This window comes from Pocillopora damicornis, chromosome 14, assembly GCF_964200805.1.
Source record: "Pocillopora damicornis chromosome 14, jaPocDami1.2, whole genome shotgun sequence".
Taxonomy (NCBI): Eukaryota; Metazoa; Cnidaria; class Anthozoa; order Scleractinia; family Pocilloporidae; genus Pocillopora; species Pocillopora damicornis.
Window position 1 is genome coordinate 3694013 of NC_142683.1, and position 71281 is coordinate 3765293.

The window sequence follows — 71281 nt, forward strand, 5'->3', positions numbered from 1 at the left end:
CCCCCTCTTCTTCTCACATTATAATGCATAAATCATTATTATAAGAAAAACCATGCTTAAAACAAGCACAACACGCATTAACTTAGTGTTTTCTTTAATTCTGTTTACATATAATTTGATGTTTGTATCCTTTTTTCCTGCACTTTTTTGTTTTCTTTTAAACTACCTTCTTTTCTATAAATTGTGAGTAGTGCACTCTGGCTGTAAACGCTTTTTTGTTTTTTTCTTTTCTTTTCTTTTAATATATAGTTATTTGTTTAGTCGCTCTTCAACCAGTATTGTTTTAAATATTGTATTGCACTGTAACGTACGTATTTGTAAAAACCAAAAAACGTAAGCTATAGATGTAACTGTACTGTAAGTTATTTTCTGTAGCCGTGATATAAGTAATATAGCTGTAATTAAAGTAATATAGTTGTTTTTGTATTAAAAAATAAATTAAAAAATTTATGAAAAATAAATAAAAATATTGTGACGGTCAGATTTAAAAAAAAAATATTTACCCCGATTTTCCATTTTTTTCAACAAATTCTAGAAAAACAGGGTAAAATCTAAGAATGCATCATCCAAATTGAATAGATCCCAAGTTGCCATATTCAATCTTCAACCCGATTCTCCATTTTTTTTCAATGAATTCTAGAGAAACGGGATTAATTCTGCGAATTCATCAACAAGTGGCTAACCGATTTACCCCGATTTACCATTTGATCAGTGGATTCGAGAAAAACGGGGTACATTCTGAGCATTCATGTTACAAGTGAATAATACCCGAAGTTCCCATATGCTATCTTTACCCCGAATTTCCATTTTTTTTCAGTGAATTTGGCAAAAAACGGGGTAAAATCTGAGAATTCATCCTCCAAATAAAAAGGATCCCAAGTTACCATATCCAATCTTTAACCCGATTTTCCATTTTTTTTTCAACGAATTCTAGAAAAACGGGATAAATTCTACGAATTCATCCGCAAGTGGCCAACACGCTAAGTTCCCATATGCCATCTTTACTCAGATTTTCCATTTGATCAGCGAATTCTAGAAAAACGGGGTAAATTCTGTGAAATTCATTCTTTAGGTGGAATATATCCTACTGACTTGCCATAGCCAACTTTACCCCGATTTTCGATTGGATCATTTTGTGAATTTGTCATAAACGGGGTAAATTATGACAAATCCACCCAAACGTGCAATAAATCCAACAATGATCTAGAAACAGTACTAAAAAAAGAACAGCTAAAATCAGCGGGACCGCAATAAAATCACATCACAATCTACTACTTCAAATTTTTACGGAGGGCTTAGTGCGATACAGCAAAAACCTACAATATTTAAAATAAACAACCAAAGGCCAAACTTCTGTGATTCAAGGAAGACTTCGTGACGCGACGCAGACAAATTATCACAACTTTGACCTCTCAGTCGATCTCACCTCCAGCAGATCAGCGAAGCGTCAAAAATATATAATTTCATGCCGACGAACCATAATCTATGATCTTCAGCTATTAAACAAAATAAAACAATTGTGATATGACGCCACATTGTGCTTTTGTCTTAGCTTGTGTGTAAAATGTTGTCAATGGGGTCGCAAGTCGAACAATGAGGACAGTAAATAAAGCAAGACTGCAAATAAAGTGTGAACAATAACGCATCTTTTGGTCGAAAGTCGCTTTGTTATTTACGTAGCGAGTTATTCTTCCACGTTTAGGCTATAACAACGATGCGATCACACGGCGCCAACGAAGGAACGATAGAACTTCAAAGAAAATAATGTGAGAGGCCAATGATCCGGTTCGCAGTGATCATGCGAACAGCATGTTTTCCTGAGATCAGTTACCGGAAAATACTGGTCAAATTTTCCACTTATCCCGACCCCCTCGAATAAGTACTTTTGCTTGAAGACATAACTACAACGGAGTCTCTTAACCAGTCCCAAGCCGCGTGTCGCTCGATAGATCACAGGATATGATTGGCCACTCTATCACATTACGTCAGAGGACATATCTGCAATGAGAGGACATAAGTGCAACGGTACAGGTTATCTGGGGTTGAAAGAAAAACATCAGTGACCACGTGACTTCGTTTCGAAGGCGAGCGACTGGTGACGATCTGCTCTATCTGATTATCCGGCTAAAATGGACCTGAAGGATGAAGTTAGAAGTTTGGATCCTTACATGCGACGGAGAGTCCGATTTGTGACGATATTTTGCGGAGTCTGGTAAGTCCGTTTTATGACGTATATATGGAAGAAACTTCCCCATTAATAAGTGGAAGCAAACGCTTTTCTTATTGCCGTCCTTACAGACTATGACTGTTTACAGTTTGGCAAATTCATCCAAATTCTAAAATTCCTATAGTTTTAATCTTAATATCAAGAGTTGAATCCTATTTTCGTTAACTTTTGGCGTATGAGTTTTCATCTGGTGTAAGTAATTTGCGATTTTTCAGTCGAATGCTACTGTAATTTTAAAAGTAAATCATCTGTTTAGAAATTAATGTACGTAATTGTTTTCTATGGTGTCGCCACAAAGCGAATAGACGAAAACACTCAGCATTGATTGCTTTTTTGTTGGCTTGAATTGATATGGGAATGACTTCAGTTGACCCTGGAGTTCTCAGCATCTGGCCACCCCCTCTAGCTAAATCATGCACGTGGGTATCACTCAAGCATATACACAGGCTTAGAGCTCTCAAGTTGTTTTGCTGCCAAAGAGTGAGATTTTTGCCCGTGAAGCTGTCAGTTGTGATGCCGCGGGTTTCATCCCTCTGGGGGTGAGGACAGGGATAGGAAGTCTAGCTAAGAGGTGTTTTCCTCTATTCTGAGCAATAGTGGAGAGAGTACATCTTACTGGTCTGCTGTCACATACTAGTGTAACAGTGGCTCAGCAGAAGAATTTCCACTCTTAGAAAGAATTCAGAGCAATTTCAAAGAGAACAAGGAGTATATTGTATCAAGAAAGATAATTGATTTTTATAAGTATTTACTAAAGCAACAGTTTGTTATCTCAAAATCAACAGTTTAAGTCATAAACCTGAGATATGTGTGAAATAACTGTTTCAGCATAAGAGCATTACATTGAAAATTGTTTGCATGAGTCTCCTGCTCAATACATGAGGCTTGAGATCTCTGCAGTCTGACAGGTTTGTTGACTTACATTAACCCTTTAACTCCTAAGAGTGATTAACATGTAACTTCTCCCAATAATATCTATATGTTATTCAACAAACAGGTAATGGGAATACTCAAACTTATCAGTTTAAAGATATTATCTTGGTCTAACAATAAATTATTGTAACTAATTTAGAAAGAAATGTGTAGGAGCAAGAGGGGAGAATTAACAATTTGATCTTGCAAGCTAAAGGGTTAATTTTACGGTGGATAAGGAGAGATTGCAAGTGGATCCCTTCCAGGAGTGAAATATTTGATTTAATACAAATCTGAGCAGCCAGTGTGAAACTTACCATGTATCAGTCCTGAATTTATTAGCAAGAACATAAATCTTGTCTTAGCAGCACTGACTGAATCCTCTTTGTCCCTTGAGGGACACCTGGGTATGGTGTTCACCCAATGAAGCTGCAATGAAAAATTCAAATCTGGCCATACCATCTTCCTACTAAAATCTCCTTTGGTGGCTTGATAAAGATTTTATCACTCAAAAAATGATTTTAATTGTTCTCTTGGGAAAAAAAGGTTATTTATAGCAAGTGCAGTAGATATATGATGTGAACCAAGTAGACAGATAAATTGAATTATGCTTGCATAGCAAGCAGGGTATGTTGCAAAGCAATGCACCCTTCTAGAGGGGTCAGGGGTCATGCTTACCCAGAAAAATATGAAATTTGAAACCCTCAGTGGCATCATTTCCAGCATTTTGGGGCATATTTAAGTAATTTTTTTTTAGCCAGATATTAATGTCAGAATCAGTTCAAAAATACTTATTTTCTATCTGTCATAACAATTCAGAGAGTAGCCTGTGCAAAATGGTCTGATAACCGGCAGAAAATATACTGCTGACCAGCTTCTAATGACAAACCTGATAATCTATAGCTGCATTAACCCCTTAACCCCCTAAGAGTGACTAGCATCTAATTTCTCCTTACAATATCACCTCTGAATCACACACTAAGGTCATGAGAATTTCAAGGAAATGATACCCAACAAAATATGCTTTTGATCAGTACACAAATTCTCATTGTCAGCACCTTAGGATATGTATAAAGTATGGAGTAACAGTATGGAGAATATGCATACTGATGTTAGGGTGTTAAGAGTTAACTGATCCTTAATAGGCTTAATTTTATTACTAAAGTATCATTTACATGCTTTACCAGGGGTGGTGTTCTGGTGTTAACTGCTGCAGGCTTTCAAATCTGTAAACCATGGATGGACAAAGTTAGATTGCAGAAGGAAGCATTACTTACAACAACAAACCTTGAAGATACAAAAGATGGTGACTTATTGACAACATAACAGAGTTTTATGCAATTTGGGATTTTCTGGAAGCTTGTGTCTTAACCAACTGTGGGTACACTTTTTCTGTTTGCTAAATAAGACTTTTTTAAACAACCATAAGAAACTGGAATAGCATGGTAATTGTTTATGAAATGCAGCAGAACACATTCAGTTTATGTGTTAAAAGCAATTCAATGATGTGAATTGGAATTGGGAGAACAAGGAAGTACGAGATCATTTCAAGGCGTTGGAATTTTGGGTGTGGAGAGCGCAATATTCTTATGGACTTACCTATGGTAACAGTAACTGTGAAAATGGTTTTTTCTGACACTTTGTATTTTTACATGGAGGTGTGATTTTTAAGTCTGCAAGGCAGCACATGTTCAGGAATTTTCAGTGGAGATGGAAAACTACAGATGTATATTTAAGAATGAGGCATTTAGATGTAAGTTTGCAGAAATTCTTCATTTGCAAAAGTTGTTAATGAATGTGGATTGGATTACAATCACATTGGATTACATTCTCCCATGTTGATGGAATCACCTTTCTCATGGCTTATTCAGTGCTCCAAGCTGCAATTGTTTTGGTTGCTATTGAACAGACTAAGAGACATTAAACCAAAGAATTGAGGTATCAGTTGAAATTAAGTCACTGTAGAAAAAAAAAACACCCAATAAATATCATTTATGTGAGTTGAATCTAAGTTCTTTTGATAGCTGCAATATCGTAGGATTAAATGGACTATATGAGACTCTACAGCAGTGGCCAACTCATCAAAAAAAACAACAGCATGCTGTTTTCACCAGTTTTTCTATTCCTAGTGCACTTGCTGGAGTCATGAACTAGTTCCTTCAGGCCTTGAGATGTTGCATAAATCTCTGAAGGAAAGTGTCTTACAATTTCTTCTGGCACCCAAAATTTATTTCTAGCAACCTTTTTTAAGTTTGTAGGTGACCACTTTCACTGTAACTGAAATGATTTGTAGAATTTTTTTTTTTTAATAAACCTTTTTCCATAAACAACTGATGATGCTGTAATGGGCAGCTGTGCCTTAGCTGTGCCTTAGCTGTGCCTCAGCTGTGCCTCAGCTGTGCCTCAGCTGTGCCTCAGCTGTGCCTCAGCTGTGCCTAAAAATCAGGAGAGTCTAAATGCAGGCTCAACAGATGGGGAAGGGATTGTACAGGTAGTTGTAATTGGCTGATAACTGGATTTTATCAAAACCCTTATAATTTGAGCATTAAAAGCACAAGGGTCTGGTGCATTGTCACCCAGAACAGATTTGGAAATTTATGGGCTTTTGAAAATTGCATGAATTGTGGTTGTCTTTAAAATAATTGATAGAAAATTCCTTGATAAACTTTTTAAAATCTTTCAGCCCAATCTTAAATGAGAGTTTAGACCATAAAAGGTATAAAGTTGGCATGCTGTGTAACCTCCCGTTACATCCCTCAATTAAGAAAAAGATGACTGAAGAAATCAAACAGGGACAAAGCTTGTTTGTAACCCTTTGACCTCTAAGTGATTAACACCCAATTTCTCCTTACATCATCACCCCTGAATCACACATTTAGGTCATGAGATTGAAAGAAATGATCACCAACTTAAGAAGCTCTTGATTTTTAAACAAATTCTCCTTGTCAGCATGTTAAGAAATGTAGGAAGAACAGTATGGAGAATATGCATACTGATGTTAGGGTGCAAAGGGTTAAGTATGTCACCTAAGGAGTCTTGTAACTCGTTTGGTGTCATCATTAAAGATAAACAAAAAGAGGTCAAGTCTGCACCTTATCCACTTCTTGAAACATGAAGAGAGTAAAAGTATCACTACTTTCCCTGTACCCCCCTTCCCTTTAACTCTTTAAGTCCCATAAGTGATCTAGGCAGAATTTCTCCTTATACTATCAGTATGATATCAAGCAGACAAGTAATGAGAATAAAGAAAAACATCAATTAAGGGATTATTGGTTGATCCAATTCCAAATTCTCCAAACTAGCATCACAAGAATTGTAAGGCAGACAGTAAAGAGAATTACTAAATGAAATCTTGGGAGTTAAATGGTTAACCCTTTACACCCCAACATCTGTATGCATAATATTATTCTCCACACTGTTCAAGGAGTGCTGACTAGTCACTAGTACGGGTTTAAGGATTAAAGCTTCCTTGAGAGTTCTCAACTACACTTATATACTCCTGAGTGGAGAGGAGGCCTGGTGAGAGTAAAGTGTTGCGCAAGAGCACAACAAAATGACCAAGCCAGGTCTTAGAATTAGACCTCTCGGTGAACAGTCTAGCAAAATAATCCTCAGACCATGGCATTTCCCACCCTTGAGAGAGGTGGCCACCCATTTACTGTTGTCAGCTGCCCTCCCAGACAGAAGGCGTAAGTCCACTTGTCTCTCAGTCCTAGAAGACTTTTTTAAAAAAAGTCATGATATCTGTATATGACTCCAGGTTTAGGTGCCTGGCGTTAACCCTTTAACCACCAAGATCTCATTAGTAATTCACCTTACTGTCTGCTGTACAGTTCTTGTGATGTTAGTTTAAAGAATTTGGTATTTGATCAACTTGTAATTCCCTAATTGATATTTTTCTTTATTCTCATTACTTGTCTGTTTTCTACTGTACTGATATTGTAAGGAGAAGTTCTATCTTGGTCACTCATGGAAGTTAAAGGGATAAGAACAGGTTTTGATGACAAGTTTGATCAGGAACCCTGAGAGGGGGTCCAAGGTGCTGATGAGAGGAGATTACTTGTGAGGATATCTCACTGAAGCCTGAAAAGATAAAATGCTACATAAAAGTTACATAGGAAATCAAAATTAAGCTAGAGAATTCTGCACAGTAGCCAGAGAATTTTCTTAAAAAAACAAAAAAAAAAGGGAAAACTGACCAACCAGTTTTCACAAACAAGACAAACATGCACAACACCTGAGTTACAACAGCTCTTTCGGTTGTCAAGCTTAGCTCAAAGGTTGTCAAAACATCAGTCACTCATACTTGTACCAAGGGGGTTTGTCTTCAGCAAGACTACTCTTGCATGGACAATCAGACTACTTTTATGGATTACATGTTGCCATCAATAATTGTTGTTATATTTCTGCATAGAAATGAAAAAAAAATTTTTTGCTTCTCTAAGTAATACTTGCTCATCGCTTTCAAACTGGCCAATCAGCATGCACAAAAAGTACTATTTTCATGTGCATTATATACTAATATAAATTAATGAGGAGGATAATCTTCATGTCTGAATTTAAAAATAACACAGGTCATTTACATTAAGTTCAAGAAAGCTACTTAATAGCTGGAGAAATCTCCAGAGTCTGCTTCCTAATGAACTTCTAAGTGTGGAAGTTAATAGAGAGACTTGATAATCTTACATATGTTTTGTTCATTTGAAGTGGGTTCTATTTAAATTTAAATGATCAAAGTTATTATTGAAATGCATTTTGGTTGTAATCTGTCACTGTTTCTTCCAGCATAGATAAAGTATGCAATTTCCTTCACCACTGTCTGAAAGAAAATGAATTATTTAGTGTAATCCTAAGTAGCACTCAGCACTCTTCACTGCAACTGTTTTAATCACCCATCTAGACAAAAAAATTTGAGGAACTAGACTATCAGCCTAAGTTGCCTATTTGGCAAATTGCAATTGAGGTGTTGTAGCAAGCCTTAATGTTTTTATCAGTTGGATTTGATGGTCTAATGTAAAACTGAGATCAACATTTTCATAAAATCTGGGGAACTAGACTATCAGCCTAAAATGCCTATTCGGCAAATTGCAATTGAGGTGTTGTAGCAAGCCTTAATGTTTTATCAGTTGGATTTGATGGTCTAATGTAAAACTGAGGTCAACATTTTCATAAAATTTTTTTGGTGTATTATTGTTTTCCTTTACAAAGATTTTCCTATTTTCCCTGGTTTCCATTATCAAAGAAGGGAGTGTCACATTTTTTCTTTTTTACTCCTGGTGACCTTTTAATGATTTTTGGTCTTGCAGCTCAGTGAAAGGAGAAAAGATACACTTTAAATTGTCAGGGGGGAATGGAAATTTTATTTTTTGTCTTATTCATTTTAAAACTAAGTACATTGAAAACTAAGTTATCAGTTATTGTTAGAATATATTTCTTGCTTTAAAGAAAAATGAATTGTTTTTCCTATGTCCACATGTGAATGAAATTAAATAATTCAATATAGCTTCCACCCATGTCTTGCATTTAAATATGAACATTATATAGTCTTTTATTTTGACAAGTAAAATGTATTGTGCTTGAGGGATAATCTTTTGTACTGTATATTACAGTCATAAAAGATGTCTGAGTGCATGATTTTGTTTTGAAAAATTTCAGAATAAAAAATTAATTGAACATTGCCGAGTAATGCAGTAGCTGTTTCTCTTTGCTTACAGTCAAAAGTTGAGTTTAAGTATAGCCTGAAGAAAGATGAAAAAGAAGAAGAAAATAAATAAAGATTATTCAAATAACATTTTAAGAGATATTTTTGGGATGAGTTTTTGTGATTAAATTAAAAATATGATTATTGAAGAATATTTGGATTGGTAGTTCAAGAAGTAAGCCATAACAGGTGTAAATAGTTAGCTGAAAAAATCATTTTTGACATTCTGTTATTCCTTGAATAAGTAATAAGAAAAAGATCACTTATTACAAGACACTTTTTTGACAATTTTTGTAGTTTTTTGTCCAAATAAGTGGTTTGGTGATATTTCTCAGAGATGTTATTGATAACTTTTGTTTGTGGCCTGTTTGATATACAGATTTTAATAGTTTGGGGATAATAAGCCGTTTCCAATCTTTTTCTTCTTCTTTTTTTTTTCCAGCAGGTGTTTTTCTCAGGAGCCGCCATGATTCAAGTTTCTTTCTTCTTTATATTCTTTTGAATTATGTAGTGGCTGGGTATTCTTCATAATTAGCATTTATGTGTCCCACGATCTTTCCTGCTTATGAATATACTAATAGATGTAGTTTTTAAAACCATTTTACTCCAATTAACGATCTTTCTTATTCCTTCTCGATATTTCCAGTGACTGAGGGGCGAATCACTTTACCAGAAAATATGACTTAAATGTATTTAAGTTCCGATAAAAGAAAATCAATTTTAACCTCGTGCGAGTAGAACGCTTTATCACAAAAGCTGTTATTTTTCATTAGGGAACAAACGGCTCAGAGTGTGATTAATCTATGAGCTACTTGAAACTGGAGGAAGTACATCCGTTCTATTTTGTTCCTCATATCAGCAAGAGAACTTATTTCCCAACGTTTTAACTTATTGCGCGTTCTTATGACAGTTAAAATACAGCAACATTCTGACTTGAATTGTTAATCAAATTTCTAATGAAATTTAACGAAAGTATAAACTTAAGTCATTTTAAAAGCTCTTGGCCGGATCAGCGAAACTCGAACAATTTCCTCTGCTCGCTAACCTTTAAATAGGGTGCTATATTTGTATGCCACTATCCGCTCTTTTGTGTTCTCCGCGACACATTTTAAAATTAGACTTTCCCTAGAAGAAACGGCGATAGGGAAACTTTGAGCCGTACATTTTCGTGGTTAAATGAGACTGACGTCGAATGTTTTAGTGCCACCTTTTATATTGATGATAATAATCATCTTTCTCAAATGTAAACAAACTCTTGGTGATATTTTATAGCATGTATGTTTTTGGTTCATTGCCAGCGCTGCCAAGAGTCGATCGCATATAAATGTTTTCTCATCAACAACGTGCTGTTTTTTTTGTTTGTAAATAACAATCGCCCGGAGAATGGCACGATTGCCAAGAAAAGAAGCGACATGAAGAAATCCTAAGCAATTTTGTCGCTTTTACCCCTGTCTGTGTGCTGAGTTTAGAAGTTCTGCAAACTGCATTGTTGGCGTTTGACGGCTTGACCAATCAGAGGGCACTATTGGCCTTGCAGTAATTCGGCTAAAGCCGTCAGTGTTTTGAATTGAGCTAAAAACATGGCGGGCGGTGAAGCCGTTCTGGAGAGGCTCACACATCCCGAGGTCGCAGATTTTTTAATTCGAGGAGCAAGATTCATAAAATGGGACGAGGTGCGCTGAAAGGTTTTGATGTCTACTTTGTTCAAGAGATTGTGTTTTATTAGTCACGCTATAGTTTATTTTGGAATGTTGTTCCTTCGATCTCCAATTTCAATGGGAAATATTAAAAAGGACTATAAGTAATCTAACATTAAGCCGATACCTTTCCAGCTGCCTCGGCATATGAGGGACTTGCCTGGTTTCGTGTTTTATGGTCGGAAAATCACCATTCTATTCCACAGGAAGTTAGGCTTCTCGAATTGTGTTGCGAAGCCGACGCTGTCGAAAGAATTGTCTCGGGGCTTCACTTCCTCCGACGGATGCCGTTTTAAAAAATATTTTTGGAACTTTTTTCTTTCCACACAGGACTCTACGGTAGGACTGCAATGTACGGTGAAGGTAGACCCGGCGGCCCATTTAATCTATTGGAGAGCCGAAGATAAGGTGAGCGGTCTAAATAAACCATGTGCAATGGTATCCCGAGTACAAGCTTAGTAAAGGAAAATTTCTAGTCTGCACATGCTGGTTGCAATCAGCTTTTTCGTCTGGTTATTCAGATTTTTTTTTCGGAAATCGAGCAGGGTCGCCCGAATGGCGGTTCTCGAAGTGATATTTTTATGACAAGTACTGAATTTATTGCCATGATGATATCTTTATAGCTATGCACAGTTTACTTTGCTCTTAGTTCACTTGAGTCTTTCATTTTTTACAGGAGACCGATCTGTTGGAGCTGACTTCTATTCGGGATATCAGGACAGGAAAATCGGCGAAAATTCCAAAGGTTTGTTTGTGGGGTTTAGTTAAACTACTCCCTGCTAAATTCAAATACGCAGACAATTTTCGCGTTTACAGCTATTAATAATTTGTATAGTAGTGAATCGATGATATATTTAAATTTTACGCGCCCTACTTCCACAAACTTCTTAATATCGTGTAGAAATGAACCATGAAAGATCTCGACCTGAGTAAATTCTGTTCATGATATCTGCTTCAGAGCACTTTTGTAAATAAACAATAATTCCTCTCTCGTTCGTCTACGTCAATATCTTTCCGCGAGTCCTTGCACTTGTAAAAAAATTCTTTAAATGCTAATTTCAACTTTTTATTCGCCCATTAGAATTTCAAATTTTTAGCCTTTGCAGTTTGCACATATATTTCCCTACCGCAGAAGGGTTTCACTTCAATCTTTGTAGTTTTTGTCGCATATACAAAACCTTAATCCATTGATTAAAATCTTTTTGTTCGCCTAAGTCGAACATAAACGCGGTTTCAAATGGAAACTGTGTTTTCCGATGTGATGTTTTCGTCGTGAGTAATTTTTGTTTTGACTCAAGATAAAGTTTGTTTCTAGAATCCAGGTTTTTGTGTTAAACAAAATACAGACTGGCAGTCTTTTAATTATTTACGGCTGGCCTTTGTTTTTGTCGCCTAGCAATAGATCTTGACGGAACTATCAAAAAATAATTCTTGCAGCCTTTTCAAATGGTGGAAACTGTTAAAATTACAAGTTCAAAGCTGTTACGCCCGAATAGTTTTATTAAATGTAACAACCCGCTCATTATTTTTGGAATATTCCAAAACTCCACATGATTTGCAAGTTTTAGCTTAATTGAAATGTGTTTGAAGACTTGATTTTGGATTAATGAAACGTGTTCCTCAGGTAAGGCAATGAAACGATCGCAGAGCAACTTATACCTAAAAATAGTTTTATTTTTCCGGTTGTTACAGTAAAAATTTTTTATTTTTAAGTGGCCAGCTAGCTTGACCTTACAGATAAGTGCTTTATTATTTGTTGTCTAGCAAAATATTTAAATCTTGTTTGCCCAATATATATGCAAATTGCTAGTTCCATTTTAAGGGATATTAAAGGATGTCAATGCCTTTAATTTGGTTATATTTCAGAAAATATATTTGTATAAATATCTGCACAAGTTCTGCTGTGAAAGGCAAGGAACATTAAATTGAGCTAAACGTGTGTTTCTTTACATTTTTGGAAAACCATGGATAACAAATATTATTATAACACTCACAGCATGAAATGTTTATCTTTTGAACATCAAGAAAGGCTATGCAGTTTAAAAGTTCTGTTCTTAATGAGAAGTTGTAATGAGCCATTTTTACATGACATTAGCCCCAGGGAAGACACCTTTATTTTCAAAGGACGCAACATGCTCTTATTCCTGAAAGGCATCCTATTAACAAAATTCTAGAAAATATCAAACTAGTTCTTGATTGCATGTAGGGGTTGCTACCACTAATGGTTTTAATTACATGTTCTATCTTTTTTCTGATCAATGAAGCATTTTATTTTAAATGAAGACTTAAGGTGTGACTTTTGTGAAATATGAATATTTCATTTTCTTGGTTTCAAGGCTTGCCACAAGAAAGTAAAAATCAAACTGCACTAAGATAAACCTGCTAAAAGTTAAATGCTACACATGAGGTGAATCACACAAGTTCCCCCCAAACTGTCATCCAATTCTTAGTGAAATGTGAATTAATTTTCAAGTATATTTCAAATCATATTTCTGTACTGGTGTTGGCATAGATAGAATATTTAATAAGCAGTGCAATGAATGCTGGCTTATCTTTTAACCCTTTGCAACAAGAAAGTTTACTTCAAAGTGTACTTTATTAGGACCTGTGTAGTCCCAGAGTATTTTCTGACAATGTATTTTCCAATTTACAAATTACTTTTATTCAAAGCACTTTGGCAAGCCTTCTACCATTCCTATTATTTTCTTTTGTACTGTATGCTGTAATACTTAAATTATTCTCAGTGAATTAAAATTATAAAATTTTTTCATGAGAACTTTTACAAGCATGTGTGAGGAGGCAGATCTGTGATGTTAGACTTTCTTTAAGAACATAGCCTGTAACACCAAATATGGCTTTTTGGATTATATGTTTGGCCAATTTCAGGGCAGTTCAATGACATAGGTTTAAGTAGTTTTAAACCTTATACCAAGGAGATGTGGTATTGAATTAGCAATCCAGGATTGCTTTTGGTTTGCATAACCTTGCTTTGTGATATGTACAGAAAACTCTTACTCCACCAATTAGTTTCAAAACTAACACCAATCCTGATGTGGACACCTGCATTTTCCCGTGCTACAAGCAGGTTGCCTGTCTTAACTCTTTCACTCCCAGATCTCACAAGTAATTCTCGTTACTGTCCGCCATACAGTTCTTATGAAGTTAGTCCAGAGAATTTGGTATTGGATCAACTAACAATTGCCCAACTAATATTTCTCTTTATTCTAATCACATCTCTTTTTTACTTCATATTGATTTTGTAAGGAGAAATTCTGTCTTGGTCACTCCTGGGAGTTGAAGGGTTAACTTGGAGTTTTATTGGCTCTTTATGATGTCAATGTTTGCTGTGATTGGCTGTTGTGATTGCTTAAATTCGATTTAGTTTTACAAAACTCTAGCAAAAACTGCTTTAGAAGTAATCAGTGACTATATTGCTTTTGCTCTACTGAACTTAATTTGCTTTATCCTCTAAGTTAATAAGGTAAAAAATTGAAACTAGTGATGATTAACACCACACACCATCCCACCACTTTGGGTGGGGGCTGAAAACCAAGACTTCTGCTGGAGTCTCAGTTCATTTTTCTTTCGGAAGCAGGATGGTATAGTGGCAAGGGTGCTCACCTCCCACCTCCTGGTCCTGCATCATTGCATGAAGTTTGATTTTGTTGTTAGTTCTCAGTCGTCCTTGCTTCAAGGGCTTTTCTCTGGTCCTCCAGTTTTCCTCTCTCTACAAAAGCAACATTCAAAATTCCAATTTGAGACAAGATCAGCCAGCTAGTGGAATGTCCACTGCTAAGTTGTCATTGTTATGTTTATTATTATTATTATTATTATTAATTATTTTGAAATTATTTTGATAATGGCCTGAGTCAGCTGGCAACTCCTGGGGGTTAAAGGTTTAGAATTATTATAGAAAGCTAACGGGTAACTTTTTTTTTCGAATTTTTCAAACAAGTTAAATTTCTGTCCACACTGGTAATATGCAATTAAAAAGATGCAATCTGCATCAGACAAATCATTATACTCCATAACAAGTGCATGTCTAAGCCAAAGCATGGTATCCTAGAAAAGATTACTAGTTTAACTGTTTGTTAATGAAACATTTACCTCCTAGCATGTATAATGAATTAAATTTGAAAGTAAAATATTAATGCTTCTCATTTTTTAGAGATTTGAACTTGTTAGCAATCTCATGCTATATTTTTTTATCTCAAGTGCAACATAGACTTTTTTCCTACCAATTTTTCAAAGGGTGCTGTATGAGATACATCTTTGTTTTTGTAAGTGTTAACTGTGAACCGTGTAAATACAATTGTGGTTTTTGTAGTTGTGGAATGTATAAATTTCTATACACTCCACAACTAAAGTTAAGCAAACCCTGTCAAGAATTCAGTTGCTCTTCTCACAGCATCTTACAAAAACTGATATTTCTTCTAAGTAAGAAACCTGACTGCAGGGCTCTTTCTTTATCACTGCACACAAGCAAAATATTTTGTTTGTCTTAAACATGATCAGTCATCCATAGAAAACATTATCTTCAATGAAACACTGGAATTTATTTCAGAGTAAAACAATTCTTAATCCCAACTAGAGAGTTCTATATACATGTATCAAAAGAACAAAGAAAACAGTCTGGCTGTTACTTATCAATCATAATCCTACAAACATGTTTTTGTCGAAACTGTTTTATAAATTTTGTGCCCCAAGGGACACCTAATTCTGAAATGTTGTTGTTCAGGATTTTGAAGTGTTAATTAACATATAAAAGGAATCTGTCAAAATACCTTTCAGAATAATTTCATGTTTTTCTCAAAAACCTTAATCTTGATGATAGAAGCTAAACCTAATCGGATTATTGACCTTATGGTATTTCTTATGCACATGCAAACGTTATTTCTAAAATTAACTAGTAAGTATCTCCATTAGTTCCCTTATGATTAAAAGATGGCTTTTGCAATTATCAACTTACAATTTTTCCATTTTGAACTGAATGCAAATTAATATTGCTAATATCCATTTTAACTGTTTTAGCCACTAATAGCTGAACTTTGGAGTCAGGTTTTGCAAAACTCTTTTGTCTTTGTTTTCTTAGTTTATCCACAGGACACTGTTCTGTTTTTAGTGTAAGACAATCAGAAGAAAAAAAACAAATTCCGCTATCATCAGTTTATTGTGTCAGTAATTGCCTTAAAGCAAAGAATTTACAAACAGGAAATTTCTTTGTGAGACATAATGGTTTTGACAGAGGTTAAGCCAACCAGAACCACCCACAGTTTGAGAACATTGCGGAACAAGCAAGGTTCTTCTGTCAACTTCAACATTTGGAAACTTAATCCTTGTGAAAGGGTTAAAACTGCTAGAAGTGCTTAACATGTACATTCTCCCTAAAATATATAGACTTATCAGACAGATGTTGATAACTGGATTTAACACAAATTCCCATGAATAATTTACGAGGAAATATGTAGCAGCTAGAGGGGAGAATTGACAATCAGATCTTGGGAGGTTAAGGGTTAACCTTGTCACTCCCAAGATCTCATGATCAATTCTCATCTCTGACATCAATACCCTTCGTATAATTTATTGTAGCTTTGAGAATTTGGTGTTAAGTCTAACAATATCCCCCTGTTGATAATTTACCATCTTCTCATTACCTGTCTGGTTGATAATGGATTAATAATGTATTGAAAAAATGCTCATTCAATTTAGTCACTCTTGGGAGTGGAAGGGTTAAAATCATTTTATCAGCACCGGAAAATAAAATTTTTAGCAGGTGGACTGAAAAATAATATTTTGTGTGGCAAAGTAGATAATTTTCTTTCAAATGTCCATCTTACTTTATGAGAACACCAACATGATCACAGAATGCTGGTTGCCAAGTTTTCTAAGTTTGTAGCAAATTTAGTAGCCAAAATGTTTTTCTGATATTTGCAATGAATGGGGACCAAAACACTTTCAATGTGAAAACACTTTCAACGTGGGAAGCTGTCAGGTCTTACACAGCTGTGCTCTAACAGCATTCAGTAGCCCTTGGCACCTTTCTGTAATTTGCAACTGGGGGATCTTAGTTTTTTCATAAAAGGCATTCACTAGGCATGCACCCTGGATTTCATAATTTCTCTGAGAGCACAGTCTTGTGCTACCTACATTTTTACCTTCAGTTGGTTGTAATTTAAGAAAATAATTAAATACAAACTTACAATTAAAATAATTTTTTTTTCACTTATTTTCTGCAAATGTTAAGTCATGCAGGATTTACCCTATAGGTACAGTACATGTATGTGATAGGCTCAGCAAACCTTTATCAAGAGAGTGTTTAAAGAACTGTGTTTACTTAATATAAACATTCTACTACATAACTAGATCATGAAGTGAAAGCATTTTTGTTTGATAATATTTGAAAATATAAAATTTAGCTAATCACCCCTGAATTTAATACTTAAAGGTTGCAAGAGTAAAGGAAATGATCACCAAATAAAGAACTTCTGCATGACTGCCAAACAAATTCTCCCAGTCATCCCCCTTAAGAAGTGAATAGAAAACAGTATGAAGAAAATGCATATCGATGTTAGGTTAGGTGTAATGCTTAGGGTAAGCATGAAGTTTTTGCTACTTGCCAAGGGTCCCTGGTTTGTTACTCATTGGCTATGAAGTTTTGTTGTTTGATTGATAGTACCATAATTCATGTCTAGATTTGAACATGGAATCCCAGGATCTATGAGTAATCTTTTTTATTTTTTATTTACAGGATAAAAGCTTGCGAGACTCTTTAAAAATTGGTGGATCGGAAGAAGACTCCATACAAGACAAGACTATTACAATTGTGTATGGGTCAACTTTAGTAGATATCTACTATGTGAACTTTGTTGCTCCTGGATCTGTGAACACTGCACGTGAATGGGCAGATGCTTTGTTTTGCTTAACACACAATCTCTTGGCCATAAATGCTTCACCTATCTCCTTCCTTGAAAAACTGTAAGTCCACAAATTGATTCAAGAGTAATTTTGAGTGACGGCTGTCAGTAAATATAATTTGTGGAACACATGGTTTAAACCTTGGCGAGGTTATCGTTTTGTTTTCATGGACAAGGAAATTAAATCTCACAGTTATTCTCTGCACCCACTCCATCCTAAGAGTGCAAGTTGGTACCAGACAATCTTGGCAAAAATTCAATGTTGACATTTAAGGCTCAGCAAAAGCTTTTATTAAAAAGCATTAGATGAAATTCCCTGTAAGATGGCCGAAGGCAATGGCGCAAGTGGGGCCTGAAAAAGCAAAATGGCCCCACCAGATGTGAGCTAAAATGAATAGGAAAAACAAGGGAAGCCCAATGGTCATATAATAAAATGCTTATTGACTGGTTCTTGCCAGGCCTAACAGGAAAATATTTGGCTCTCTGCCATGATCTCAAGCCAAAAATATTTCCACACAGCCCTCCCACTCAGTCGATAAGTACATATTATAGAAATCCTTCATGAAGGAGTAGCAGTGCTCATGGTCTTCTCCTGCGACAGTTTATATCTGAAAGCTATGTTTTACACTATCCTCATTTTACTAATTTGATGGTCACTGTTATAACAACTAGATAAAAATGTTTAGAAATAATTGCATAAAATGTTAAATTTTTTTGGAAAAAAAAAGGGTCTGCCAAGATGATTGTCCACAATTCTGGAATGAAGTTTTTTCCTTAGAAATTTGTGAGAGTCTGAGAGAAGTGTTCTCAGGCTTACAGGTGTTTATGAGTGATGAAAATGTTGGTAATAATAGCATCAATGACCAACAATATGGTATTTGTAATAGTTATTTACTAAATGTTAAGAGTTTTGATTTTTTTCCTATGGGATTTTGATCATTTTTTGTTTTGGTTTTATATTTTGTTTAGGGCAATGCTCATCCAAAACAAATTTCACTTAAAAATTGACACATACTTCTTTTATTTCATTTTGATTTACAGCCACTCTAAAATATGTGTCCAAACAAGTGGAGATGGAAAAATCCCTGTAAAAAAGTAAGTCCCTCTACAGTAGGCAGCATGCTCTAGTGAATACAGGACAGATTTGTACCTTTCCTTTATTCAAGTAAAAATAGTGATCGTGTTCATGAGCATTTTGATCTAGTTGAAGTTATTACGTAAATAAATGTCTACATTCTTGCCATTAGATCTTGTGAAGGTTAAATGTCTTATCAGTATCAATCATTAAAACTTTTATATTGTTGTTTCTCACTTATGATTATTGTGCAAAATGACCACTAAGAATTGTGCGAACGGTCCAAAACTTGTGCTAAAAGACTTATGCGAAAAGTATTTTGTGCAAAATGTCCGGTTACTGTTCTAGTAAGTCAAAGGAAAAGTGATTGCATATTAGGTTTCTTCACTCTTTAACTCCCAGAAGTGATTAACAAGCAACTTCTCCCTAAAATATCCATGCACTATCCTGCAAACAGATAATGAGAATACTCAATTAATGTATCTGGTGGAAATTGTTATCTTGATTTAACAGCAAATTCTCATAACTAATTGACAAGGAAATGTGTAGCAACTAGAGGAGAGAATTAACAATCAGATCTTGGAAGTTAAATGGTTAATATCAATAGGAGACAAAGGGCCAGTTGTCAGAGAAACTTCGTGTGAATACAGTATCTAGTGGACAAGTGAAGAGAATACAGAAACAAATAAATTAGGAATGTTTGAATTGACTGTGTTTCATTTTAAATTGCAGTATTTTAAAATATGTGAGTTCCAGCAAAGAAGATAAAAAAAGAGTGCTGGATACTCTTCAGTCTGTGGGTTTGCCTCATGGAAAAGTGAGTTGTGTCATTGATTTGCAATTTAATGTCTCTTCACATTATTTAGCAGCTGTAAAACTCACTATTAGAGCAATTTTCAGTTTTTCATAGAAAATGGTAGCTGTTTTTTTTTTCAATTTCTATCATAATAAAAATCATACTTCCTAATAAATGATTATACTAAATTTTTGTTTTAATCTAATTTCTTTTGTTCTTTTTTTTCTGCATTGCTTTGCTTCTCTCTCAGAATGATACTATTGCCCCTGATAGATTTAGTTTTGAAGAATTCTGGGCATTCTACAGCAGACTATGTGACAGAAAAGATATTGACAAAATCTTTGCCGAAATGTAAGTCTGAAAACCTTGGTATAATAATTGAATTATTAATAGCATTTACATCTATTCAGCTTTCTTACAACATCTCATTATGTACTATGAGAAGCAAAAGCCTTGGCACAATATATTATAATTACTAATTTTTGTTTTTGCTCTAACTTTCATCAATCTCCTCACATATCCCATTTCAATGTTGCCTCGCAAAAGTTTTTGCAGCATTTTTTAGTGAGAAAAGGGGTAAATTTTAAGTAGCTTATTAGGGATGAATTGCAAGGTTTCTATGTGTTATGTTGAGTAGAGGATTGTTGACCACCCACCAGCTAAGAGAGACATGCCAGCTACTTTTGCCACTCATTGTAGATTATGAGTTTAATAGAGATAAAATAAAATTTATGATAAAAATGAATGTGCATACGTGTAATTTGCTTAGAACCACTCACTAGTTTGGTAGTATTGGCTAATTGGTCAATTTCACAAGGTTGGGCTACCCTTTAGTATCTCAATCACAGTCAGTGTCATTTAGTTTCATATAGTACATTTTAATTGTAGAGGGGAAAAAAAATTGGTTTTCCTGAGCATACATCTCCTTAATCCTTTGACAAGCATCTGAGTTCTTATTACAACATCACCACTGAATCACACATTAGGGTCACGAAATAAAGGAAAGGATCACTAACCAAGAAGCTCTTGATTGTTAAACAAATTCTCCTTGTCAGAACCTTAGAAAATGTGTGAAGAACATTATGGAGAATATGCATACTGATGTTAGGGTGAAAAGAATTAAGGTGTGAGTGAGACTTGTTTCTGTACTTACATGAGTATTTATATTGACTCAGTGGCGCAAAGAAGAAGCCATACCTGACAGTGGACCAACTTGTGGAGTTTCTCAACAATGAACAGAGAGACCCTCGCCTAAATGAAATCCTTTTTCCTTATTGCACAAGTGAAAAAGCTCAAGCTATAATTGACAAATATGAACCAAATAGAGACTTTGCAAAGAAGGGTAAGTTGTTAGAGGAAGTAATCTGACAGTTGCACACTTTATTTTGAAATGATAATTGATGCCTGAGAAAATTGAATTTTACCAATAAAAGTAGTTCAAGCACTTTCCATTTTGTCAAATTCATAGCTGAGAAACCTTCAACTTTGTATTAAGTTTTTGAATCATGAGTACCTAGTAAATGATTTATGCAAATGTTTTCCTCACAGAAACTTTAGAGTCTTGGCACTGTTGAAAAGACTAAGTGTAGTGCCTTAGAAAAACAAACACAATGATTATTAATTGCAAAGAAGTAATTACAGTAGTTAATTGTCTTTGTTCATGGCTTTTTTTTTTGCATAGCTTAGTTTTCACACCCTGGTAGCTTTTAACCTTTGTTAATTAGTCATACATTGTGAGTGAGATTTTTCCCCCATCCAATGAAGTATAGGTGACAGAGTGTCAGAGTGTCTTCCAAAAGATCTCAATAGTAGTTTATTTTTTTTGGTGTTTTTTCTGACCAGCCACCTTGGAATTAAAATGCTACAGCCTTTTACATGACTGCTTAAGACATGGCACTAATTCAAATGACCTCCCAATACTACTCTTTTGCTGCAAAATTATTTTAGTCGTCAAGGGAATGAAAATGGTTGCAGTTTGATGCACTGTGCCTTTATGTTGAAAGCTATGACATTTTCTTGTGCTCATCTATGTTGATTTTCTGTTTTGGCAGGATTTTGTAGTTTAATGGAAGGAATGTTTTTCTCTTTTTAGGCCACTTTTCTGTTCAAGGACTCACAAGATATCTTATGAGCGATGACAATTTCATCATCAACCATGATCGCTTGTCATGTTATCAAGACATGACACAGCCCCTATCACATTATTTCATTAATTCATCACACAACACATATCTAACAGGTGATTAAAAACTGCTCTGAAATATATCCTCACTTGCTAATTAACCTAAGCAACTTATTTGACATTTTACACCTTTTGGATATTACTTTGTTCAATTTGGCAAATGCACCTTTCAATGACAAAGGGAGATGTGCACAGGTGGCCAATGGTTAGTGCGGTGGACTGCAGGAGGAGAGGTCTGGGTTCAAGACCTATGCAGGCTATTGTGTTGTGTTCTTGGGCAAAAACACTTCGCTTTAGACCATAGAGCTTCAGAAAATTGTCAGGGAAGCCTAACGAAATGCTGTGGGGGCAACCTTGTGATGAACTTGCATCCCATCCAGGGAACCTGGGACTAGCTCCGCCTGGTTGGGCCACTAGGCTCAAGTTCAGACTGACCAATACCTAAATTAGTTTGCCTGAATTATTATCACTACCTTGCACAATTAGGACCAGCCTCTAGGTCATAGAAAATTTGAAATTTCTTTCTTAGGTCACCAGTTGACTGGGAAATCATCAGTAGAAATGTACAGACAAGCGCTATTGGCTGGATGCCGCTGTATAGAATTGGACTGTTGGGATGGAAAAGACCAAGATCAAGAACCTGTCATCACCCATGGAATGACAATGTGTACACAGATCTCATTTAAGGTTTGCTAAACAGACTTAAGGACTTTCACTATCAGTATCTCAATTCTCCTCACGCCGTGATGAGTGCTAGCCTTGCACCCCTCTGCCCTGGGTTGAGTTTGTCATCAGTTCTTGCCTGTACTTCAAAGGTTTATCTTTGGGTCTACTGGTTTTCCTTCCACCAGAAAAACTAAAATTCCAGTTTTACTTGGAAACAGTGGACATGGAGAGTTACCTCATGGAAAGTCCAATGTGAAATATTGAACATAATTATTATCACTACTACTATTATAATTATTGTTATTATTTATTGGGCTGTATTGGCATGAATGAAGAGGTCTTTCTTTCAATGTTTTGCTTGCTTGTTTCTGTTGTGTAATTTTGGTTTTATTGCACCTGTATGAGAAATACCTGAAATCATGCTGTTTTTCATCTTTTTTATAACAGGATGTGATAGAAGCAATTGCAGAATGTGCCTTCAAGACATCAGAATACCCTGTTATTCTTTCCTTTGAGAATCATTGCAGGTAAAATGAATGCTAAGCCAGCTTCTTATCTAAATCATTGCTTGTTTTTTAAAGTGATCAAAGCTGATGTTATGAAGAAGAAAATTTTTAACTTGAGCTCAACCACGTATTTCCCTTGAAGTCGACTTGAAAGTCATTTAACACTGCTTATCATCTATATCTGTGCAAGATATGCATACTTTCTTGTTTCTTTCAGTCCTAAGCAGCAAGCTAAGATGGCAGCATACTGTGTCAGCATCTTTGCTGATATGCTTCTCAACAAACCCTTAGATGATTTCCCAGTAAGTGTGTCCTAGTTTATTTTTGGTTTGCAGTATAATTTTCTAGGGACAGTGACTTCCTCTGTAAATTGATAAGAAAGTTTTCAGAGAGAGCCAATTATGAAGTAAGCTACATCCTCAAAACTCAGCAGGAGAATTCTGTACAGCTTCAGAAAAATTCTCCAATATCTGCTCTGTAATGAGCACCCCTTTTGGTTTATGGTAGAATCTTTTCAAATTATCCTTTTCAGATTTGTCTTTTGTATTTCTTGTTGATGATTTCTGTCGGTAACTAAACCACAGTAGTGCTGCATATAGACGGTTTTATCTGGAAACATTACTCATCTCACATCTCTGTTCCTTTTTGTGTGATTCACAGTTAGAAGAAGGAAAAGGCCTTCCACCTCCAAAAGCACTGTTAAGAAAGATTGTGATTAAAAACAAGAAAAGGCCATCAAAACGTGAGGAAGGTAACCTCAGATATTTTGCATTTCTACACTGAAGTGTGCACTTTTGGTTAAATTTGCATCAATTATTTTAAGTAATAAATCTGTGAGGTATTTTATATTCATTCAGTGGAACATCATAAGCAATTTAACTGTTCTGGGATGCTTAAAATTAAAATATTTCTCCAGGGAATGAGAGGTGATATTGGTGTTAACCATAAAAATTACAATTTCCTAGATGGTGATTGGTTTAAAAAAAAAACTCGTATTTTCCACTAATTCACTTGCCGAGTTGTTACCGGACAGTTTGTTATTGGAAAATTCAATAAGCCAATCACATTCAAAGTTGTAGTTTAAGTCAACCAATTACATTCATAGTTGTAGTTTGAGTCAACCAATTACATTCATAGTTGTAGTTTAAGTCAACCAATTACATTCATAGTTGTAGTTTGAGTCAACCAATCGGACTTCGTCAGTCTTTTGGTGCAAATTTTTCCTTTCTTTCATAACTTGGCTATTCTCTTTTTCTCGGAAATGGTAATGATTAAGATTAATTGGTAATAAGACTTTGTATCGTCCAACTCGGTGTGTAATCATACTCATGATAACACAATCGCACGATCAGACAGCGGGAGTCCAATTTGCTTATCACTCGTATTGATTAGAGACCGAATTGGATGCCTTTCAGACCTATTAGCATAGCTTACAAAATGCTTCCTTCAGTTCGTACTGTAACACAGTTTCTGGTATCTTTATTGCAGTAGGTGTGGATGTCGAAAAGACCCCCATAGACACCACTGCAGTGATCAGCAGTGACACAAAGGTGGAAAAAGTTGATGGAGAGATAACTGAGAACGGAGGCAGTGTTATTAACGAGGAGGATGTCAGCAAAGTGAGTAGATCTCCTTAGAGCAAAATTGTGTTCAAAAAGGTACTGATTTAACACCAGACGTAGAATCAAAATGTGTAATTGCACAATAAATACAATCAACAATGAATATTCCTAAGAATGGAAAAAAGCATTCAGAGATGAAAATACAAATTGAGTAAAAAAAACAAACTTGAAAATTATACAAAATACCTTACTCTCACAGTGTTTCTCTCCACCCGAGGGTATAAATGGCGAATTTTCAGAGATGCGTGATTAAATACAGGGGGGGTAACCTTGGGATGGACTGACGTCTCATCCAGGGGAAGGGGGGACAGTAACGCTCCAAGTCGTTTCATGCTAAAAGGAAACCAGAATAAGCTGTGGCTGGATGGGTCACTTGGCTTAACCCTTTACACCCCAACATCAGTATGCATATTCTCCACGCTGTTTTTATACATTCCTAAGGTGCTGACAAGGAGAATTTGTTTGCCAATCGAAAGGTTTCTTCCCTGGTGACCATTTTCTCAATTCTCATGACTGTAATGTGTGATTCAGGGGTGATATTGTAAGGAGAAATTAGATTCTAGTCACTCTTAAGGTTTGAAAGGGTTAAATACAGACTTAAACTGTTTTTCCTTAATCATCAGTTGCATGTGCACATGCATTAAGCTGTCTTTTCTTTTTTTCTGAAGTGGTACTAGTTTAATGGGGTTGCTATACGTGGGCTTTTCCTAAATATATTGATTTGAAGTTTGATTTCCTCTGAAATTAACGCAGGCAGATCAAGAGGAGGTTGCCCCAGAGGTTGAACTTTCTGCTCTTGTGAATTACATCCAGCCCGTCCATTTTAAGAGCTTTGAGACTTCTGAAAGTGAGTACACTTTTTACAAGTTGAACAAGGACAGTTTTAAGCTAGTAACGTTCATGGCTTAGTAGCGAGGGGAGGGAAGGGGGGGTTTATGGATCTGTTTGTATTACAGTAAAATTTACCTGATTCCTCCCATAAGGCTCTGAGACACGCCCCCTCCATCGGCAGTCAATTTTCTATAGCCCCCCCCCCCCATACTCTGTTAGTGACAACTGATCCCCCCCTCTGTTCCTCCTGAAAACTATGTGATCCCCTCAAAATACTTGGCCCCTCCCCTCTCCTTCCCCCCAAGCCTAAATATTGACTGGTCTCTGAACAAAGAAACTTGGAAAAAGATCTGACTTTCAAATTTTGTCAAATGACATTTTTTTAATCCATTTTGCAGAGCTGAACAGAAGTTATGAGATGTCCTCTTTTGTGGAGAATAATGCAACAGCCCTACTCAAAGAAAGCCCAGTGGAATTTGTCAAGTATCCTTTAATAAACATTACTGAATGATAATTTAATCGGATTTAATGAATAATTTGCCTGTTTATTTGTAAGGTTTCCTTTAAAACAGTGTTCTTCTTAACTTCAACCAGTTACAATAAGCGTCAGTTGAGTAGAATTTATCCCAGTGGCACAAGAGTTGGATCAGCAAATTACATGCCCCAGGTAAATAAAAATAAAGCATATTCTTCTATCTACAGTCGACTCCCGTTATTGCGGACACTATCGGGGTGGCGGGGAGGGGGGAAGAGATGTAATGTTCGTAATAGCGAGAGTTTGTAATAGCGGGGTACGACAAAAAATTGAATTGTTCTGTCTCTAACATATGAAATAATATGTCCATACGCAAACATAAAGTTTCCAACGTGGCCTCACGAACCGGAAAAAAAGATCCGGCCTCAAGCAGGAAATTCTCATGTTCGCACACGATTGAAGAATGGTTTCTTTATTTTACTTTATTGTAATGTCGCTTTATATTATATGAGTGAGGATTTTGGACGAAGTACTAAAGTGTCCGCCATAGCGAAAGAACAAATAATTGAAATGTTGCGCGGGAGGGGCATGAAAGTGTCCGCATTTCCTTAATAGCAAGAGTCCGTAATAACGGAGAAGGGCTAACACTAAAAACGTCAACTCAGCAGATTAAACCAGACAATTTTGTTTTTTCCAATAGCTGCTAATTTCAATGTCATTTTAGGGTAGAACTTGGTTCTCAAATGTTCCTGTTTCTTTGATTTTTTTCGTGTGCAGATTTTTTGGAATGCAGGATGTCAGTTAGTTGCTCTTAATTATCAAACTTTAGGTGAGTTGAATTTCCTTTTCTCCCCGAGACCTTGGTCACAAGCAAACAACAAAAACATGATAGAAAATGTTTTCCAATTTTTTTGTGTATATCACGGTTTATATAAATGACTAACATCATTAACTTAGGTGCAAGAAGTTTCATAGTTCCTAAACTCAAGTTTTCTTGTAACCATGTTTAGTAATTTGCATTTCAAAGTGCAGAAGGCGTTTGCATTTTCTTGATTGCCATTGCCATTGGTAAGCAGGGGATTGTGACAAATGGTACTTTGCTAAAGTATCAGTCTCACTATAGGATGACAACGAGAATAAAGCAAGAGAAACTTGGCACATGAATTTGTTTGTTAGGAACATTCTTTTGAATGTAAGAAATTTATTTCTTGGTTTCTTCGATAGACTTACCCATGATGTTGAATCAAGGAATCTTTGAGTACAATGGCCGTTGTGGGTAAGTTGAGATTGGTGAATTGGATTAAGGATTTGGGAAGAAGATATTTTGTCTTAATCGAATACACACAGTCCCATTTAATTTCGCTAAACGTAGACGAATGTGCCTTCTGGATTACACTTAATGTGATGAGTCAAGTTTTGTTAATTGTCAGTTTGTTTTATGTTGTCACTCTTAAAGGTACATATTAAAGCCCAGCTTTATGTGTCGGGCTGATAAATCATTTGACCCATTTGCTGAGTCAACAGTGGATGGGATTATTGCTGGTGCAGTCACTGTTAGGGTAAGGAACAACAGAAAGGCCTTGAGGCAGTTCAGATCTTCTCAAGCAAAATGTTAGTTAAATTTCATTCATAGGGTATCCATTGGGATATAGCGTTGTGCAGTGACCTTAGAAATTTAGACTCAGGTTCCCATGAAGGAAAAGAATCAAAATTTTGAGTAATTTTTTGCTGCCTGCAAAACTACCTTCGACTAGAGGAGGAATATTGCCTCTTTCATGAATGTGAAAGTGGTAATTTTAAACCAAGACGAAAAGAGGATTTTAGAGGATAAAGAAGATTGGTCCTTTAATTCCTAGAAGTGATCAACACGAAACTTCTCCCTATAATATCCTTACATTATCCAGCAAACAGGTGATGAAAATATTAAAACTTATCAGGTAGAGGTTGTTAACTTGATCCAACACAAAATTCTCATAACTAAATTTACAAGGAAATGGGTTAGCAGGGAATTTAAAGGGTCAGAGCGGATTCCGGGATCAAATTTCAGTATCTGGACAACTGCTCACCTACCCCTCCCCTTACTCAACAACAGTCAATTGACAACAAGGTAAGGTTAATGTTGAGTTAGGGGTGGGGTAGGTGGGCAGTTGCCCAGATACTGATATTGATCCGGATTCCGGTTCCAATAACTTCTGTTGCTGGGTGATTATCCATGCAACCTTCACCATCATCTTCATAATTTTATTGGCCTTTTGAACAATATAAAGAAAAATTTATACAGAATTATAATTTATAAAAAGGCGAGAAGACCCAGGAAGCCACTGAGTTTATGGGGGAAGGCCACCTCCCTTACAAAATTATATTAAAAAAAGAATAAAAGCTGCAAATGTGCGGCTCGGCCAATTCAGTGATCTTTAAACTAAAATATTCTTGCATTTTCATCTTAAAGCAAGAAGATTTGACGAACGAGAGGCTGAAGCAGAAAGAGAGTTCCAAATTTTAGAACCTTTGTAGAGAATTGTAAATTGTTTGGAATTTGTACGACGCAAATTCGATCAACAATCACTGGCTGTTCTGGTACCATAGCAGTGAATTTGGCTTTTTGTCACTTAAAGATTGAGAGGCAATGGGGGCATCTGACCTATGTGCTTGAAAAAGACTGCGCATGGTATATGATTCTGAATCAGACTCACGTTTTTTTTCTTTCATTTCAGGTTATCTCTGGGCAGTGGCTCACAGAAAAGAAAGTTGGCACATATGTTGAAGTAGATATGTATGGCTTACCAGCGGACACTGTCAGAAGAAAGTACAAGACTAAGATAGTGCCAAATAACACTATCAACCCAGTTTATGATGAAGAACCTTTTGTGTTTAAGAAGGTAAATTATTTTCGTTAGGTTTTCTGAGGGTGCCTTACACCCCTTTGTAAAATTCAGTTACTTAGTATTATTTGGCTTTTCACGCATCGCGAATTATATCAAAAATTCTTTCATGTTCACGCGAAATTTGAAACCTTCGCATAAAAATTAGAAACCAAATTCACGAATTTAATTTTTACCATTCCTAGTCTTGACCAGTCTGATGCGACAAGTGATGACATGATGTCTTATCTTATTTGTTCGAGGACCATTAGCTATCTTGTTTATGACTTTTATCGATCTATATGAAGTTCACGTCCTGTCAAAACCCTGGTCAAAACTTAACCACAACCGTTCGAGAACAATACGTTTCAACTCATTAAAAAGCCGGAAATTCATCACGCAAAACAAAATGGTTCACGGATCACGTTTAATTCAGTTTCCATTCACGAGTCACGTTTAAGTCAAAAAATCAGTTCACGTGGACACAAAAAGATCTTAATATCTTTAATCACGATTCACAAATGAGGAAAAAATCAAATCACGATTCACGAGGTAAAAAATCGCCAAATCACGCTTCACGTAAAAGTATAGGGGACTCTCTTTTCAGTGACACAATCGGCTGCGCCTCAAGTGTCACCTTCTTGTTCTTATCCAGATTTGACGTCATCTGTGATCTTTAACCGAGCAGATTCATGGTAACATGGAATCTATTTGTTAACTCTTTAACTCCCAGAAGTGCAGTTAACATGTAACTTCTCCCTATAATATTCATACATTATCCAGCAAACAAATCGTGGGAATACTCAAACTCATCAGGTACTGGATATTACCTTGCTTGAACACCAAATTCTCGTAACCAATTTACAAGGAAATGTGTATCAGCTAGAGAGGAGAATTACCAATCAGATCTTGGGAGTTAAAGAGTTAAAAGTGATATTCTTCCCTTTTGGAAAGTCCCAACGGCAAAGTGGTTCACTCTTTGTTTATCTTCCAGGTTGTTCTACCCAGCCTAGCAGTTTTAAGAATAGCATTATATGAAGAAAGCGGGAAACTCATCGGCCAAAGAATACTTCCAGTAGTGGGTCTTAGTCCAGGTGAATTTCTGAGTAAATTGATACTTGAATAAAATTATTATATTTCAATCTCTGTGAACTGAAAGCATTCCTCTAACTGTGACGAGTCAAGTAATACAGCAATTTTCAATTCGTGTCGAAATAATCCGGGATTGTTTTGATTTTGCTTTACTTCGCTCTGTGATTAGTTCAGAAAACTTGCGCCACTTTCTCAACCAATCAGATTAAACTAAAACCTATCGCAATGTTTCACTCCCGTTTTCCCGCGCTTCAGGGAGTTGGCTTGTTTTCACTTCGAGTTCTCATTAGCTCCCCGTGATATTTTCCTTGTTTTGATTGGCTGTTGCGATCGCTATGGTCATGGTTTGGCGACAGTCAATCGAAAAGCTCTCTGAGTCGGTGATGATGTTTTGAATCCTTATGAAGAGAAGACACTGGTTGCAGTTAAGAACGTAGACAGCAAAATTAGTTAATAAAAAACTTTGTCGGAAATGTTCATTGTTCTATCCTAACAGGAAAACATCTTATATTTTTGATTGACAGGTTATCGTCATATTAAGCTACGTAATGAATCTAATCAACCTCTTTGTCTCCCCACATTATTCGTGCACATTGTTACAAAGGACTATGTTCCATCTGGATTTGAAGGTATGTTCTAAATTCCTTATTACTTTTTGCCCCGCTGCGTGACAATTTCCCGCGCAAAATTTCAAAGGAAAACTTAAGAAACAACCACTGTTTACTCAAAAAAGCAAAAGAAAAATTGAAACTTTAATAGAAATCTGTAGTAGGTAACGAAAGTAGGAACAATGTGAAACAACTTGGTTCTGACAGGCCGAAAGCACTCTACCAAGTCATTACAATGTTCGCACATGCGCAGACGTTCGACTGCTGTGTCACTTGAACGGCGTATCTCACGTTAGAGTTCTCTGCAGTTCAGTGGAAAAGCATCTGAGCGTGAAAGGGATTCGATTCCTTACTGGAAAATTATATTTTGGCTTTCTTCCAAGCTCGCGATGAGACGAAAAAAAATTATATTCATCTAAAAGAACGTTGTTGTATGTAAGACAGTTGGTGCAGAAGGAACAAGTTTATGACATTTCAGTTGACTATCCTAGCTTAAACATTACGCTTTACACTCAAACATTGCATGGAAAGGAGTGGTAACTTTTTTATGGTTGTAGTAGGCTTTGTTGATAGCACGAAATTGTGGTACGTTTGCTTCAGCCTCTGATAACAGAATCGCTTGTTCGAAGCTATTTAAGTAGATGCTGTTAACCAACAGATGAGCAATTTTTTCCCACAGATTTTGCAAATGCGTTGTGTGACCCCATTGCATATCATCAAGAAGAGAAAAGACAGCAACAGTTACAATCTTTGTTAGACGATGAGGAAATGGAAGAGGTAGGGGTTTGAAATATGGAATACTCTTAAATTGGAAACGACCGGGTCAATAGGATAAGCTTTGGGCAGGAGTATTCCATTTTGCTGTTTGTGGGAAAGATGACAAAGTCGTGAAGGTCCATGCAATTGTAAAAAGAGCACGGTTTTAGGTAAAACGGTTTTTTGTGTAAGCTTTGTGAAATAATTTTGAGAACGAAAGCTGAAGGCAAACTCAGTTATTTTAGCAGGGTTGTCACTTAAGTTTGAAGTAGGTGGTGTTGAGTCTAGAAATTTTTCTTTGATCTCTATTGTATTCTTAGACTCATCTTGAGTTGACGACAGAAGAAACCAGCTCAATAGAGCTGACCAGAGGGATTTGCTGGCCTTCAACGACTAGCTCTCACACATGTAAAATCTTGAATAAGAACCTTGCACTGCGTCAATCGTGAACGTAACTTTATTATAACGATCTCTTTATTAAACTGGAGATTAAAGTGGTTTACTAATCAGTAATATTTTAATCCTTCAAGGATGCAGCAGGACCCGAAGCTGTGGTAGAAGATGGTGGAAAGGCAACTGAAAACGCAAAAGCGAAGTCTGCACCAGGAAGAGAGACAAGGAAGTCAATATCAATAAAAGCAGAGAAAAAGTCAATAAAAAGAAATTGCACGAGTGGTGAGTGTAATGTTTTGTAAAAATGTTTTTGAATTGCCAAAGTAAGGGGATTGTAATAAGTTGGTGTGATTGGCAAATGTTTATGATGATAATGGTTGTTATTATTGTCGTTTTTCTCCTTATTGTAACTGTATTAGGAGGCAATTGCAATCATATCATATCTGTGTTAAACCATACAATTTCTAGTTTTAGTTTCTCTCGCAGTAAGTCGTTTTGCTGATAAGTCATTATTTTATATATGTATTTGTACTGCTGTGAAGGCTGTAAGTTAGATAACTCATTGGGTTAATTACGTCACCTTCGTTGAATAAAGAATATTGTTGTTGTTGTCTTAAAGGGCATTTGCGAACCAGGAAGTTTTTTTTTCCTGTAAACTGCATTTCCTCTAAGTGTTTTTCAGTAATATCATGACCTCTAGAACGCAGAAGAAGACTGGTGATAAGGCAACATGAATGATTTTTAGGTTAACATTGCATCCCAAAACGCTTGATGTTCCGTAAATAGTTTGAATATATATTTTTCCCGATATTTCAAGAACATATTATACGCGGAAGACACATCCTGTTTAACCCTTGAACTCATAAGAGTGACAAGCATCTAAGCTGAGGGAGTAGTGATACTCCTAGTCGCTTCATGCTATGGAAACCGGGTAAGATCCGGCTGTATGGGCCACTACTGGGTTCGAGTACAGACTTTACCAACCCAGTGTCCGAAAATGGTTGCTATTAAAAATAAAAAAACAAAACAAAGAAAACAAAAAAAACTAAATACTCTCCTTTAATATTCCTAGACTCACTCGTAGCTGAAATCAATCCTCTGAATCAAAGACGAGGCTCAGAAATGATTCTAAGAGAGGCATTGCGGCGAGACAGCTCCCGTGACAGTATTTCTGGCATCAAACCACTTCAGCCACAGAAGAGCGGCAACCCCCATGCCATCACGAGTCGTTCCCTTTCGCTCCAAGCAGCCCCTGTGACAGGAGAGAGGGGACCTTTTGCTAAAAGATCTAGGAGTACCAAAAAACGAGAAGGCAAGACGCAGTCTCTTATCTGTTTTACTGCTGAAGGTAAGTACCTGAAGGATCTCATGTGGCTGAGGACTTTTCAAGGGGCCTTATTTACGGCCCTATAATTTTGAGGACCTATCTTTTACGGACTTTTCTTTTCACGGACCTAACTGTATTTTTTTTTCTGGTAGAGAAATAGTTGGGACTGGAAAGTTTGAAACTTTTCTCCTTTTTTCTTGCTCAAAATGTTTTTGATCTGTTATCATATTCGGCTTAGGAAAAAATTAATGAGTTCCAGGAATCTTTGAAAGTTATACCAGCAAATAAACATACCCGGTATGGGATGACATTTATTCAGTTTTAGACCCTGAAAGTCAATTATTGCGCATGAAACGAAGAAATTCCATCATTTACCTTTGTTAAAAACTACTGTGGCTAGTACTTAAAATGCTCTTTTAAAAATTCTTATCGTTTCTAGTCGTTCAAAAAACTGGAGTTTCAAATTGTAACCAGCAAAGTTTTCAACATTAATGTTAACCCCCCTATGGGACCTAAACCATTAAAACAAAAGAAAAATAACCTTTTGAGTGAACATGATATTATTTAATCAGAAGGACTCGAACCAGTCTCTTTTCAAAAAATGTGATAAATTTGAGGCCTCAAATCCACATGGGAACCATCGGGTAGGTAGATTCATTGTTTATTTTATTCATTAATAAATAATTATTAAAGCTGTGATCCTAACAATTAACATTATTTTAACCTACTCACATTTCGGACTACTAATACCATGAATTAATTTAAAAAGTTATTTACTTTAACTATCTGATTAATGAAATGGAGTTAACCGATATAGAGCGCTTTTCGATTGAGTGTCGTTAAACCGAAACGAAAATAAACGCAACGACCAATCAAAGAAAAGGAAAGTACTTTCAACAGCCAATGAGAACTCCATAGCCCAACTACTTAAAGCGCGGGAAAACTCTTGCAACTAATGCCCCATTCACACCAAAGCTTAAACATGTTTAAAAGTTGTTTTGTTAAACACAGTTTAATTTTTTTTTTCTTCATAGAAACTATTTAACCGAATATTTTTGACTTGAATGTAGCACATTGGAAATGCTAGTTAGCAAGTACTTGAATCCAATGGAAAATCAAGTTTTTCAGTTCTCTGTTTATAATTTTCATTCAATGAAAACCAGTTTAACAAAACATGTTTTGCTGGTGTGAATGGGGTATAAGTCGTGATTGGTTTTAGGTTTACATCTAATTGGCTGAGAGAGTGACACGAGTTTTTTTGGACCAATCACAGAATGAAGTGATGCAAAACCAATGCAATCTCGGATGAATTCTGACACTCAGTAGGAAATCGCGCTATTTCTGGTAGTGAGTGTTATGTTAAAGCAAATTTTAATCTAAAATTATCATCTCCAAGCACAGAATGATTTATCTTATCTCCTCTGGAAAAATCGTTAACATTTTAAAACTAGTAATTCTTGTCTCAGTAAATAGATGATGATGACGTTAATAACAATAATAATAATAATGACATTGACAAACTGTATAATCATTATTCTTCTAATACTGCACTTGCACCCAGAGATGTAAAATGTGCACTAACATCATCGGAGAAAGACTATTGCATTTCCGAGAGCGGTTTGGCCTTCGTTTCTCGGCAGAACATTTTTTTCCTTGTAAAGAAGAAAACAGCTGTTTCCCTTTCTGTCTCTCTCTTTTTATACGTAGAGCATTTGCAATTTTTTTTTCAATTGAAATAAGAAAGAAATTGCTGTAGTAGAGAACACTTGCGCAATTGTTATTTTCGCGTAGCTCCCAGTGCGCATTTTTTTAGTTGTTGCCCCACGTCTTCCCTCCCCTCCCCTCCCCTTTCACTTCCCTTCCCCTCCCCTCCCCTCTCCCCTCCTCCCGTCAAAGATATGATGGCCCTTCCCTTGCCGTTTTATATCAAGTATATTATTCAAATTCTAAATTCAGGATAATGTTTGTTTTCAGGGAGTAGTATAAGGGAAGAAAACATGGCATTCCGACATTTTTGTAGGTGCCCATTTATTTTTGAATAACCCAATTTGTTTTTCACTATCATCTGTACCACATATAGAGTGCTTTTCGATTGAGTGTCCAAAGTAATCACAAAAACGAATCAGAAGAAAGGAAAAAACATTAAGAGCCAATGAGAACTCGGAGTAAAAACAACCAAACTGCCCAAAGCGCGGGAAAACGCGGGCGACCAAGTTGTGATTTGTTTTGGTTTCGCATCTGATTGGTTGAGAGAGTGGCGCGAGTTTCCGGGCCAATCACATAGCGAAGTAAGGCAAAACAAATGTAATCTCGTTTTTGCTTTCGACACTCGGTTGGAAATTTCTGTCTCTAATTTACCCTTTGAAAGTTCATTTAAATAATGATAACTGATCACATGAAACTTATTTAAAAGTCTAATTAACCTTCCAGTAACTTAATTTGTTAACATTTTTGTAACCTTTTTGTTGAACTCAGGCTAAAAATAATTATATTGACTGTTTGTTGTCTGGAAGGTTCCGGGTGTCACTGGTTAACCTTTCAATTATATACGTACAAGTAGGTAGAGGTGACCCATTAGAGTGCATTTCAAACGAATGTTGCAAAACTAAAGTTGATAAAACGTGAAATCTTGTGTGTTTCATTTACACACATAATGAAATATTAAGATATAGACTTACTTTGATTTCCACCTCTGCCCATACTAAATAAGACGATCTTGTGTCTCAGTGAAATAACAGGTTCTTTAACAATCGCTAAATTATAACAATCAGTAAATGTTTGATGGCCTTGTAAATGACCATAATGCAAAATGAGAATTTGATAAAACGGGCTCTGAATATCGTAATTGCAAACAGTGAAAGTTTTTTTGTATTAACACTTAATCTGCAAAGTGTGGTTGACTGGCAAGTCGCTTCAAAACTGTTCTGCAACACATTATTCCATCTGTAACTTTTCACGTTATCTTTTTTAATATAATATCAATTGAAACCATTTTGAAATCCTGCAAATTGTTCCAACATGTCCCACGACTTTTACCTTAGTATGTCTTGGCCTTTATCTTTTTGAAACTGAATGCTGCAGTTAGGTTGAATCATTATAGATAGATTTGTTATACAATGAGCCTTTTTAAAGGATTCTCGTTCCTTACCGACATACAGCCTTAAATGCAACAATCGTTTCACATGACAACTAACAGGATAAGATAAAATTTCAATTTTTTTTGACAACCAAAAATTGTGTACTTTGTAGAAACAATCATTTATACTGTTGAGTAAGGTTTTCAAACAGAGGTGACGATAATTTCGTATCCTTAAGTAGCAAAAAAACTGATTTATGTTACTATCTGTGGAGAAAGTATATTGAGGGGTTCCAAAAGGGAAAAAACGATTCTTTTACAGCCAAATAATCTTGGAAAAACTGGGGTCTTTGTAGAGGGTGGGAAGGGGGCTAAGGTTTTTAAGAAAATCTCCATTGGAAGGGTGGTGGGGGGGTATTTGTATTTGCCATGGTAAGGGTCGGGTAGGGCGTCACTGATCTACCAATACGTAGTCACAGCCACTTGCACTCCGTCTCTGTTTTTTAACCCTTTAATTCCCAAGATCTGATTGTTAATTCTCCCCTCAAACTGTTTCACATCTCCATGTAAATTAGTTAGGAGAATTTGGCGTTAGATCCAGATGACAACTTCTACTTGATAAGTTTGAGAATTCTCATTACCTGTTTGTTGGATAATGTATGAATACTATCGGGAGAAGTTACATGTTGGTCGCTTGTGGGAGTTGAAGGGTTAAAACTATTTGAAGCTGGGATGGCAAGCAATGTCATTTTCAGACACCCTCTTTGTCATCCATTTTAAAAGATGTATTGAGCACTCTTGCATAGGAGAATATGTTTTTTAAAATATATTGTGTGACAACGTTAGGGGACTTAGGCAGTCAAGACGGCAATGCCAAGGAAGACTGGGATTAAGTAACGAATAAATATTTTTAATTAAATTTTGCGAATGCCTGGATGTGTTCACCGTCTCTTTCGGAGCCACACCTCAACTTCAGCCCAACGTGTGGGAGGAGCACTGGGTGCCAATGGAAACTCAAGTGATTAGCCGTGGAAGTTTCCGTTCTCAGACCGCGCGAGTTTTGGTGATTTCACATTGGTATTTTGCAGAGAACAACCAAGAACTGTAAAAAGTTTAAAAACGCACATGCGGAGCTCTTGTTCTGTCCATTGATCTATTGTTATTGCCACGTCCAAATTGCAGTTCTCGTTGCTGTCGTCGTCGGGGTTTGCTTTAGGTCCAGCGGAAACCTGAATAGGCCATTTTACAGTTATGTGCTTAGTTGCGAAGCCTTTGATTTGGAGTGAGGCTGAAGGTGACCTTGTTGTGATAGAGACCAGTATCTAGTTAGCGTGATAACAAAGTAATTTCCATTTGAAAAACAGCAAGATTTGTATCGTAGCAAGGTTACCCATAGCCTCACTCCTGTTCAAAGGCTTGAAAACCAAGCATGCAACTGTAAAACGTACAATTAAATCTCAGTATTAGAAATTGTCATTACTTTAGTGCTTGTTTCTCAGCTGTTTTCTTCTATGTTCCCCCAAATGCTCTTTCTAGTGTGGTATGTTTGATTAATAAAATGTATTTTTGTTTCACTGAGAGAGGTAATTTACTGAATTTCAGACACCAAAGTAGAACCTGCATCCGTCAGAGAACTGAAGGAACGCAAGGTGAGAAATATCTTTTATTTTGAATAGAAAATTTTACTATTCGTTTCAAAAATAGTTTCACCTCTTGACAGGTTTGAGACATCTGATGTTGAAAATCACGAAGCAGTTCAACAAAGATCTGAGTTATCTCTCTCCCTTGTACACGAGAACAGCAACTTTCTGTAATGCCAGTTCTTTTTCATGTAAATATGATTGAACATACTCCAAAATAAATAGAGATTTGTGATCTATAAGTTGTTTTCCAGAACACACATCATATCATCCTCCAGTCTAGAAAGTTACAGAAAAATGACAGATTCTTTTTTCAAAAGGAAGCATTTGACATCTTGACAGATGCGTCTTCCTAGTCGGTCATACATCAGTGTGAAAGAAATTTGTTGTTGTAATCGTCACTTTTCAGAGTTATCATGATAGATATACAGCTATTTATCTCGTAAGGTAATCTGAGTATCTGGTAATGAATGTTAATAATTGAAATAAATAATTAAAGGAATTAGCACATCAAACTCGCGATGTATCGTCCTCACAGTGATGCTTTCCCAGATTTCCCTGAAATCCTGAGTTTAAGGAACCGTGATTTGAAAACTACCCACAATACCTTTAGGGGTTGTCGCATGCACTTTAATACTCTTTGCCGGCCTCTCTCTGTATATAGTCAGGATTTTCAATATTTATTTGCCAAATGATTTGAAATTAGGGACAAGAAACTTATTGTTTACCCTAGTCCGTTATTTCTTATTATAATCCTCTTCTGTTTGTTCTGCCTTGGAGCTCATTTCTATTTTATTCATCAGCCATTTTTAAAACTGAACCAAAAACACCAGAAAGAAATGGACATCTTGGTCAAAAGACACGAGAAGGTAAGAGAGCTTTAAAAGTTTATAAGGGTGTATTGTTGAGTGATACCAAATTAACCATTCTAAGAATTTAGCCTAAGATGTTGTTTTTTTTTACCTCAGGATAAAGACAAACTTCAAAAGAATCACCTACTGGAGCAGGAGAAGACGATCAAAGACCTAGATAAGGAGAAAGTGTCTTCCAAGAAAAAAAGTGACAAAGAACTCAAGAAGGCGGAGAAGAAAGGGTAAGCAACTTGTCGAATAGAAAATACGAAGGAAGTATTATTATTGTTATTATCATTATTATAATGATAATAATACTACATATAGAGAATAGTGCATTTCGCGCTCGCTCATTGGCTGGTTTGGAAGCGATAAGCAAATGCTATTCACCTCCGAGCAGCAAATGAGACAAAATCACTGGTCAGGAGTTAAATTTCTGACCAATTTTCATTGCATTGAAATATATAAACCAATTTTTTGGTATTTGTGTGGTATATACTAAAGCAGTTATTATTTAGCATTTTTTATTATTGTTGTTGTTAATTATTCGTATTATTATCATTATATATTATTATTGTTGTTGTTGTTATTATCGTTATTATTATTATTATTATTATTATTATTATTATTATTATTATTAGGTAATTCTGTTCTGTTGGCTCCTTTGCAGAAATTATGAAGAAAGTTACCGCAAGGGAGTTGAAGGCCTGAACAACCTGGCTCAAAGTCATGAAATTAAGGTAAAGAAACCATTAAACCCCAGCAAAGAAGGATGATGAAAACAAAATTGGATTTGACAGGAAAAATAGTTGAATTAATTCAGATAATTTGTGAGAAATGATTTCAAAATATCTGTTGATCAAGTAAACACAAAATCATGGAAATTATAAATTTCAAATCATATACCCAAAAATTTTCAGAAATTGAAAGATATTTACTAAAAGTTCTTAGAACTTCCTGGAAAGTCTCAGAAACTACCCAAGTTAGTCTTGCAAATAACCAAACGTACGAATATATCATGAAATTAAATTTTTCTGACAATTTCTAGACATACTACTTAGTGTTATCAGATACTCCCACCCCGTTTCAAATATTTCTTTTAAGGCACCATATATATTCCTTGGAATTTTTTCATAGAAATCCAATGCCCTTGATCAGAAAATCAGTTCAAGTGTATGATATTGAAATTTCCCAGACGTTTCTCGAAATTTTCCCTTAAAATTTCACAAAAATTCTTTGTGATATTCTTGTAAATATTCCTAAACGTTCGTAGAATTTATTATCAAAATTAGCCGTAATTTCTAGATATGTTTGTATGCATTCTCAGAAATGTTTGTTGTCCAAGAAGTATTTCGAAATGTTCCTAAAAATCTCCTGACGTTTGAAGAGATATCCCTAAAGTTTACCAGCATTCCTAAACACATTTCCGTAATTTCACAATAATTCTAAGGCGCAATCCTACAAATCTCAAAACACATTCTTGTAGCAAAGCATAGCTGGCACAGTTCCTCAAAATGGACGTTTTTATGCTAGAGACATTAAAGTTGTCTAAGATGTTAAAGTCGTCTCGAGACGACTTTAACGTCTTAGACAACTTTAACGTCTCTAGCATAAAAACGGCCAATATTACGTAGAATTTCTTAAGAACGTCTTCCTTAAAAAAATTCTTAGAATGTCCCCTATTTGTCCTCGATTACTCATAATTATTACAACGTTTCCCTTCATATGTCCCTAGACTTTCCTAGTAATACTCAGAAAATGTGAGGTTTCATTTTTCCCAGGGTTTGTTGACTCCTCTCGGTATTGTGATCATACTCTGTAACTTTTATTATTTTTAAATTTTTAGCTATATTACTAGTATTAAGCTTTTAATTTGCATGACATCCACGACTTGTAACTTTTTCCTTCCCTGTACTTCGTGTGAAACATCTTTCTTAAACTTAATTCCAGTCACTGATTATAACTCTGTACTGTAAACCACACATCACTCGGGTAATGTTCGTAGATTACTTATTATATTATTCTTAATTGCACCGTTAGGTTAAAACTTAAATTGTGCTTTAGCATCGAAAACACGTTTTTCAACTCTCGTAATTCTCAAATGTAATTTTTAATAAGGTAATTGCAAGCACAACATTGCAAGACTGAAAAGTGGCTAAGAAAACAGCACAGCAGTAACAAATGAGTTGCACCGCAAAGCATAACTTGCACAGTTGGAGCTAAATTCTGTAGCGTGTCAAAGATATTTGATTTTCACGTGGAACTGCTGTGGTTTGTTTTCTTGGAACTCTTAGGTACAGCCAGGCGGTGTTGACAAGGATACAATCGTACGTACTCGCCTTTAAAGGCGCTATCCATACGCGGGCTTCGACAGCTGTGAAAATTCTGATCGATAGCCTGTACCTTTTTATCTGTTAAAAATTTTATCTGTATGTTGGTTGTTTTTGTTTTTGTTGTTGTTTTAGGCATAACTACGTTTCCACCCTGCTTCAGTCTCTATCAACGAGAGAATTACTAAAGAAGGGTTGAAACGTTTTTTATTTACTTTTTCTTTTGCTGTTGACCTCATGAAAAGAAAAAAAAACTTAATATGCTAGTAATCTAAGATTTCATAGTATTAACTGTCGATCACTATTTCTCGTCTGTCGAAGCCCTTAGAAAACCAGACAAATTTGCAGGTTTATGATATACCATCATGAGAATACCAATCAGATTCGCAGTTGTGATATATCATGATGAGAGAGCCAATCAGATTCGCAGATTTGTAGTATGCCATAATGAGAAAAGAGACCAAATTTACAATTTTTTTTTGTGAACTTATTAAAGAAGCCAACCAGATTCGCGGAATTGAAGCAGACGGTGAAGACACTTCCAATCAGTTTTGTTGATGTTTGCTAGAAAGAAAATTCAACCGCCTGTGTTTCAAATATGAAAACTTGCTGTTACCAATGATTGGAGAACCCAACAGATCAAAGAAACATTAAATTCTAGATGACAGTGACCACTGACGAGGTCATTAGATCAAAAATACAAAGCTCTCGCTCCATCAACCAGCTGGAGGAAATTATTTTGGTTTACCCACAATAGCGTTGTACTTAAATAAGACACGATACTTTGTCTCTTGCCTTAATTGCAAATGTTATAGTGGTCACCTTGGCACTTGCATCTTAGCCCACATCTCAAGTTCTATAGTGCATCTATGCTGCTTGCCACAGCACCAAGTTTGACGATCATCTTTGAACATACGTGCTTTGGTCAGAGTTTCACTCAGTTTGACTTCTTTTTGTTTCAAAAATGCACTAATCGTTCATTATTTTGCTTCCTTTCAAGGTAGGGCGTTGAAGTAGTGTTAGCATAACTTACCTGAGGCACGGAACAAATTTTGCTCCACCTGTGCCAAACTAAAAATAATTCAGGGTGCTTTGTTTTCAGATCAATGCTCTTAAACGCCAACATCGTGACTCTATGGTTGACCTGCTGAAAAGGCAGCTGAATGAACAGTTGGAGCTCGCCGAGAAGCAACTTCTCCCTGTAAGGATGAATTCAAGCTCATTCACTTTATTGACCCTTCACATCCTAATATTTGTGTGCATATTCTCTTTAGTGTCCTCTTTAGATTTGCTAAGGTGCTATAAAGAGATTTTGTTTAACACTCAAGAGCTTTTCTATTTGGTGATCATTTTTCCTATTCTTTCGGCCTTATTGTGTGATTCAGGGGTGAAATTGTATAGAGAAATTAGATGCTAGAAATTCTTAGCGAGTCAAAGGGTTACGGATCGTTCGTAAATAACTCATTCGTACATTTGTCTCTTGCACATCAAATCACCATGCATTAGAAAATATAATTTATCATGTTCCACTCGTCCTAGTTCTGTGTATTTTAGCATCTTAAAGTGTTTTTACCCATTTTTTGTTCTCTATATTTTTGTCTTCTGTCACTTTCGAAATGTTTCTTTTTTCGTGCCTTTTTCACATAGAAACAAGAGGAACTGGAGAAGCTGATGCGACTTTCACAGGAGGAGAAGATGAAATCACTGGCTGATTTACACGCTAAGTAAGAGAGGAACCATCCTCTGATTCTCAAGGATTCCAAACTTAAAAATGGTAGAAAAACCGAAAATTTAATGATATAGAATGGTGTGTTTAAAAACGTATTTTACCAAGGGCACATTATAGGATTTTGTTCCAAAACTCAAACCTCAGGACTGCGACTGTCTTCCACTTGATACTTGTGGTGAAAGGATGAACCAGGATGGCTATGGTTATTTGATGGTTCTGCCTCGTCTAGCAATTTTGTTGCAAGACAGTTACGCTATGATCTTAGTGTGTGCCTGTGTTTGTGATTATTGCTGAATTATTCATTGTTTTCAGGCAAATGAATGAATTAAGAAAGAGCCAGGACAATCAGAACAGAGAGGAACTTAAAGTGTTGGCGCGACAACATTCTAACAAAGATGAACTGCAAAGGTTTGCCATGTTTGTCTTGTTAATGTATCCTTGATAACAACCTTATGGCAACAGAAACGATATTGATATTTCGTTAGTTGATATTTCGACCAACCCCGGTCCTGCTCAATCTATTATCACCATTGGTAGCCGGCAGAGAGCCACTCGAGATTTAATTCGGCAGCTTGATTCTCCAATTCGCCAAACAACGACCCTACAGTACTCTCGGCGCGAACTGGTGTCGCTCCGGAAAAATTACAGCCTTCAGGAGAGACGGTCAGTTTTATTTAAGAACATTCGAGCGGATGGAATTTTTAAGTACCGAGGGAAACGGTCCGGAAGACTTACTAAAACAAAATTAAATACAGGCCGAAGCAAATATTCTTCAGAAACGAATGAATTTTCAACCTTGAATAATTATTCACAGTCGAACAATCACACCTTACCGGGGCTTTCAGTAATTCCCGTGAGAACAACCACACGCACCATCTCCAGTAGTTACACAAGACCAAGAACTGTTAATTGCTATAACTCTTCCATCTTGAATGAATCGTTACGGTTCAATAATCACGCTTTACCGAGACTTTCAACAATTCCCGTGAGAGTAACTACGCGTGTTTCCTCGAGCCGTTACACAGAAGAAAGAGCCGTCAATTTCAATAATCTGGCTATTATCAAGCCTAAGAGAAACATCGACGCAAAGAAAAACACCTTGCAGTTCGTACCGTCAATAGCTGTGTCTAACGTAATGAGTTTGGCACCAAAAATAGATGAACTTCGTATTTTTTTGAACACCCACGAGTTTGATCTTTGTTGTATAACGGAGACATGGCTGAAAGATTCTATTGATGACAGCGTAGTTGACATTAGTGGCTACAACATCATACGCAAAGATAGGACCCACAAGCTACATGGGGGTGTGGCTCTATATGTAAAAGATTCCATCAAATTCTCAATTCTACGGGACTATGAGTTTCCTGACCCCGAGGGCCCTGAGGTTTTGTGGGCCAAAATCACGCCCAACCGATTGCCCCGGGGTTATAGCTGCCTTATCATTGGTACAGTATACCATCCTCCACCGCCTGCCAAAGATGAGCCCCTCCTTGATTACATGATGGATTCTCTCTCTAGGATAGAGAGTGATATCCCTGGCGCAGGTATAATTCTCGCTGGCGACTGGAACAGGGCAAATGTTTCACCAGTTATTAAGCAGTTCCGCCTCACGCAAGTCGTCCATTTTCCAACAAGAGGGGATCGTACACTCGACAAAGTGCTAACTAATCTTACAGAACACTACGAGAAACCTTCTCCATTCCCGCCCTTCGGACTATCCGATCATTGTACTGTTGGTTTGTTTCCAAAAATTAGATCGAAGGCCAATATTCCTGCAAACAGAACGGTTACTACACGTACTGTTAACGCTGAGTCCAAACAGGCTTTTGGTCGTTATATGACGGGGGTCGACTGGTCATTAATCGACACTATAGATAGCGTCCAAGAACAGTATGCTCACTTCAGTGCCCTAATTCACATAGGGTTAGATTCTATCCTTCCCAAAAAGCGAGTTAAGTTCCACCGAAACGACGCACCATGGATTTCACCCAAACTCAAGGCACTTATAGCACACCGTCAAAGAGCATATTACCAAGACAACAAACCATTGTTCCACTACTACCGGAACAAAGTAAACAGGGAACGGAAGCTCTGCAAACGCTCTTATTACAACACTAAAGTTAGCGTTTTGACCGAAAACAATCCTAAAATGTGGTGGTCCGAATGTAGGCGGTTATGTGGAATGAACAAAACATCTACAAGAGTCGCAAATCAGCTCCTAGCAAGTAAACCAGCTACCTCAATCAACCTTAAGATCTTGGCTAATGAAATCAACACAGCTCTGCTAGAACCTCAAGCTTCGTTTGACCCACTTTTAGATAATATCGAAACTGTGAGCACTGAGGGTTTTAAAACTCCCATTATTTCACTGGAAACTACCTTCAAATGCCTTAGTACGGTCAGCTCCTCCAAAGCTGGGGGCCCAGATAATATCCCAAACTGGGTCTTGCGTGATTTCGCTCCTGAGCTCGCTCAACCTCTTCGTTGTATCATCAATTCCTCGATTAGTCAAGGGACTTTACCGGACTTTTGGAAATGTGCAAACATCACCCCTCTTCCCAAAACAAAGATAGTTGAAGATGCGGCGAAAGATTTGAGACCTATTTCACTGACACCAACGTTGTCCAAAATTGCCGAGCACTACGTCGTCCATGAACATGTGAAACCAGCACTTCTGAAACGCCTGGAACCCGATCAATTTGGGTGTATTCCAGGATCCTCCACTGCGCATGCATTGATAAACCTGATGCACAATTGGGCGCAAGCAACAGACGGAACGGGGAACACCGTGCGGATCTTTGCGTTGGACTATAGAAAAGCCTTCGATCTGATAGATCACAGCCTCTTGCTATCGAAACTCTCGACCTACAACATCAACCCTTACATCATTAATTGGATAATAGCCTTTCTTAAAGATAGGAAACAAAGGGTCAAACTTGCACATGATTGTCTCTCAGAGTGGGGATCGGTCCGAGCAGGAGTACCGCAGGGAACAAAATTGGGTCCATGGCTATTCTTGGTTATGATAAATGATTTGAAAGTACCATCAGCCAGTGATTGTATAAAATATGTAGATGACACGACAGTGTATGAAATCATAAGCAAGGGTGGTCCTAGCAATGCTCAGTCTATGATAAACGAAGTAGCTACCTGGTCAACACTTAACTCGTTTCAACTTCATCCGAAAAAATGTAATGAGCTAAGAGTTTCCTTCGTGCGCTCCCCTCCTTCCTACGATCTCATAGAAATTAATGGCTCTAAGGTTAGCGCCTTCAGTGTCGTGAAATTACTGGGTGTGTATTTTCAAGACAACCTCAAGTGGAACACTCACGTTACTGAGATGATTAAAAAGGCCGCTAAGCGCCTTTACTTTTTAACTCAGTTAAAGCGAGCTAAGGTACCATCACCAGAATTAGTGAATTTTTATGTTGCTTGCATTCAATCCGTCTTACTTTATGGATGTCAGGTCTATCATTATAGTCTCCCCGATTATTTGAGCTTAAGTTTAGAGCGGGTCCAAAAGAGAGCCTTGAAAATTATATACGGTTATGATAATCATTATAGAGAAGTGCTTCAGATGGCAGAGCTGAAAACCCTAAGGGATCGGAGGGAAGACCTTTGCCTAAAATTCTTTAACAACATCGTCTCCAATCCCTTGGATTGTTTGTACCACTTACTGCCTTTCGACAACCGAGATCAACTTAGGGAGTTACGACGACGCAGACCATTTAGAGTTTCCTTTAAAACAAATCGGTTCAGAGATACTTTCATTCCAGCAAGCGCAAGACATTTTAATTGACATCTATTACAATTGTATATGGGCCCATATGTAAATTAGTTCCCTTTTAGGTTTGATTTTATTGTATAGTTCTATTATATAATTTGTACACCTTTGTAATTCAGCTTCCAGCTGCTATTAAGGTATTATTAATAAACGTCTATCTATCTATCTATCTATCTATCTATCTAAACGACAAAGGAGTATTCTCGCTGTCATGCCTTCCCGCAGGTTTTCTATGCTTGTCGGTGTTTTTTTTTTTCATTTTTTTTTTTTTTACTCCAGTCTGTCTTTCCCCCCTTGTCTCTCCGTTCTTTCCTTTCTGCTCACTTCTTTTTTTCCTTTATTCGTTTTTTTTTCTCCGTCTTTTTCTACAGCAGTTAAATAGTCACGAATGGAGAATGGGACCCGCTTACGAGCTAGTGTCATGCGAGCTCTCGAGTCACATCTTGTTCGGTGTATCTGTTGTTTGGCTTCTGCGTCTTTCATTTTTTTTGTAGTCCTTTACCAAAACTGCGCCGTTCAGGGATCAGAAAGTCATCTTGTTTTTACTTTCGGTTTAGATGTAACTGAGCGATTTGAAAGTTTGAGCCAATCTCTACTTTCTTCCCACGAGTCTCATGGCTCAATTTTTGCTTTCTAGGAGGAAACGGGAGGAAAACAAGAAACACATTGAACAGTCCGTCAAAGAGCGACAAAAGGTTTGTGTTTCGTTGGGTTTGATTTGTCTCTCGAAAGGATAAATCATCTGAGGTCCAGTTCAGATAAAATGTACGTTTTCTCCAGACAAATATCACTTGGTACCAAGAGAAAATAATCTCTTTTACGCATGTTGCCTTTCGCTATGAAAGATGAAAGACATCCATCCCCTTTCAACGAGTATAAGTCGCCTGTGAGTAACACTGAACGAACAGCGAGGATATTTTTTATTTGTGATTAAAATGGCTTCGGTAATAAAAATTACATCAGGAAACCACCGCCCCCAATCTAAAAATAACTTCAGTGAAATTGACATATCCGGCCAACGCCCTAGTTTCTCTCCCTGTCCCACCTTTGTTTTCTTTTCGGCACAGATTACTTGCGTAGGGATTGGTTGGTTGATTGATAGAAGATCAGACTAAGTGACCAATGATTGATGGATAGATGATTGACAGCTTGGCTGACTGATTGATATTTAAACCTTTTTTCATATTTGTTGATTTTAGATGACAGAGTTCCACAAGAAAGAAAGCGAAGAGTTGGAGAAAGAACACGATAAACTATACGAAACTCTTGATGAGGATAGAAAAAAGGTACGTTGGATTTCCCTTCGTCAACGTAGTGTCCTCTGTACAACTCAAAGCGTTCAGTGATACCGTCATATTTTGAAAAATTTACACGATTACAAGTTTTGACAGATTCTGATCGTGCTTTCTTTCTTAGAGTTCACAAGACCTTCGGACTCTGCATGAAACGAAAGTGAGACAACTGAGCGTCTGTGACCTGGAAATCACATATGCTTCCCTTTATGGTGACAAGGTAACCAAGCTGTAATTTTGGACGCCAGGTTACCAAGGTTTTTTGGTGGCAAGGTTATCAAGCCGTGCAACGGGGAAAAAAGGCCTCGCCCGTGGTGGTCAAATCATACAATTAGTTAATCCTATAACAGGGATAATTTTTATCAGTGGAAGATCCAGGGTAGGACTGGCCCAGATAGATTAACTGAGGGAGGGGTACTTCTACTTTCTGTTAGAAATGTTGGGGTATCTGAATTGTTGTGTCTTGTCTAAGAAGTTAAAAATTACATTTGAGCCAACAAAGGCCCGCGTAGATGTTTATACACTAAGGAGTAAGTAATTTAATTAAGGTTATCAATTTATTGTTACTCAGTGTTTAATTAGATATTGTTGGGATTTGGTATTATTCCGATGGACCCATAATTTATTTAAATGGGATAATATTTATTGTTAGGTGCCCTTCTGGATAATGAAGTAAGGTAATGAATTTAAAAGGGTGATGTGTAAGGGCGTTTACTTGCGCTTCGTAGCCTACGAAATCTTCTGGTGTCTTTGGTGGTAGAACAGCTGGGTTTTTTTTCCAGAAAAGGTGCCGAACATCTCAGCTTTTTCCTCACCATGATACACTTATGTATAAAAGCTTGTGATGTTATGCAGTCCTAGTTTTTTTTTCTAGCCACAGGCTGACGCAGAGTGTGTGTGGGTTTTTTTTTTTTTTACTCTATGATTTTACGTAAGCATGTTTTTTTCTCGCCATCTTTGGACTGTTTCCTTTTCCCAAAGTCGTATCGCCAATTTATAACCAATTTATCACCGATTTAACATTTTATCAGGTTTGGCTCCTAATTTCACGCATGCGTGACCGATCATTTTTCTACCTTCATGACACACATCCAAAAATATTGTTTTTGCCATAATGCCATGCCCAATTGCTGTTTCTTCTCATTTAGTTCATCGCGCGGCGTTCAACAACTTTTTCCTTCGTGTTTTTCCTCCTTTATTTGAAGAGGATATCTCAAATGAAGCTACATGAAGCTGTACGAACAGTGCATATTTATTGACTTGATCGTTTTAGGGGGTTGGGGGGCGCTATTTATTGTTGGACAATGAACGTTATTGATATTGTCGTATTTTGTTAAATATGCAGAATTTAAGGACATTTTCAACGTATTTGTAATGCGGTATTTCCGCGCTCAAAATGATTTCACTGTGGAAAGCTCTTGAAAAGAATGAATTCGTTTGCCATATATTTGAATTTGGCACAATTTACAGTTTCTCGTCACAGGATGCCCAAGCTAATTCATAAAGCTTTGGTACCCTGTATCTGCAATTAATAAGTATTAGCTTTCACAGTATAAGTACAGATTGTAAATAGCAAAAAACGGTGAAATGACGTTTGCAATTGCCTCTGTTCCAGTTGGGTTCAGAAGTGCCATAGGATATTTTATAATCGGGTGCAGTTATGATTTACATTTAGCTAAATTTGTTCACAGCATTGAAATTGTTATTGTTAAGCTTTGGAGTTAAATGTCAGTGGCGCACAGGATTATGGGAAAGTTCTGGATATGGGGAGGGAGGGGAGGGTGGCTGTCATTTTTACTAGGTGGGTGTTGTTTCTACTCCCGTAAGTTAGCTAAAAGTGAGTAGTAATCAATAACCAGGTATGATTCTCGCCGGCAGCATAACAAGTGAAACAAACGAAGTTAAGAAGAGACTTATCTTTTTCCCCGTTTCGTTTAGGTAATAACGTCATTTCATAAGGCGTACGTTTCAGCTTCGCAGGTTAATTTTGTACCCAGTTTTCTCTCTCTTCTTTCCTCGAGGGAGGAAGAGAGAGGACACTGGAAACGAAGTTGCTCGCTCTTGTTATGCCGTTTATCTTAATCAGGCACAAGCATGATATTGTATTTGATACGAGAGTGTGTATTTTCCACTTTTAGTTAATTCTGTGGTCACGTAAAAGTCCCTTTTCCAATAAATGTTATGCTCGCATCGCAAAAGGCTCGTCCTCTGACGCTTAAGGATTCGTTGTGAGCTCTAGAAGGTTCTCCGTGTTTTGTCACGACCAGGGGTGTTACGTGACAACAAATTTTTGTGACACAGTTTGCCATTCCATTTATTAAGTGATTAATAGCTATTGATGCCGGATATTTGCGGACTTCGATATCGTCAGCAAATCTTAGTGTTTTCCAGTTGTCGTTGGCGTCTCAAGGACGAGTGTCTCCACGTATTGCCGCTAGAATCTGATGTTTTTGTCGCAGTTTACCGTATTAAAGATATAATTTTAAAGCATTATGGGTGGAGAAATTAAACAATTATTTACAGCACCCTGAGGCCCATTGTTTTATTTTCAATGGAAGTGCAGCTGCACTGTTTATTTCATTCAATCCATGGGTCTATTTCAATTTTGTATGAAGTTCGAATAAAATTATCTATTCATCTCAGTTTGACTGATGCCTTGTCTAGCACTCTGCTCGCTGAATTCTCCACATTTGCGTCTTTTTGTTTTCATCAACCCTTTGACTTTTTATCTCTCTCTCTAGCTGCTACACATTTCCAATTAGTTATGGGAATTTGGTGTTAGATCAAAATAACTTTACCTGATACGTTTGAGTATTCTTGTTTCCTGTTTGGAGGATAATAAATAGCTATTATAGGAAGAGGTTACGTTTTGATGTCACTTATGGGAGGTTAAAGGTTAATCAGTCACGGAGGATAAACAGTTTCCGCTTCGTATTCTAATTTTTTTGCTATTAAAAAAAAGTTATTAATGAATAGATATAACTTTAGGCCCCGTCCACACGTATCCGGATAAATTTGAAAACGGATAAATATTTATACGGTTACGGATTCCGTCCACACGTAAACGGCGTTTTCACACACCGAAAACGGATCAATTTGAAAACGCTCTCCAGAGTGGATAAATTTGAAAACGCTGGCTAAGCGTCTTCGTGTGGACGCCTTATCCGGATAAATTTGAAAACGATTTGAAAACGATGACGTAACAATTAAAACCTAGTCCAACGCGTACACTCGGCCGATCGACCATTAATGAAAACATGGCGAATAAACAAGCTCTAGTTTCGGTACTAATTTGAATTAGACATCTTACCAAACTCCTTTTTAAGCACGAGGAGCAAACGAACCCTGTTGATGCTCAGTAGGCGACGTCATCGTTTTCAAATCGTTTTTGCGTTTACGTGTGAACACCAAAAATGATTCACAAACGGCAACGTGTGGACGCGGATAAATTTGAAAACGGATAAATATTTATCCGTTTTCAAATTTATCCGGATACGTGTGGACGGGGCCTTATTTTGATAGTAGCTGCCGTTGTATCTATCTGATGAATAAATCACAAGACTCATTTCATTATCACACAAATTTTATTTTGAATAGCCACTGACGAAATACAATTTACTTTCATTGAACACGCTCAGTCTGCGAACTAACATATCTTCTGTTCAGTTCGAGCGAGGACAGAGCGATAGCCGGGAAAATGTCAGTCCGTTCTCCAAACATTTCAGAATACTACGTCTTCTGTGATGTCGTTATCGTGTCGAAGATCTTTATGTACGTTGTATTCAATGAATTATTATAGTAAAAGGATCCTGGTGTGTCTGTGGAGTCCTCCAAGGCTTTCGCAGCCTCTTCGTCCGTGTTTCCGGTTTTCTTTGGCAAGGTTTTCCCAGCAGCCTTGACGGAAGTCGGACAAATCGTTCCCGGCATTCCAAGGTAGTAGTATGTCTCACGTGGTTTGAACTTATCGTGCAGACGCTTGATACGAATCCGCTGACCTCCTGCAATTCCTGGTGTTCAAAAAAGAAAGAGTTAAATGATGATTGAAAAAGAAAAAGATAAAAAGTTCTGTCGACGCTTCCTTTCACCGTTTAAAACCTTGTTCATTTGTTTCCCCAGTGTAACACAGCTGTCCGAACGTCGTGCATGCACGAGAGGATCAATTTTAGACAGCCGCTCGCCACTTTCCCGCGTAAAATTATAAAAAAAAACACAAGAAACAACACTGTCTCACAAGATAGGCGAAAGAAAATTGAAACTTTCAGAGGAATTTGTTAAAGGAATCGAAAGTAGGGGAAGGGAGAACTCGAAACTTTTCGAACATAAAGCTTATTCAAGTACGGGTATCCTGTTGATTTGCTATTCTGTGTTGAGCTTTGGCAATACAAAGTTATACTATTTTATAACATCGTGAATTACTGGCTTGTGTAGTTGTTCATAACTCGTGCGAGACAACTTGATTCTGACTGCCTGAATGCGTGCCTCCGACATTACAACGTTCGCACAGTATGCACTCGCTTGACCACTGAATACTTTGGTGCAGGCAACATAATACTATAAGAGAGTTGTTGTTTAGGCAATACGAGTCAATCATATGACGTTTTACATGCGGCCTTACCTTGATGACTGATTTCAGTCAGTCTATACTCGCCAGCGGTCTCTGCCTTGTTACTCACACCGTCATCGTCCAGATACAACTTGTAGCTGCTGTCTCGGCCAGGATAGATACTAAACGTGATGGGATTCACCTTACCGTGACGGTACAGCTCAACCTCACGCTTGGGTATAATGGCGCCTTCTCGGATGTAAATGGCACAGTTATCTCTAGCAGGATCGTCCCAAGGGGCGTAGAAATCGAACTCCACCTCACCATGACAGGATCCTCCAGTGGATACTTGTCATCTGTAAAACGGTACCACTGACCCCCAGCGGGGAGGTAGACAGCACGGCTCGTTTGACTTTTTGATACAATAAATCGAGAACGGCTTTTCCTCTCAGTGGTGTACAGTTGCTATGTACTAAGATGCGTTGTCTTAAAAAAGTACTTGAAGGGTTATCTTAAAGTGCAGAGCATTTTCGGAAAGTACTGGCCATTTTTTTAAAGGGAATTTTACCATTTTTGCAACAAGGTTATGGCAAGGGTTTCTGTGTGAGGCCTGAGTACCAGATAAGATCTACAGCATGGAACATAAAAATGGCCTTTTAAAAAACAAACAAACCTGGATTGACAATGGGTGCCACCATTATGTCTTTACCCAAGAAGAACTGATCATCCAATCGGTTGGCCGTGTAACCGTTATATCCCCTCCCATGCGTGTCACCTGCGCGTGCATCGTTATAGAATTCTCCCGGTTTGTACTCATCCATGAACAGGGGCCGGCAGATGGGTTTACCTGTCTGCTGTGTTCCCATACATCGCATCGTAGATGTACTGAATAAGTTTGTACCTCAACTCAATGTACTTTCGACAGATTTTTGGAACTGGTTCTTCATAGCGGTATGGCTATTGGTACGGCTTGTAAGGTAATTCATCAACTGAGCTGATAACATGAATTGGCCACTGTGAAGAGTTTCAAAGCTGACGTTACGAGCGTTAGCCCTTCGTCAGAGAGAATTACGAATGCTTGCAACTTCTCCATGAAAAACAACGTCACGGAAAATAAAGGTTCACTTGAGTTCCCTTTCAAAGGCATTGGTGAAACACTCGGGCACTTGAAAAACTAGAGTTAAAATCACGTGGTACATCACAAAGATGTGTGGCACCATATCAGCTATCAATTGAATGGTTTAAGTCACAAGTCAGAGTTAAATTTTAAAGGACCCCAAGTCAAGCATGATAAAGAGAGCCTCATGAAAATATTGCTAAGTAGCTTTCATTTGAAAGGTCACTCTTGGAATGTTAGCCTGCAGAGCAGGCGTAATTTTGGCAAGCGAGTGCTCAGTGCTCTTCGAGTCTTACAGCAGAAGGCTGGGACGAGAGGGGTGAATAGGGAAACGGATCGGCGGATTTGGAGATTATCTTTCTACGCATTTTGGATTCAGAGCGAAATGTTAACGGTTTGCGGTTTTAATCAATATTTTGCGACCTAATTTTGGATTGTGCTTGTGATAAAAAGTTCGGAACTTGGATCTCTGCCATCGTTAGAAATGTTTCATTTTGTTCTTGTGTATGTGCGCCAACGCAGTTTTTTTTTTGTCACGGACAAGACTCGTCGAATGTCACGCTATAAGGAAACAGTAATGGCGCTGTATGGTCAGGAAGCTGTGGCATGAAGCTAGTGTACTGCCGCCACCTACCCTCCAAAAGAAAATCAGGAAGTGGCCCCTTCCCAATTTTCTTTTGGAGGGTAGAGGGCGACTGTACATAGGATAGTGACATGTTACCAGCGGAACATTTTGTCTTCGCGCTTTTATCAGCTTGGATTGTATAACAATTTCATTACTGGGTCGTGCGTGGTACTATTTTAAGCTTTTTTACTTTTCAAACAAACCAGCGAACAGCACTCTGCGAACGGATATTGTAAGACATCTTTTACTCTCCGAAGCGTTTCGTCTAACTGTTGCAAACTTCTTCAGAGAGTTTTACTGGTGAACATTAAAGGCCCGTATTTATCAGCCATAGTTGGCAGTTATTACGTGAAGAACGTTTTAAGCTAAAAGTGAGAAAAAGATTTGGGAGCCACGGTTTTTAATCTTTTTGTCACCTTGCCTTAAAACTTTTCTACAACTTCTCTAGTTCCTGTTCGTAAATCCGGCCAGGCCTTTATAGTGTTTGACCCACGCAATGGCCGCTAACCGTGGCTTATAAATACCGGCGTGTAGTGTTTAAACGTAAAAATCCTTGAAGAAGTCCACGACAACTAGACGAAACACGTTGGAGAATAAAACAAGGTTTACAACGACTGTACTACAACTCTTTGACAGCAGAATAAACAGTCCCACATGAAAGGGCTTCTCCGTAGCTTTCATTTGAATGGTCAAAAAGCAAGGTGACAGACAAACACAGTGACAGACAAACACAGTGACAGACAAACACAGTGACAGACAAACACAGTGACAGACAAACACAGTGACAGACAAACACAGTGACAGACAAACACAGTGACAGACAAACACAGTGACAGACAAACACAGTGACAGACAAACACAGCGAGTGACAGCAGAACTTTAAAAAGTAAAAGTAGAGTTGTGTGAAATAATTTACAAACTAGACGAGGAGTCGGGTTCGTTCCTATCTCTAGTTATCTTCAATGTTAACTCTTTCCTTCAAGGAAAAACGCACAGCACCGACATCAAGAACAAACGCAATACATTCGCAAGAGCACATAGATAGCAACCGGCGGAAAACTGTTCGAACAAACGAATGAAGTATTTTACATGGATGCATTTGAGAAGATAAATTATTTCACATCCTAATAAATGACATAACAGAAACGACAGAACTTTGTACTTACAATTATTCTCCGAGATTTGAAATGTTAATAACGCCTAAATACAAGCCAAGACTATTGGGGATTTTGCGACTGACCTCTCCACTGGATTGCCGTACCTTGCTGAGGTCTTAAGTTTGTTTGAGGATTCACGTTAAAGTTCCCAGCGTTTTTATCTACCAATCCTTGAGGATTTCTTCCCTGTTGCTAGAATAAGTTCTGCAATTGATTCCATTTTTTCTTTTTCTTTTTGCTGCGGCCGGGTTTATGTTGGAAAGAGCCCATCCCATGCTCCACACCGACGCTTATGCGCTGTTGATAACCGAATGTCTGCATCATGGTCTGTGATTTCGAAGCTTGTTTCTGAGTAACTTCAACAGAATCCGACACGCGTGAACTTGAATGAGTTCCTTCTCCTTTATCAGGAGTTGAATCCGCTTGGGTATCCACGTCTTCTCCGAATTCCAAAGCACTGAAGTCACCAGTTTTTGACGGAGGGGTAGCACTCGAAGAGTCTTGCGGCATCTCAGTGTCTTCACTACAGGTAGAGTATCCCTGAGAAACGGGCGGAGTTCTGGATTCAGATGGATAGAGGGGCTTGGGGGAGTCCTGTAAACTCTTCATGATGGCATCTAATTTTCCTGGAGAACCGATGTTCTCAATAGGAGTCCTACAGAAATACAATCATAGATCAGATCAGAGATTCAAAGACCATTAATAGAGTAACTTTTAATTGAGTTTCCAAAGTAATCTGGGTTTGTACTGGTTTTACTCTACTCTGCTCCATGATTGGTCCAAAAAAACTCACGTCACTCTCTCGACCAATCAGATGCAAAACTAAAATCAATCGCGACTTGGTCGCCCGCATTTTCCTGCCCTTTGGGCGGTTTGCTTGTTTTTACTCCGAGTTCTCATTGGCTCTTCAGGGTATTTTCCATTCTTCTTTCCATAATAAGTACTTTGGTTTTGTTTTAAGGCACTCAATCGGAAAACGCTCTATCACTGGTAACCCTTAATTTCCAAGCCCAGACGGTATAAAAATTCATCTTCTGAACGTAGAAATTCTTCAAACCTGTTCTTTTTTTCAATCTCTTATTCAATTTGTTGTCTCACCTTGCATGATCACCGTCACCACTTCCTGAAAAACAACAACAAATTAATCACTTTTTAACAATCAGTTTTTCCAAATTGTGATGATCCTCATGGGAAGTTAAGTTCTTTCTTTCTCCCGCCCCCGTGAAACAACAAATAAAATCTGAAAAAAACTTTGTCACACACATGTTTTACACAAAATTCACCCTCTGATGAAAATGTGTAACTATATCAGGGTTCCATGGTCAAAAAACTGATCAATCAAGCAATAAACACGATCATGTAAAATAGAATTTACCTACCTGTTGGGCTAGCTGCGACTAACAACTCGGCAACACGGTCTTGCTTGGCCTGAACAAAGAGAATCAGACGATCATGCAATTGAATGTCAAACAAACAACAACAACATTTAAGACCATCTACCAAATTGCAAAAGTTAAAAGCAGCAAAATGGAATGCGATAGCAACACTGTGGCTAACTAAGAATAGACTCTCTTTTTTTTCAACAAGAGAGTTTCACCCTCTCCTTATGCATCAACGATCGGCTTTAAAAAAAAGCTAAAACGAAGACAAAATACAAAATAAATAAATAAAAACGGAGAGGAAAAATGCCCACTGTTTCGAGTGTCACTTTAATAATACTTACTGGAGTTGCAGTTTTCTTCGGTATTCGGTAAACTTCCTACAAACAAAAAGAAGGCAAAAGATGCCCCAGTTTTAGCGCGTTAGACTCTGGCTCAAGGGGTCTGAAGTAAAGCTCTAGTTTGTCGAGTCGAGTTCGCACGAGTTACAACAACCACACCAGCTAGTAACTCACAGTGTTTTAAAAACGTATAACCTTTCTGGTAAAACTAAAAACAGAATAGAAAACTCAAAACAGAATAGAAAATTCAAAACAGAATAGAAAATTCAAAACAGAATAGAAAATCAACAGGATACCTGTACTTGAATAAGCTTTGTGTTTGAAAATTCTCTCGGTTTCCTTTTCCCTCTCTTCGTTTCCTTGTACAAATTTCTATGAACGTTCCAATTTTTTCTCGCTTATTTTGCGAGATTTATTATTGTTTTCGTGTTTTGCATTGACTTTTACGCGGGAAACTGGCGTACAGCCGACAATAATTGATCTCTTGCGCATGCCCAACGTTTGACCACCATGTTGTTGTGTTCCAAGCCGAGACACCTTTTTTACTCCCACAATGCCTCTCTCCCCCCAGGGGTACTGGCAAGCTAGTGGGTAAGATTTGAAATAATGCGAATAGATAAGTTGTGATAGATCAGTGAACGTACCCCTAGTTGCTTGACGCACAAGAACGTAGGCATAACCACAAGCAGATGTGGTCTCTTAGCCTGTAGGACTGTAACACCCCACAACAAAAAATGTATACATCGGCAAAACAGTTCACATTGTATAAAACTATAAATGAGATAAATATATAATCATTGGCAAAAAACCCTAACTCCATAAATACTCTTCAGGAATACCATTCCACAGTTTTGCCCTTGTGACTTCCCCCTTCAGTCTCTCTTCAAAATTTCTGACAAAACAAACATCATTGTACATGTACACTGTGCATGTTGATAGTTGAAACACTAACAAATCCTTGACGTGCATACAATTCTTGCTACACTGGTGTAGCAAATTTGCTTTCTTGTTGAACATTTTCTGGAATGATCATTCCTGTAATTCTCCTGAGCTACTATATAACTCTACAAGGAGAAAGTACACATTGATCTTACCTCTAACTGAAGTTTCATTTTCTTTCCTCCACTGTCCACCATCCAGCTCCAAAGTAGAGAAAGCCCCTGATACCTGAGGAACCCTTTTAAACATGACTGGTCTGTGGTGTGCTATAAAAACAAAACAAAAAACAATCAAACAAACTTGTAGACAAAGAGCACAAATTTTAAGCAATTGAAAAACCACATTTATATGCTACAGAATGTTATGACTGTAACTCTTCATCTGTATACAGCTGTTTTCAAGAAAGGTTGTTGGAAAAAGGACAAAATTACACAAACAAACTTGTTGGTCATCTGGGGTTTGGTGATCAATGAATTTTAATAAGTCAAATAAATAAATGTATTCATTAAACCCACCGTGCCTCTTCCTTACAGGGATGCTTTCTCAGATTTGCTACTGTAAAATCCTGAGGTCTAGTGACAGTGACCTGGAAACTACCTGCAATACTTTTTGTGGTTATCTTGTACTCTTAAATGCTATTTTCCAACAACTTTGCCTGTTTATACAAACTTTTATTTAATCCATACATGGATATTTTAAGCAAGTCCATACACAAAGAATAAAAATCCACACATGCTACTCTATGCCAAGTTTTTCATTTGAATAAAAGCTCTTGTTTTCAGCAAGATTTAATTCGGCCAACCTTCTTTGAGAGGGATTCTTAAGAGACACATGGAACTGGTTATCAAATACCTGTAGGATTTTCAGAAGCATTATCCTCTGTTCCATAGTCTTTGCCTGCACCATCAATCTGGACAGTCTCAATGCCTGGTTACTGTGTACCAACCCTCTGTGATCACCTGGAAGTTTCTCAACCTCATCTTCCAACCTAAAACAAAATTAGAGAATAATGTCTTTAAGTGAAAAAATTGATTGTAACAACAGCTTTGTGAAACAAAAAAAAGTGCCACAAAGTTCAGTTGCAAATTCATATCATAGACATCAACTTGCAATCTGGTAGGTGAAATAATATGGAATTTCATCAATCATTACGCTAGATCATGTTTTCTAAAACTGCCTCAAATTTGACAAAAGTTGTGACCCATTTTTAAGCCCATTTTTAAAGGGAATTCCCCTTCACTTCCAAGTGGTTATTTACTAATAGAACTCTGTATCTCATAACAGAAAACATACATGCAAATGAGCAATCTCATCTGGGACAAGCTAAAGAACAAAATTCATCTCATCAAATTCATTTGACAAATTCCTTGTTTGCTTTTTACGTCTCCTCCTTGGTGAGCTTGTGATAGGTGGGGTTGCTTACATGGGAAAAAGATGAGAAAGAAAAGAAAAGCACAAATTACACTTAAATTGTGTGACCTTATACCTCTACAGTCTGGCATCAGTATGCAGATTCTCTGTACTGTTCTCTATACATTTCATAAGGTGCTGACAAGGAGAGTTTGTTTAAATGATCTGATTGTTAATTCTCCCCTCTAGCTGCTACACATTTCCTTGTAAATAAGTTACAAGAATTTGATGTTAGATCGAGATAAAAACTTAAACCTGATCAGTTTGAGTATTCTCATTATTGGTTTATTGGATAGTGTATGAATATTAAATGGAGAAGTTATATGTTCAATACTTCTGGGAGTTAACGGGTAAATGTGTGACTCAGGGGGGATATCACAGGGAGAAAGTAAATCCTGGTCACTCTCAGGGTTGTAATTAAAAATCTTTTTGCATACTTATTCTTTCCACTGTGTTCTTCAGAGGTGTTTGCTTGTCTCCTCCAATAAATCCACGACAATTTGGTGCTTCACATTATGGCAAATCTGAGGAACTTTCCTGATTAATGACAAAAATTATAACTTACTATGAATTTTTTGTAAGCCTCTCCTCCCAAGTTCAGAAGGGATCATCTTTCTGTGTGACTGCTGTAAAGTTCCTTAAATTTTAAAATCTCTCAGTTTAGTGTCACCTACAGACATGAAGCTTTGACAGTAGCATGTACATTGCCCACCTACCTGTAATGCTGCAGTTTATAATCAAACGTGAGCTCTGCACCAGCTGGGATGGGTCTCTGAGTAAAAAATCCAATCCTCAACAAGCCATGGACAGTCCACAATGAGAAGCAAAAGAACAAAACCCACTCAGTTCTTATCTTAACCCTTTACACCCGAACATCAGTATGCATATTCTCCATACTGCTCTCTAAACAATTCCTAAGGAGCTGACAAGGAGAATTTGTTCAGCAATCAAGAACTTCTTCAATTACTGATCATTTCCTTTATTCTCATGACCTACAGGTTTGATTCAGGGGTAATATTGTGAGGAGAAATTGGATGCTAGTCACTCTTAAGGGTTAAAGGATTTAAGTACAGCTGTAGATGTATTTTCTTTCAGTTTCCTGTCAATCAATCTACTATAGATTACCCCTGGAAAAAGAAGTGAAAAGCTGGCATTATTGATCATAATATAAACTGGTAAAATGGACTGAACAATTTATTAAACTACCTTTTGAGTTTCACAGTTTGAGTCACAGCTGCGGTTGATAAACTGAGACAAGTTCCCTTTGTAGGTGGCATCAATTAGCTGAACAAAGAAGGAATTTTAAAGAAGCTATAACTCATTAAGTAACAAAACCATGAACTATAGTGATTAGTCCACCTACATGTACTGTATTATGTATAGTATTTAAAAAGATGGGTTCTTATTGGAAGGACTGGACACTGAATTGAGGGGGGTGCTAATATTACTCTCCCGTACTGATTGCCCTATGGTTGAGGCAATAGAAACAGGTTTTCCTCGTGTCCCTGTTATTTAGGAAAGTGAGGAAGGAGAGGGGAGGTGCTTCTTTTAAGATGGGTGCTTAAGGCCTGAGGGATGGTCATCTATTTGGGAGAGGGTGCTTATCAGAGCTTAGGCTCTGATTCAAGGAATAAGCATATATCAAAATTTAATTTCCCACAATGGATGATTTCAACATCACTTACTCAAGCTCAATGCTAGGTGTAAGTCACATATAAATCTAGTAAACAACTGGGCTGGCTATGGAGTTCCTTGTAACTCAGTTGATAAAGAATTTATATGACAAGCTGGAGATCATAACATTGAACTGACTGGAGTACATGCCATTTAAATATGTTCTTTGTCCACACAGTTGACAATTGAATTACAGTTAACCCTGTAACTCTTAAGATCTGATTGTTAATTCTCCCCTGTAGCTGCTTCACATCTCCTTGTAAATTGGTTATGAGAACTTGGTGCTAGATCAAGATAGCAGCTTCTACCTGATAAGTTTGAATATTCTCATGACCTGTTTGCTGAATAATGTGTGGATATTATAGGGAGAAGTTTCTTGTCAATCACTTCTGAGAGATAAAGAGTTAAGCAGGATTTTAGATACGAATCACAGAAGGCAGCAAGGAGGAGGGACTAAGGAGAGAAGGGATACCTCCTGACATGTGCACAACCACTTGAAGGGATCTAGGGGTACACCAACCCTCCTCCCACCCCTCCCTCCATAAAAATGCTAAAACTTGGGTCTCAGAGAATGCATTTGTGCACTTTGAAGTAATAATTAGGTTATTTCAGTGAAACTAATCATTGTCATTTCATTCAGCAAAAGGAGCAAAATCATATGAAGTGGCCTACTAGGTTAACAGACCACCAGCCCTTCTTGAAATCCTGCTCACTTTTACTAAGATGTCATAACTGTTTGGTATAGTGATCTACTGATCAATTCTGGGTTTGAAAAGCCTTAAAATGACCAAAGAATTTATCAGCACTCATCACAGCAGTGCTGTTATTGTCTCTTCTTAGGAAAAGGTTAAGATTTCCCTTCCTTACCTCATCAGCTCTCAATGTCATGAATAAGTAGTGTCTTCTGTTTTCTCTATCATAATGCTCTGCTCTTTCCTGGAAATCTTTATAGTTAATGACTTCTCCACAGTACTCCATACCAAACTGATCCCTGGACAACAGTTACAATTTTTAATTGAGTGACAAAAGTATTGGGGATTGTTTTTGTTTTTTGCTGTACTCTGCTCTGTGATTGGTCCAAAAAAAAAAAAAAGATGGTGAAAACACAAAATTACTGACCTGCAAAATTAAGTACCAATAAGCATTTCTTTCCTGAAGATAAAAGTAAAAATATAAACTTACAATTCCAGATCTTTAAGAGTTCTCAATCCCCAGCCTTTCTTCTCTGTTTTAAACCCTTCAACTTTCACTTTACAGCCCTGCAAAAAGTGCTGTACATGTACATAAATTTGAAATCCTCTCATGGCTGATATCAGCATATAAGAATCATCTCTCATGAAAGCATATTTAACTCCCAGAAGTGATTAAGATGAAACTTCTCCCTGTAATATCCATATATCATCCAGAAACAGGTAAGGAGAAAACTCAAACTTATCAGGTAGAACTTGTTAAATTGATCAAACACCAAATTCTCATCACTACTTTAAAATGAAATGTGTAGCAGCTAGAGGAGAGAATGAACAATCAGATCTTGGGAGTTAAAGGGTTAAAATACCCATTATCTTTGTTCAAGAGGCAATTGCTTCAACAGCTAACCCTTACCATTTCAGTAACATCAATCTTAATGTTGTAATGATAGTTTCACTAACCTGTTTCACATCTCTCCACAAGCACTTCTGCTGTTACTATTTGGAGATCAATGTGATTGACAATGACAATGTGAGAAGGAAGACTGGCAAAATTAACCAACATGAGAGGAAAAGATACCAACCATTCTATCATCAACAATCTGTTCAGACAGTCCTTGCCACAACCACTAGAACATGGATCATCTGTTAAAAAATATTGCAATATGTTCAACAACAAAAAATTCCTGTTTCCATGTATCTGTTCAGTAAAAAATTGGATCAATGTCAGTATCTGATCAACTGAGCACCTACCCCTCTCCTAACCCAACATTAATCCTAACTTGTTATCAGTGGACTGTGGCTGAATTAGGGGAGGAGTAGGTGTGCAGTTGTTCAGACACTGACATTGATCCAGGAGACCACAGATGATGTTGAAATGTGGTATAAGAACCAAAAAAATAGCACACAAGGCACAGCTGAGTGTGTCACTGATGTTTGTACCTCAATATAAATGTGGAATTTATTCAAAGAATCTATTTGTTTTATACCATAAAAAAGCATTAAGGGCAGGTCATGCTCAGCTTATCTCAAAAAATATGATTAAGAAGACCTCAACAGTGGGTTGCTAAGTTCACGTACTGTAAAATACACATAACCATATTCAGCATATAGTGAAGTCTATGCATCAAAGCCATTAAGTTACCAGGATCTAAGGTACAATCACACTGCATTCTGCGCACTTCCTTGTTGATTCTCTTCTTTCTGAAACATGAGATGAAAAACGTGTTGCCCTGGTAACAGTAACAAGTTGTTTGAAGGGTAGAAAACTCAACTATTTTACACTATGAAATAGTTAAACACTGCTAATAGTAATTAAAAATAAAACCCACCTGTTAAATAAGTACTCATTCTCCTCAATATGCTCATAGTAAGGTGGTTGACATTCTTCAGCTGAAGAAATGATGTGCTCCTCAGACACCTGGAAAAGTAACAGCATTCATAGGTATTTTCAGATACTTTCAATGTTAACAGTGGAAAATTTCAGGAAGACCCATGGACTTCAAGACATACTGTAACTATCTAATGCTTCACACACCAAGTGGAGTGACAGATAAACAATATACAAATGGATTTCAGGATGCCATGCCTCTTTACAATGATCTGTTTCCTGTTTGAAGTGACTCGGCCTTCAAATATTCACTGCAGTGTACACAGTTTAAGAAAACCACCAAAGAGTTTCACTTTGACCAACTTTCCCGCCGATGATGCACTACAGTTTCTCAAAACTACCAATGAATAACCTTGCTCACAATCTTGGTCAGATTAGTTCTCTTCCCAACAGCGTAACGATTTTGTAAACTTTGCCCCATTTACTAGAGATACAATTCCAATGAACTAGACTCAATCAAACTGTTTTGTTCCACTCTCATATTCACCCATTTACAATGGGTGTAAAGAGCTACTCTGCATAACTTGTAAGAAATCACTCTCTTATACTATATTCTCTACATTGTGATTGGTTGTTGCTAAGTACTGATTGAAAAGGTTATTCAAGGTTGCATCAATCATGCAAACCAATCAATGTAAAAAAATCACGAAAGGTGGTGCTTCTAGCTCTTGACATAATGTTCACACTCATCATCTGACATGTGTCATGCACGAATCACAAAGTCTCCGACAACAAGCAGTGTAATGATCAGCAGCAGCAGCTGGTTACTGAAAAATATACACAGCATTCAAAAAGTTGGGTGACCACCAGAAAAAAAAATTGGAGTGAGACCAACTATAATGAGACAAAGTCAGGCGATTTTATGTTGCTCAATTTGAGACATTTTCTCCCACAGAGTTTCCACTGAAACTATTATCTACTTTGACTCTGAATGAGCCAGAAGCTTATCCATACAAAACAAAGAACACAAAAGAAGTGGGCTGTCTAAAAAGACCTATTTCAGGTTTATGCAATTTTTGACAATTTCAAGTTAAAATTTCCCTTTCTTGTACCTTTCAGTTATTTATACAATTTATATGCACAAGATGTGTAGCTCAAGTTTGCTAAAACTTTAGGTTAACTGATTTTGTTGTTATTGAAGTACCCCACTGTGTAGGTGAATCTTGGTTACATAACAAATTGATGAGTTGGTTCGTTATAATGCACTTATGATGACTTAAGTTTCCAACTCAGATCTGTATGAATCAATGGAGGACATCACACATTGTCTACCTTTTAAAGTTATGGGAACTTGCTATTCTGAAAAATACCAGAAAGCATTACAGGTAGCCTATGAGTATCACTATGAACATAATAAACACATCTTTGCTAATGTTAAGGCTGAACCTGACAAACCCTGTAACAAAAATGCAATTGCAGTATACATAATGTCTTCCTCAGACTATCAGAAAGTTGGCTATTTACCCACTGAACTAACAAGATTTGTACATCCTCAACCAAAGGATCCAAAGCTTGAGGTGACAGTGAGGCAAATCAGGTTTTGTACCACATTTCTTATAAATGGTTTTTACTTAATGATTGAAATTTCCACAACTGATCTATGGGAGAAGCCATGCAGTGATTAAAGCCAGCCGCAGAGTAATCCTAACCCTAGGTAAAGAGTGAATCCTGCAAAATGGCAAAATTAAGGAGTTCTATTTAATTTGTGCAAGTAATTTCAATGAGAGAGATATCTGTTTCATGTAAAATTTCACTTGCATCACAGGCATGGCACTGTCTGGTCTGGGATTGCACAAACATGGAATAACCTTCTGGCCCTCTTATTGCCCTGATTTGTTATGGCCTTGGCTATATAAATATACCGCTGCACAAATAAGATATTTCTGACAAAGTTGAAGTCATAAATAATAAAAAAACATTGATGAATCTAGTGTCACAAAGTGATGTATAACCACAGGCAGCCCAAGCTCCAGCTGTGAGATGATCAACTTGCAAAATAAGAGTCATGGCCAAATTACAAGATTTTGTATGGGAATATTTCCAACCGCTGTTAGGAATAAAAAGTACGGTCAAATTCTCAATAAAAATACCTCACCTTACTTCCACAGTATATCGCTTGCTGTCTGACCACTTACTATGTTGAAAAGAATCCATTTTGGTCCAACGCAGAATCCAAGCACATATACTGTAGTTTCATTTCAATTCACTTCAAACTTAACCTTCCCCGTGAAACCGAAGTACGCCGTGGGTTTAGACGCGTACCCATTCACCTTGACGCACGACCACTGAAAACCAGCTTGGCAACCCTTCCTCCTTTATAAACTGAGCCTCGCCGGGGATCACACCGTAACTTGGCACCCGTGGTTCTAAGACAATTTCTTCATGCCAAGTGACGACTAGATTTCTGAGCCAAAAGACAATGTTTTCGCTGCTTTATTAACACGCGACAAGTACTATTCAAGATAATTACACGATTGAATTACGTGACAGAGTCACTAGTCACGGTGTATTTCAGTGTGTGCTGTTATCGCCAGTTGTACCAAATAAAATCCTGTAGTTTGGTTCTGAAATGTTCTTACAGTTTTCAATAGCGTAAGCTGTCAGAACTCAAATATGAAATAACAGAAGCCAAATTTTTAAAAAAGAGTTTGCCATTTAAATGTTGACCGAGAGCGCTAATCAAATTATGATATTCGATACGTTGTTGTTGACGTCTTTCGTCACGAGCTAGTAAAATTTGTCAAATTTTGGCCTTTTAGAATGTTTAACGTATTAATCGGTGTGGACTAAAAGCTCTTTCCCACTATCTTTTAAACTTAAAACGGTTAAAATCTGAGATTTATTGAGCTACCTATATAAAACGGTCGGAGTTTGCTCAATGAACTAATTTGCATAATCGGCTGTCACGCTAGCAAAATCGCTAATAGTTTGAAGTCACCACGGCGAAAAAAATTAATACGTGCAAGATGTATTTATATTTTTCTGCTGCCAAACATCTTATTAGAAGAAACCAAGCGGAGTTTTCAATGGTTTGGTCTGGACTTGAGCAATATCAACCAGGAAAGAGAGAACACTTTTGACCAATTTCAGAAAGCTGTCGACTAACAAGTGTCTAAATAAATTATGACGAACCTCTGAATAAACGAATATCAAAATTGAAATGCGCTTTATACGCCTTATATATCACACAGTTTAAGAATACAAAAGATTTTTTTGCTGCATGCGGTGTGATACGAGGACCGGGCTTTTCAACTTTTGAAATTTTCCATGTCGCAAGAGGTCAAAAAAGGGCCTTTTGCAGCTTTGTCTTTTGAGAGCTGTAAAAATTTTGTTTTAACATAGAGATTTCAAGAAACTAATATGGTTTTATTTACTAGCTACCAAAGATACTTTATTGGGCAAAATTTGAGGGAAAACTTTGTTCCGATGCGAAATGCCTTTGGACCGCTCTTACAGAGATCGCCTCTTACTATGAAAACAAACAAATCAATTTACTTCCTTGATTCTTCTGCAGTTGCCCTTGGAGCGAGTTTATTCGTTTTCCTCGCTTGGCTCTTAAGCTTACCGCTTTTAATTAATTAATTAATTCATATCTGACGGTGGAGAATATTTCCATGTTCATGTTGGATAATTTCTCGCAGTTTCCACGCCAAGGGAAATGTCAATGAAAAGGGGCTCAGTGCATACATTAGACTGACGGCTCCACAAATAAAAGATTGTCCAGCGCTTGGTCTAATATATGGCCAACGACAAGCGGACAAAATTAATAAGTAATTGATAATACTTAAAGGACCTTTTCCACTGGCGCTTACGTTTGGCCGTTACGTTCAGCGGGCCTGGGGAAGAGAATGTCTATGGAACCTACAGGCGAACAGGAACAGACAACCACATTTTATTAGCTGCCTGATATGACTGACGTATGACGTGTGTTGGAAAAAACTTTAAGGACAAAAAGAGATGGTTAATGTTATTTTCGAAACAGGGCACTGAAGGCTACAGATTGTGGTAAGTACTGTCTGTGAAAACACCTGATTTACTTACATCATGATTAGAACATCGGTTTTTAAAACTGCTTCAAACCTCGTCGTGTTATGAATGATGTGATAAATGACTTGGCGGAAGAGAATTCTGACATGTGCGGTAGAAATTGAAAGAAATTCATAAACGGCAAAGTCGGTTAAACGTTTTTAAGCCCACTTAGACCTACCAAACATTGACTAAATTCGACGAATTGACTGCTACTTTAACCGACACTGGACATGATGATTTCTTTCAAGCTACCTTCTTTGAAGATTAAATTCCGACATCATCTGAGTTAGCCGAAGGGCAATCTACTAACACACCAACCTTGCGCAGAATTCCAACCGTTATGTGAAAAATATGAATTCCGAATGTCCATCACAAAATCTTAAATGAAATTCATTTTGTTTTTTCCAATGAAGAAAAGATAAGGAGAGACGGATATTTGTTATCCTACTTTTAATGCGGCGCCATTTGATGAAAATATATTTCGGTTTTCTAAGTCTAACTTTTTTACCGATGACAATTGTGAGCATGCAAAAATGAAACAATTAATTTTTGTTACAGGTAACATCCGGTCTCAGTACACATTGTTTTGCAAGAACTGTTGGGTTCTTAACCCAAAATTACAATCAAGACTTGTTACAGTACTGAATTGGAGCTTCTGTCTTGAAACGGTAAGCTACTTATGCTCAATGAGTATCTCTTCGCGAGCTGTTCATTTTCCAGTTAGTGCTATTTGCGTCATCGAATACAAAGTTGGTAAATAACAGGAACGTCTGGTTTGATCTGTGTTCTACCCTAAAAAGACAACTCATTGCTCTCTCCGTTTATCTTCTAAGGGTGTTAATCTAAATAAGACGGAAATATCGTAACAATCACGTGATGTCATGATCGAGAAGATCTCGCTTGGCTTCATGTAAGTGACCAAAATGACCCTTGATGTGCAGGCCGTTCACAGCGAATACAGCAGAACTGGAAACGATTTGAAAATTAAATTTTTGTCTAACACTAAACGGATGATTGCGCCGGGCGATATCCTTAGTTTCCGCTTGACGCTATAAAATCCAAAATTTAAAATATTACGGCACACAAGAGTAATGACGTTTTACCCCGAAAGGAAAAAAACGCATGAAAAATGAAACTTTTCGCCAGCCATAAACATGACCTCCAATGCTTTTCCTAAATATTTAAATGGCTGGCTCAGGAAGATATCATGAATGTATAAAAATCTTGGTATCGAGTGATTGTTTCTCTCCTGAGTCGTCAAATAAGTCTTTGCAAGAACGCAACGCGTAACGTATCATTTTTATGTCGAAAAGAAACAATATTCATTTACTTTACGGTCATTACATTTGTAGTCTATGAGAAAGAACAAAACTGGCCTCCTCAAACTACACCCCATCAAATTTTGTCCGAAATTTGGGCGATCGCCTATTCATTGGGAAATAACTAACTCTGAAAGAAAGACATAGCCACATTGGTATAAATTTCCTCGATGGTTCTTGGCTTTAAGCCGATTCTGTCCGTTTACTTTCAGTTTGATGGCGTGACAAGAGACAAAAAATATAATTTTTATAAATTCTTGACTTTTTACCATGGAGGTCTTTTACTTTTTTCCAGTAAAAAGTTGACTTCCTTCGGAAGATCTTATACAGGTCCCTTGACCCTCATCAAAATGAATAACGAACGTTTCTAACTTCAAAAGGCAATTTGCATCAATGCTGACTGTTGTAGAAATCCAAACAACACTAGTATCGTTGCGAAAGTTTCAAAAAAATTATCATAAGAATAACAACATAAACAGCATACAGAAATCTCACTGCTTCCCCCCTCTTTGAAAAGAAGCTATGGCTTCTTCCATTGAGTGAGATATATAAAGGAAAAGAGATCATTGTTTATATTTCGGTACCTTACATCACTTTTCCAAAAACGTCGACAAATAATGCACTTTTTCAAGGATTTTCACAATCAAAGTGCAAGATTATCAAATAAAGTTCGTATCGATTATGTACGGGCAATTATAACAACCACTCCATAGAATACAGGACTATACAGAAAGGTAGCTTATATAGAACATTTTCTGAACACATGCAAAACCTGTGAGTCATAATATATATTTATGAAGCAGATCAAAGAAAACCTACTCTCTGATTTAATATCTAGAAACGCGAGCTTGTTGCAAGGAAATGCGATTATTATTAAAGCCTATTAAGATATGGGCTGGGCAGTTTCGAATTTGCAGTAAGCAGTATGATGCGACACGAGCTCTCTTGAGAGCCCAGTAAATCGGTTTTGTTAAAAGCAACGCCTCATTTCACGTCTCTGCGAAAGGTATATCCAGACAACCTGCATGGAAAAACTGACCACAGCCATCGCACCGAATTTTTAAAAAAAAAATTTTAAAACTAAACGGGTGAGCAGCACTCTGCGAACGGTAGTTGTAAAATGTCTTTATTCTCCGACGCTTTTCGTTTAACTACCGTAGACTTCGGGGAGTTTTACAATTTAACACTAAACACCTATATTTATAAGCCATAGTTAGGGGCTATACGGGAGCCAATGACCATAAAGGCTTGGCCAGACCTACAAATAGGAACAGGTGATGTTGCGGAAAATTTGAAATTTTTTCGGGGCAAGGTGGGAGAATTCATTTGGGGACCACAGTTTTGGTTTTCTTTTTTCGTCACGCAGCAAGTTACAAAACGTAAATATAATTCTTCTTGGTTTCTTTCCGGATGCCACCAATGCCTTTTCCGATACCTCTATTGTTTAATACAGCAGTAAAAGATATATGTGCCATCAACACTTTTGAAAAATTGCTTAACATTTTATTTAGCGAAGTATAATGTTGATATTTCGGCTTTATAACACTATTGTTTTCCGCAACTATAACTGATATGTCTCTATACGAAGTGTTAAATTTGTTTCCCCGCTGACCACTCGTATTTCGGTCTTTTCTTCTTTCCCCACTCGTCGCCCGTGATGTCGTAACTCCCTACTAAGGTGTGTTCCTCTAGGCCTCTTTGATGGACAATGTAAAATATCGATCTACGAACAAGGGGTTAGAGTCCAAACCCCGTAGAAAATATGTATTAAACTTGTTAAATGAACCACAACATTTGGCTAAAATAAAATAAAATAAAAGTATGCGAAAAATGTCTACCTCAGTTTTCCAATGTCAAGGTTAGAGTTCTTTGACGTGATTTGCTAACTTAACTGTGAAATCACGTGCGCCGCGCGTGAACACAAAAAGAATACAAGGCAGGGAGGGGAAGATAAAAATTGAAATTTAAAGATAAACAGTCCGTGTAAAAGTTTTCACTAATTTCTCCTTTTTTTTTCAAACTGAGAAGAAACAGGGTCAAGATGGACAGCATAGAAGAAGCTTTATTAGCTATCTTCATAGGTATAGTGGTCGCCGAGTTCCTTCGCAAAACTGGTCGCGTGTTGCAAGCCATCGAGGTATACAAGGAATGTTTGATTATATTACACAGTCAGGCGCAGGTTATCGATCGTTCATTGGCAAACTTAATATTCCGTGTCATCTACTTGGCAATAATCTGTGCTTACGATTATATAAAGGATTACACAAGTGCAGAAAAATACCTCAGGGAACTCCTCCTATACCTGGATTCTAATGACACAGCTGAAAAAGGATGGCTCCATTTAGAACTGGCAGAAATACTTCAGGTACAAGGCAAATTAATGGAGGCCTGGAAATTTTACGAATCAGCAATCAACATCATGAAAACGATGGGAAACATACATGGCCAGGCACTGTGTTCCACAAAGCTCGGAGAAATGTTCCAATCGCATAGTCAATATGACAAGGCCCGAGAATATCAAGAGAAAGCACTCACTATCAGAATAGAAATTGGTGACAGGAATGGAGAAGCATCAAGCTACGGAAACCTAGGAACTTTGTTCCAATCACTCGGTCAATATGACAAGGCCCGAGAATATCAAGAGAAAGCACTCGCTATCACAATAGAAATTGGTTACAGGGATGGAGAAGCATCAAGCTACGGAAACCTAGGAACTTTGTTCCGATCACTCGGTCAATATGACAAGGCCCGAGAATATCAAGAGAAAGCACTCGCTATCAAAATAGAAATTGGTGACAGGCATGGAGAAGCATCAAGCTACGGAAACC

The 71281-nt window shown here is 37.2% G+C and overlaps 4 protein-coding genes and 1 long non-coding RNA gene across 21 annotated transcripts in view; 3 read left to right on the forward strand and 2 right to left on the reverse strand.

Moving 5' to 3' along the window:
• Positions 1-2036: 2036 nt before the first annotated feature.
• On the forward strand, positions 2037-5469 carry LOC149034040 (uncharacterized). Its single transcript, XR_016182805.1, has 2 exons — positions 2037-2212; positions 4327-5469. It is a non-coding gene; the product is annotated as an uncharacterized LOC149034040 (long non-coding RNA).
• Positions 5470-9832: 4363 nt separating this feature from the next.
• On the forward strand, positions 9833-49985 carry LOC113683474 (1-phosphatidylinositol 4,5-bisphosphate phosphodiesterase beta-1). Of its 9 annotated transcripts, none has more exons than XM_089193367.1 (38): positions 9833-10513; positions 10868-10945; positions 11214-11282; positions 17286-17512; positions 18493-18546; positions 19259-19343; positions 19573-19673; positions 20498-20664; positions 21415-21561; positions 22034-22191; positions 22618-22697; positions 22894-22978; positions 23337-23427; positions 24165-24295; positions 25052-25145; positions 25528-25612; positions 25724-25796; positions 26382-26433; positions 26829-26880; positions 27061-27163; positions 28319-28483; positions 29460-29559; positions 30082-30186; positions 30845-30942; positions 31452-31596; positions 32387-32662; positions 34616-34657; positions 37320-37366; positions 38161-38226; positions 38326-38450; positions 38879-38948; positions 40503-40535; positions 41641-41739; positions 42186-42262; positions 42580-42675; positions 46689-46746; positions 47251-47337; positions 47468-49985. In XM_089193367.1, the coding sequence occupies exons 1-38, from the start codon at positions 10421-10423 to the stop codon at positions 47576-47578; spliced, it is 3825 nt and encodes a 1274-aa protein (XP_089049493.1). In that variant the 5' UTR covers positions 9833-10420; the 3' UTR covers positions 47579-49985. The 9 variants fall into 9 exon arrangements, with proteins under 9 accessions (XP_089049493.1, XP_089049484.1, XP_089049485.1 ...); XM_089193358.1 differs by having other exon boundaries at positions 32387-32626; XM_089193359.1 differs by having other exon boundaries at positions 24168-24295; positions 32387-32626.
• Positions 49986-54710: 4725 nt separating this feature from the next.
• On the reverse strand, positions 54711-59703 carry LOC149034041 (histone-lysine N-methyltransferase SETD2-like). The gene is made up of 9 exons (XM_089193382.1): positions 59571-59703; positions 59292-59391; positions 58738-58862; positions 58297-58432; positions 57600-57710; positions 56509-56544; positions 56165-56213; positions 55884-55908; positions 54711-55440 (listed from the first exon to the last, which is right to left on the reverse strand). The coding sequence occupies exons 3-9, from the start codon at positions 58755-58757 to the stop codon at positions 54978-54980; spliced, it is 840 nt and encodes a 279-aa protein (XP_089049508.1). The 5' UTR covers positions 58758-58862; positions 59292-59391; positions 59571-59703; the 3' UTR covers positions 54711-54977.
• Positions 59704-60646: 943 nt separating this feature from the next.
• LOC149034042 (uncharacterized) lies at positions 60647-65595 on the reverse strand. 9 transcript variants are annotated; one of them, XR_016182813.1, is made up of 7 exons: positions 65201-65577; positions 63047-63135; positions 62860-62918; positions 62300-62360; positions 62178-62213; positions 61711-61787; positions 60851-61519 (listed from the first exon to the last, which is right to left on the reverse strand). XR_016182813.1 is itself a non-coding variant. In XM_089193398.1 (6 exons), exons 3-5 carry the CDS (start codon positions 62885-62887, stop codon positions 61413-61415), a joined length of 318 nt encoding a protein of 105 aa, XP_089049524.1. In that variant the 5' UTR covers positions 62888-62918; positions 63047-63135; positions 65201-65595; the 3' UTR covers positions 60647-60836; positions 61396-61412. The 9 variants fall into 9 exon arrangements, 5 of the variants coding, with proteins under 5 accessions (XP_089049524.1, XP_089049525.1, XP_089049522.1 ...); XM_089193398.1 differs by lacking the exon at positions 61711-61787 and adding an exon at positions 60647-60836 and having other exon boundaries at positions 61396-61519; positions 62178-62360; positions 65201-65595; XR_016182812.1 differs by having other exon boundaries at positions 60843-61519; positions 62178-62360; positions 65201-65593.
• Positions 65596-67017: 1422 nt separating this feature from the next.
• The window catches only part of LOC149034043 (uncharacterized), a 5901-nt gene continuing 1637 nt past the window's right edge, over positions 67018-71281 (forward strand). Inside the window, exons 1-3 of the mRNA XM_089193379.1 lie at positions 67018-67110; positions 67693-67802; positions 70482-71281. The exon at positions 70482-71281 is cut by the window's right edge and continues 1637 nt beyond it. Coding sequence (XP_089049505.1) covers positions 70495-71281 — 787 coding nt within the window. The 5' untranslated portion in view covers positions 67018-67110; positions 67693-67802; positions 70482-70494. The remainder of the gene's footprint in view (positions 67111-67692; positions 67803-70481) is intronic.

Coding starts and splice junctions, on each gene's coding strand:
- LOC113683474 (XM_089193367.1), top strand. CDS start 10,421: ATGGCGGGCGGTGAAGCCGTTCTGGAGAGGCTCACACATCCCGAGGTC. Junction 18,547..19,258: donor GGAAAAATCCCTGTAAAAAA/GTAAGTCCCTCT, acceptor TTTAAATTGCAG/TATTTTAAAATATGTGAGTT. Junction 38,949..40,502: donor CTCAAAGTCATGAAATTAAG/GTAAAGAAACCA, acceptor TGGAACTCTTAG/GTACAGCCAGGCGGTGTTGA.
- LOC149034041 (XM_089193382.1), bottom strand. CDS start 58,757: ATGAGATTGCTCATTTGCAT. Junction 57,711..58,296: donor TGCTTCTGAAAATCCTACAG/GTATTTGATAAC, acceptor TTGTTTTTATAG/CACACCACAGACCAGTCATG. Junction 56,214..56,508: donor CGAAGAAAACTGCAACTCCA/GTAAGTATTATT, acceptor CTCTTTGTTCAG/GCCAAGCAAGACCGTGTTGC.
- LOC149034042 (XM_089193395.1), bottom strand. CDS start 61,865: ATGAGAGATGATTCTTATATGCTGATATCAGCCATGAGAGGATTTCAA. Junction 61,520..61,710: donor ACTCTTAAAGATCTGGAATT/GTAAGTTTATAT, acceptor ACTGTTGTCCAG/GGATCAGTTTGGTATGGAGT.